The sequence below is a fragment of the Salmo trutta genome, chromosome 4 (assembly GCF_901001165.1).
Source record: "Salmo trutta chromosome 4, fSalTru1.1, whole genome shotgun sequence".
Lineage (NCBI taxonomy): Eukaryota > Metazoa > Chordata > Actinopteri > Salmoniformes > Salmonidae > Salmo > Salmo trutta.
The window spans coordinates 2360482-2432396 of NC_042960.1; the positions used below are offsets into that span (position 1 = coordinate 2360482).

General features: G+C 44.2%; 3 protein-coding genes, 1 non-coding gene and 1 pseudogene across 5 annotated transcripts; 4 read left to right on the forward strand and 1 right to left on the reverse strand.

Annotated features, from left to right (window-relative positions):
• Positions 1–4120: 4120 nt before the first annotated feature.
• LOC115190791 (E3 ubiquitin-protein ligase TRIM17) lies at positions 4121–25333 on the forward strand. The gene is made up of 16 exons (XM_029748871.1): positions 4121–4340; positions 11383–11611; positions 17721–18304; positions 18796–18891; positions 19469–19624; positions 20254–20331; positions 20544–20682; positions 21616–21666; positions 21773–21817; positions 21929–21973; positions 22079–22123; positions 22226–22276; positions 23479–23532; positions 23656–23682; positions 23923–24098; positions 24360–25333. The coding sequence occupies exons 2-16, from the start codon at positions 11473–11475 to the stop codon at positions 24732–24734; spliced, it is 2061 nt and encodes a 686-aa protein (XP_029604731.1). The 5' UTR covers positions 4121–4340; positions 11383–11472; the 3' UTR covers positions 24735–25333.
• Positions 25334–26627: 1294 nt separating this feature from the next.
• Positions 26628–45606, forward strand: LOC115190810 (UPF0687 protein C20orf27 homolog). The gene is made up of 6 exons (XM_029748892.1): positions 26628–26768; positions 37686–37773; positions 38194–38330; positions 38648–38801; positions 43817–43942; positions 44338–45606. Exons 2-6 carry the CDS (start codon positions 37755–37757, stop codon positions 44409–44411), a joined length of 510 nt encoding a protein of 169 aa, XP_029604752.1. The 5' UTR covers positions 26628–26768; positions 37686–37754; the 3' UTR covers positions 44412–45606.
• A 473-nt stretch (positions 45607–46079) lies between these two features.
• On the forward strand, positions 46080–55698 carry LOC115190799 (sterile alpha motif domain-containing protein 9). 2 transcript variants are annotated; one of them, XM_029748883.1, is made up of 6 exons: positions 46080–46375; positions 47529–47815; positions 48572–48673; positions 49204–49275; positions 49643–49697; positions 49914–55698. In XM_029748883.1, the coding sequence occupies exons 2-6, from the start codon at positions 47556–47558 to the stop codon at positions 54837–54839; spliced, it is 5415 nt and encodes a 1804-aa protein (XP_029604743.1). In that variant the 5' UTR covers positions 46080–46375; positions 47529–47555; the 3' UTR covers positions 54840–55698. The 2 variants fall into 2 exon arrangements, with proteins under 2 accessions (XP_029604743.1, XP_029604751.1); XM_029748891.1 differs by lacking the exon at positions 49643–49697.
• Positions 55699–58659: 2961 nt separating this feature from the next.
• trnal-cag (transfer RNA leucine (anticodon CAG)) lies at positions 58660–58742 on the forward strand. The gene has a single exon. It is a non-coding gene; the product is annotated as a tRNA-Leu (tRNA).
• Positions 58743–62245: 3503 nt separating this feature from the next.
• LOC115191574 (GTPase IMAP family member 7-like) lies at positions 62246–66165 on the reverse strand (annotated as a pseudogene).
• Positions 66166–71915: the final 5750 nt, after the last annotated feature.

Here is a 71915-nt window from a genome sequence, read left to right on the forward strand (position 1 = left end):
CCTCCTTTTCCTCCACAGGGCTGGGAAGGTGCCATGTCTCTGTGCAGGCAGGGGTAGCGGGGAGAACAACTAGGATTGTATGAAGGTAGACAGCATATTTGGCCAAATTCCACAGAATGACCCAATCGAGAGGCTAATCTTCGCAGCACTTGTTGTCACGCAACTATCACATTGAGTGAAGCAAACATGCATGCGTTCTGAGTGGGTACTCGGTGCTGCCTCTTACATCGTGCCAACTCTGTAATATCTATGGTTCCTCCTGCTGCTCAACGTAAACACTACTTAACGTAAACAGCAGGAAACAGATTTAACTTTAAGAGTAGCATTTTTCTGGGGATAACTACAGGGGAATAACATGATTATATGTGAAGTTATGTAATTCATTATGAATGTGGAACATTATAATAATCACTTAATTATATGTAGTGATATTGATGTTTGATAAGATGTCTATACTCGTTGTTTTATAGTTATATGTTAAATGATTTGACAGTTTAAGTCTATACAATCTAAATGAATAATTTCCTCACTACATAATGTCTTCTTTATATTGTGTAGTCTCATTATTCATGTCTGAACTACTCATGTCATTATGATGTTTGGTGTATGTTTGATGATGATTCAATTCAATTGTGAATCTAGAATCTGTCTCTTTTATATTCCCTTTTTGGAGCCTTTCTTCCTCAAGTTTCTTGTATGTTATTGTAGTAATAATGTCAAGCACAGTATAATATAATAATACTGTGTTAAATATCACTGCCCTTTAGGCTACAGTATATGATTACTAACAATGCTGAATGATGACACATGTATTTCAGGGTTAATATAGCATGAATTATTTACTAATACGTCTATTTACACACTTGTTTAAGTACTTCACTTGAATCTATTGCATGAGGATACTGTATCTTTACGAACACACACACAGGAGTTCTTTCTAGCAGTGGTTTGCTTATCTTTACTCTGTCAGAGAGATGCAAAATCTACACCTCTCACTCAGAGGCGATGGGAAAAGATAGTTGAGGTGTGGCTTGATTGAACAGTATTATGCATTAAACGTGCGGTTATTGGTTGAAATTGGGAGCCGTCTTTGTAATGCGGTGATTCGATTTATGCGAAAATATTGCAATGATTTGAATGTTTTATGAGGAAATCAGTGACTGGTCAAATTTGAAAGCTCTCGCGTAGTAATATTGTGGGTTACTGAACAGCCAAATGGAAAAGGTTAGGTCTTCATGTGTGTTTTTTTATACCTTCATACATATCATTCACAGCAGGTTGGTGGTGCCTTAATTGGGGAGAACGGGCTCATAGTAATGGCTCAAGTGGAATAGGTGGAATGGTATCAAACACATGGTTTCCATTGGCTCCGTTCCAGTCATTATTATGAGCCGTCTTCCCCTCAGCATCCTCCTGTGACATCATTACTATATGTGTCTATACACAATGATCCTGAATGCTGATTGGTTAAAACCGTATATATGTATGCAACATGATGGTTTTATGAATGAATGTGTGAAGACAAAGATCAGCCTCAATATCTGTCTATATCAGTCTGGATGAGCCCCACAACTATTCCTGCTGTTATCCTTCTCTATTCAAAGTATTGTAGTAGTAGTACTAAGAATCCCAGGTAGATGGCGCCTAACATCACACACCAAAACAGCAAGTTGTACCTCAACCCTCAAAGTAAAAACAACTGAAAACTCCTGACTGTAGGCCTATATTGTCTAATTCCATTGGGTTTGGTACACGACAAGCCCTTTTTTGCAGATGCAGTCGGGGAAATTTGACCAGTGATGGCAGCCCTTTAGTCACCGCACATTAGACTAATAATATCAGACTGACAGGTTGGCAGAAGGGAAAAAAAAATATTTGCATGGGATCGATTACACAGTGCTCTCTGCCGAGTAGGCCAAAATTCTGAGTGTGCTTTAGTCCTTTTGCCTAATGGGTTAGTCCTGCCTTTGCCTAATGGGTCAATCCTGCCTTTGCCTAATGGGTCAATCCTGCCTTTGCCTAATGGGTTAGTCCTGCCTTTACCTAATGGGTCAATCCTGCCTTTGCCTAATGGGTCAATCCTGCCTTTGCCTAATGGGTCAGTCCTGCCTTTGCCTAATGGGTTAGTCCTGCCTTTACCTAATGGGTCAATCCTGCCTTTGCCTAATGGGTCAGTCCTGCCTTTGCCTAATGGGTCAGTCCTGCCTTTGCCTAATGGGTCAGTCCTGCCTTTGCCTAATGGGTCAATCCTGCCTTTGCCTAATGGGTCAGTCCTGCCTTTGCCTAATGGGTCAGTCCTGCCTTTGCCTAATGGGTCAGTCCTCCCTTTGCCTAATGGGTCAGTCCTGCCTTTGCCTAATGAGTCAGTCCTCCCTTTGCCTAATGAGTCAGTCCTCCTTTTGCCTAATGAGTCAGTCCTCCCTTTGCCTAATGGGTGAGTCCTCCCTTTGCCTAATGGGTCAGTCCTGCCTTTGCCTAATGGGTCAGTCCTGCCTTTGCCAAATGAGTCAGTCCTGCCTTTGCCAAATGAGTCAGTCCTCCCTTTGCCTAATGAGTCAGTCCTCCTTTTGCCTAATGAGTCAGTCCTCCCTTTGCCTAATGGGTCAGTCCTGCCTTTGCCTAATGAGTCAGTCCTCCCGGAAAGCCATGAACAAACACACACCATTCTCTAAATGACTTCGCATTTTGTTATTAAGTTCATGCAGTTTTATGTTCTCCAAAAAAATGTAAAGTTGCGTAATGTTTCCACTTACCTGTGCTCTTGTCGATCAACCCAAATGTTTTTTAAGTGCATATTTGGGTTATTCAGGTCTAGTTAGATTCAGCACCTTCTAGCTATTGTCATAATGTCATAGCAGCTTAAAAACAGGTGACAGTGTAAGAGTGTAACACACCCATGGGACATGCTGTAGGCCTACCTGCTATGTCAACCAGGTTTCTTACGTAGACAATGTGTATGAATAAAACCACAAATGTTGCCGTATTTCACATTAAAACGAATCTAGCCCACTTTCAAATAACACACTTGAAATTGTCAGTCAATGTCAGTTGATCTGCTGCACCACATTCACACACAACGCACATCACTCACGTCACTCACATCACTCACAGCTGCTCAGCTAACAATCCTCTCCTTCTAACTGTGTCTGTATGGTGTCTGTTTGGCTACTAAAATTCTTCAAAGACTTACAAATCATTAACTCTTTATTTGCACACTCAAGGAATAGTATACAGTTAGCGCACTTAGACTTTATGTTTAATAGCATAACCTTGAGGCGGATCTGAAGGGGACTTGAATAGGAGAACCAGTAAGACGGGTGGTAAGATCTGTCTAACTACATGTACGTATTACCTCAATTACCTTGACTAACCTGTGCCCCCGCACATTGACTCTGTACCGGTACCCCCTGTATATAGCCCCGCTATTGTTAATTTACTGCTGCTCTTTAATCATTTGTTATTCTTATCTCTTACTTTTTGGGGGGTATTTTCTTAAAACTGCATTGTTGGTTAAGGGCTCGTAAGTAAGCATTTCACTGTAAGGTCTACACCTGTTGTTTTCGGCGCATGTGTCAAATACAATTTGATTTGATTTTTTAAGCTCTGTGTACTTTTCCTCCAAGACAGGACACCGTTGTAGTTGAATGTGCTCAGAACCACAAAAGCCTTACCTCTCATGATAACATTTAACAGGTGTAGCCTGTGTCTCGCGTGCCTAATGATATGTTATTAGGCCTACACCGCCAGACACTCTCTCACTCAAGAGTAAACACATGTAATACGGTTGTGTGCGTCAAAGGGCCTCCATCTCTGGAAAAATGCTACCTTAGTTATGGGAGTTTAGGCTAGAGAGTAAAGAGAGGTAATGCTTGAACAGTGCCATGAGTTAATCCTTACAAATCCTTTAAAGGATGTCAGACAGGTGTGGAAAAAGAGAGAGAGAGAGGCAGAGAGAGAGAGAGAGAGAGAGAGAGAGAGCAAGAGAGAGAGAGAGAGCGAGAGAGAGCGAGCGAGAGCGAGAGCGAGAGCGAGAATTAAATGCATACCTGAACCTGGTCGGCACACCTGTCTGGCTGGTTGGATTGGCTGAGGGAGGGAGGGAGGGAGGGAGGGAGGGAGGGAGGGACTGACTGTAAAGTCTGCAGTTACTCCATCATGATGACAAAAACCTCAGTCTATCTCTGGATACCTGTTGAGAGCAGTGAGGAAAAGACAGAAAGTGAGAAAAGGGAAAAAGTGTGTAACAAGGAACAACTATAGAGAGATAGAGGAGGGGAAGACTGACAGAAGACAGGACACTGGAAATTATCCACTTGGAAGTCTCAAGGACCACAGAACAGGTACTAGGTCCATCTCAAAATGATAAAGTCCTAGCTAATAAGCAAGCGTTTTGCATATATTTTAAAGCCTAAGCATATGTAAATGTGTGGAAAGTCTCAGGTGGAGACCCAAACCAAGTCCTGAAAAATGTAGAAGTACTGAGACTAGGAATGCTTAGCTATTTTGCATGTGTCTCCTTCAATATCGAACTACATTAGGCCTCACCATAGATGTCACTTAAATATCTAGCTAACAATAGCTAGCAGTAGAATGGACTCAAAAACACTGACTATTTCCCTAGTACTATTCCACAGTAGGCCTAGCTCCTTCTAGCCAGTTAGCTATTTCTCCCGTAGGTAGCTAACTTCAGGGCTCCGAAATGAAGGGTGTCCTGTTGTCCCGGTGATGATAAAATGTCTGGAATGTCTGAGAAGATTCAAACAGACTCTGGAACAGTTCTGGGAGGATAGATCCAAATTCTTACAACTACTGTACATAAAAAAACATATAATAATAATACTCTGTTAAAGCTGATGCAAGAGATTAGAACGTTTAGCTTAAACCGTTGATAAGTCATTGTTTATGCACATTTTAAGCGCATCAATGCGCACTCAGCAGTAGGATATGTGCCAATGTTCCAAAATGCAATTCATGGGAACACACCGTTCTAAAGAGCTACATTCAGGCTACACAAAATAGATTTACATACACTAGTATTCCAATGTTGACTTTTTAAGAGGCCATTTTTTGGGGTGAATTTCTGGCTCAGCCCCATTTATCTATTTCAGTAGTAGGCTACTCTTATTAGCGAATTAAATCACTGTGAATGACCTGGGTTCTCGAGTAGACCCATGTTGGCATATCAAAACATAAATAAAAATATGTAGGCTATTTTAATTTGGAATTTTCATCTTCAGTTTGAGGAGATTTAAATTGCACTTAGGGATGATTCTGGGATGGTGATAAAAACGGTTAGTCTCATTGGCCAGAAAGGTGAAGTCAACCGATTTACTCCATTACTGACTGTCTAATTATAATAGGCTGGTAGTGATTGATTACTAGTAGAATAAAACTGTCTTGATATACTGGACTCATGATGGATCTCCTCTCTCTCTTTACATTCCCATCTTACAGCCTGCAGCCACACATTAATAGATTTATTCTCCCGTTGAAAATACGATTATTTTAGCGCAGTGTGACTTCTATTAACACCATGTCACAATAATGTTTTCTGAAGAAAAAAAAACTGTCTTAACCATTGACTGTCAATCAGTTCTATAGTTCAGATTAAATCATTTGGTGTGATGAATCAATAACAAAGGGAGAAATGCAGAGAACAAGGTAAATACATTTTAGCAGTTGTAGCCAATTTAGATTGTCATTAAGGAGAGACGTCTATTGGATAAATGTGTCAACTCCACTCTTGCTGCGGAAAAAAAGGGCTAGTTTTCAGACATTGTACGCGGGTTTTGAATTGTCAACGAATTCCGACTTCAGTGCTTTCAAATGAGTTCCGACATTGAGTGCGGGCTCCTGTGGTCAGATAAAAACAAATAATAATAAATAAAAAAATATCATTTTTATTTTAAAAAATTTGCCTCTTGGCCCCCTATAGGCTCACAATTGATCAGTCACATTCATTTATTATGCAGTTTATTTGAACGTTAATAATCAGTTACCCAATCAAGGCAGGGCCAGCCCCCTACCTCCTCTCCTCCCCCATCTGATGATTAGCAGAGCGGCAGTAGGCAGCAGCAGGCTGTCTACACTCATTGAGAGCGGGCTCCTGAGTCTTCCTGTGGTTGGCGGTTGCAATAAAAAAAACTAAATATATACCACATACAGCATAATGTATATATAATATATAACCCTTAAACTCAACTCTGGATCTCAAAGCCAGTTCCACTGCATTTGTTCATTGTTCCCCACTAATCAGGGACTGATTTAGACCTGGGACACCAGGTAGGCGCAATTAATTATTAATTAGGTAGAACAGAAAACCAGCAGGCTCCGGACCTCGTAGGGTAAGAGCTAAGTACCTCTGGTATGTAATATTAAGATATATAATAAAAAATAAAGGAAATATATTATGTTTCTATTTTTTTTAAATAAAAAGTATATCATTTCTTTTGCTTTCTCTTGGGCCAACCACGGCCTGGGCCCACCACGGGCTTCTGCCCTGGTAATCTCCTGCATTAATCTGGCCCTGGTCCCTTGTGTGTTGGACTATATAGTAGTCTACCACACTTTGAGTTCTATCAACTTTAAGTCCTGTGTGACTGTGAGTCTTGTCCCACAAAATATGTGTCTTTGATAGCCTACCTCTGTACATTTATTTGCATCCAATAGATGACGGAAATGGAAGTATTACGACATTGATTTCACATTGTCTTGTCACCTGATAGTTGATGATAAGTAGTAGAAGAACTCAAGGTACAGATGCATGATGAGAGAGATGGCAAGTACCTGTGGATTTTCCTGCAAGAAAACATTAGTATGAGATAACACAGTGAAGGAAGTGAACAAGTGCATTCTATTTAAACCGTTATGGCTTTGGTCACCCAAAGCCAATCGTGTCATGCATGTCATGCATTTTATCAACAAATTCAAATACTACTAACTTATATAAAAAAGGCTGATTTGTCCCATATTTCAATCAAATATTCCGACCTGTCACTTGCAGTCACGTTGCGCTTATGCACAGAGAAAATAATATCGTAAAGATGTGGTAGCCTAAACCTACTGGTGATGTTAAACACGTGTTCTTAAATCATTTTAAAGATCTAATATGCTATGCAGAGCAGTGCATCGCAAGACATGACATAGGCCAATGACATAGGCCTATGGTTAACCAGTCATATTTTTCAAATCCTTAAGGCAAAATTCCATCGAACCTTGGAGAGGACAGTTATGCCTTACTACTTACAAGTGTGCTTCCGAGAAAGAGCTGCAAAAGTAAGGAACTAGCTGTATTAGGCGGAAATATAGAAAGTCATTTCGTCAAAGTTGAGGCTCTTCATTCAAAATATAGATGTTTTTCTTGAGACAATATGTGTGGGCATAGGCAGATATTGCAATTGGAGGATGCATTTTGTGCATATTCAATAATGATATTCAATAGGCTACATCTGTCCGTACAAACGTTGAGAAATGATGACGTAATTTAAATTTGTATTGCTCTCTGGCATCTTAAACGTGTGCACGTCCCCATGAGCTCTCTGTGTGTGTGTGTGTGTGTGCATATGGATATTTTACATGTGGCCACCCTAGTATGGCTACTGACATTAACCATAAACAAATGAAAGATAATTATAAGTACTAAGACCATGACATATTGTCATGATTGTCGTCTGGAAAGGACCAAAACACAGCGGGTTGTATACTCATCTTATTTTAATAGGAGAAAGAAGGAAAACCAAACAGACACGTATACAAAAAAAAAAATCACAAAAAAAGGATGAACAACGAAATACAGTCTTGTCAGGCACAGACAGCTAAACAAGCACAACCTCCCACAAATCACAAACACAAACACACCCTAATATATAGGACTCTCAATCAAAGGCAACTAGACAACCCCTGCCTCCAATTGAGAGTCCACACCCCAATTAACTAAACATAGAAACAGACTAACTAGAAAGAACATAGAAATAAACTAACATAGAGCAGAGCCCAAAAATAATAAATCAAACACCCTACTACATAAACCATCACCCCGAAACACATAAACAAAATACCCTCTGCCACGTCCTGACCAAACTACAATAGCAAATAATCTTTATACTGGTCAGGACGTGACAGTACCCCCCCCCCCAAAGGTGCAGACCCCGGATGCACCACATAAATAAACAAACAAAAAAAACAACAAAAATAAAAATTCCCCCTAAACTAAAGGGAGGGAAGGGAGGGTGGCTGCCGTCAACGACGGCACCTGTGTTACACCCCCCCCCCAACCCACCTATATCGGAGGCGGCTCAGGTGCGGGACGTGGACCCCGCTCCACCCTCGGCGTCGCCCACTTAGGTGGCGCCCCTGGCCGCGTCGGAGGACTGGTGGGCGACCCTGACTTCGCCCGGCTGGCGGGCGATTCTTGCTGCGCCCGGCTGGCGGGCGTCTCTGGCTGCGCCCGGCTGGCGGCGATGGCTGTGCCCGGCTGGCGGGCGGCGATGGCGGCTCCAGACTGCCGGGCGGCTCTGGCGGCTCCAGACTGGCGGGCGGCTCTGGCGGCACCAGACTGGCGAGGCTGGGCTGACGCACTAGAAGCCTGATGCGTGGGGCTGGTACAGGATGTGCCAATCTGGGCACACGCACCTCAGGGCTAGTGCGGGGTGCGGGAACAGGCCGAGTCGGACTGGGTTGATGCACTAGAAGCCTGATGCGTGGGGCTGGTACTGGACGTGCCAGCCTGGAGACACGCACCTCAGGGCTAGTGTGGGGAGCGGGAACAGGCCGAGTCGGACTGGGTTGACGCACTAGAAGCCTGATGCATGGGGCTGGTACTGGACGTGCCAGCCTGGAGACACGCACCTCAAGGCTAGTGCGTGTAGCGGGAAACACTGGACCGTAGAGGCGCACTGGCGGTCTCGAGCGCATGGCTAGCATCACCCCTACTGGCTGGATGCCCACTTTCCCCTGGCACATGCGGGGCACTGGTACTGCGCGTACCGGCCTGAAAATACCCGGCCTCGCCACAGCACCCATCACCCCAAAGCACGGGACCTGTCCAGTATGTCTCTGCCCAAAAAGGGTACGGGGAGCTGGCCTGGGGCTCCATCCTCGCCCCGCCAAACTGCCCTTGTGCCCCCCCCAAAAAAATTATTGGGGCTGCCTCTCGGGCTCCCTTACCAGCCGTGTTCCCCGGTCCTCGCCAGATTTCCTCCGCTGCTTGGTCCTGTTGTGGTGTGTAGTTCTGTCACAGCTGTCGTGGAAGAGAGAATGGGACCAAAACGCAGCGGGTTGCGTGCTCAACATATTTATTATAAAAAATGCAAACACCACGGAAAAACAATAAACAAACTAACAACAGGAACAGAGAAGCAGGCTCAACAAAAGCAGTGCTCTCAAACAACTACCCACAAGTGACAAACAAAACACACACCTATTTATAGGACTCCCAATCAGAGGCAACTAGAAACACCTGCCTCCAATTGAGTCCAGCACCCAACCTACACATAGAAAAACTACCCTAGAACATACACACAGAAATGCAAACATAGAGCAGTGACCAAAAAACCCGGAAATAATAAATCAAACACCCTACTACATAAACCATCATCCCAAAACACATAAACAAAATACCCTCTGCTACGTCCTGACCAAACTACAATAGCAAATAATCTTTATACTGGTCAGGACGTGACACATATCCTGTATGGTCATGACATAGGCTGGGTTGTTATAACATAGCCTGGGTGGTGGTGACATAGTCTGGGCGGTGGTGACATAAGCTGGGTGGTCATGACATAGCCTGGGTGGTTTTGACATAGCATGTGTGGTCATGACATAGCCTAGGTAGTGATTTGTGAAAGTGACATTGTGTGAGCCCTAAATAGCAGTTTAGGTTTACAGAGTGCAAACGAGTAAGTGAGGATTACTAGCAGTCTTATTTTGTGTTGTAAACATATTGCCTAATTATAGTGCATGTTTAAAGATGTTTCCTGTCAGGAAGAGCCTGTGGCCTAACAACAGCCTGAAAGCCTATTGATCCTTGTTTTCTCCAACCAGACCAGGTTGTTTTTACCATGTTGCAATAGGCTACAGTATCAGCGCTGGTTGAGGTCGCCTCTGTGCTGCCGGTCCTACTTCATTCCACCCCCTGTCTGATGTGACAGGTGCAGGCCTACTGTGTGTAACTAGAGTAAACATCATTCAGAGTGCACAGACCACATTCTTCTACATTATCTCACAGGCAGCCATGCTTGACTGAGACAAATGTTCCTCTGTGGAGGACACTGTGTGTGTGTGTGTGTGTGTGTGTGTGTGTGTGTGTGTGTGTGTGTGTGTGTGTGTGCGTGCGTGCGTGCGTGCGTGCGTGCGTGCGTGCGTGCGTGCGTGCGTGCGTGGGTGCATGCGTGCGTGCATATGGATATTTTACATGTGGCCACCCTAGTATGGCTACTAACGTTAACCATAAACAAATGAAAGATAATTATAAGTACTAAGACCATGACATATCCTGGGTGGTCATGACATAGGTTGGGTTGTCATGACATAGCCTGGGTGGTGGTGACATAGCATGTGTGGTAATGACATAGCCTAGGTAGTGATTTGTGAAAGTGACATTGTGTGAGCCCCAAATAGCAGGTTAGGTTTACAGAGTGCAAACGAGTAAGTGAGGATTACTAGCAGTCTTATTTTGTGTTGTAAACATATTGCCTAATTATAGTGCATGTTTAAAGATGTTTCCTGTCAGGAAGAGCCTGTGGCCTAACAACAGCCTGAAAGCCTATTGATCCTTGTTTTCTCCAACCAGACCAGGTTGTTTTTACCATGTTGCAATAGGCTACAGTATCAGCGCTGGTTGAGGTCGCCTCTGTGCTGCCGGTCCTACTTCATTCCACCCCCTGTCTGATGTGACAGGTGCAGGCCTACTGTGTGTATCTAGAGTAAACATCATTCAGAGTGCACAGACCACATTCTTCTACATTATCTCACAGGCAGCCATGCTTGACTGAGACAAATGTTCCTCTGTGGAGGACACTGTGTGTGTGTGTGTGTGTGTGTGTGTGTGTGTGTGTGTGTGTGTGTGTGTGTGTGTGTGTGTGTGTGTGTGTGTGTGTGTGTGTGTGTGCGTGTGTGTGTGTGTGTGTGTGCTGTAATACAGTGCCGACAGACAGTACCTAAACTAAAGGGACATTTACACACTCTCAATCCACCTAATACCTGGGAGCTCCTGCCCCCTAGCTGCAGAGATCCAGACAAGTAGCCCTACCAGCCAGCCCTAACGTCTCCCCAGCCCCAGCCCCAGCCAGGCTCCCTCTGAGCTGGGCAGATTCCTCTCAAACTGAGCTGGGCAGATTCTTCTTTAATGACACCTAACTCTTGTGTTCTGTTGCCCCCTAGCTGCAGAGCTAGAGACCAGTAGCCCTACCAACCAGCCCTACCGTCTCCCCAACAGAGGTCCAGACCACTAGCTCTACCGTTTTCCCCAGCATGGCTCTCTCCGGGCCGGGTGGCTTCCTCTCTGAGGATCAGTTCATCTGTTCTATCTGCCTGGATGTGTTCACCAACCCAGTCTCCACACCCTGTGGTCACAGCTACTGTCTGGACTGCATCTCCACTTACTGGGATGGTATGTATTGTGGCTTTGTATATACTGTACACTACCTGAAAAATAAATGTTTACATAGGCCTATATACTGTACACTACCTGAAATATAAATGTTTACATAGGCCTATATACTGTACACTACCTGAAGTATACATGTTTACATAGCCCTATATACTGTACACTTCCTGAAATACAAATGTACGTTTGTTTGTATGTTTACATAGGCCTATATACTGTACACTACCTGAAATACAAATGTACGTTTGTTTGTATGTTTACATAGGACTATATACTGTACACTACCTGAAATATAAATGTTTACATAGGCCTATATACTGTACACTACCTGAAATATAAATGTTTACATAGGCCTATATACTGTACACTACCTGAAATATAAATGTTTACATAGGCCTATATACTGTACACTACCTGAAATATAAATGTACATTTGTTTGTATGTTTGCATAGGCCTATATACTGTAAATTACCTGAAATATAAATGTTTACATAGGCCTATATACTGTACACTACCTGAAATGTAAATGTTTACATAGGCCTATATACTGTATATTACCTGAAATATAAATGTACATAGGCCTATATACTGTAAATTGCCTGAAATGTAAATGTTTACATAGGCCTATATACTGTACACTACCTGAAATATAAATGTATGTTTGTTTGTATGTTTACATAGGCCTATACAGTGAGGGGAAAAAGTATTTGATCCCCTGCTGATTTTGTACGTTTGCCCACTGACAAAGAAACGATCAGTCTATCATTTTAATGGCAGGTTTATTTGAACAGTGAGGGACAGAATAACAACAAAAAAATCCTGAAAAACGGTCAAAAATGTTATAAATTGATTTGCACTTTAATAAGGGAAATAAGTATTTGACCCCCTCTCAATCAGAAAGATTTCTGGCTCCCCGGTGTCTTTTATACAGGTAACAAGCTGAGATTAGGAGAACACTCTTAAAGGGAGTGCTCCTAATCTCAGTTTGTTACCTGTATAAAAGACACCTGTCCACAGAAGCAATCAATCAATCAGATTCCAAACTCTCCACCATGGCCAAGACCAAAGAGCTCTCCAAGGATGTGAGGGACAAGATTGTAGACCTACACAAGGCTGGAATGGGCTACAAGACCATCGCCAAGCAGCTTGGTGAGAAGGTGACAACAGTTGGTGCGATTATTTGCAAATGGAAGAAACACAAAAGAACTGTCAATCTCCATCGGCCTGGGGCTCCATGCAAGATCTCACCTCATGGAGTTGCAATGATCATGAGAACGGTGAGGAATCAGCACAGAACTACACGGGAGGATCTTGTCAATGATCTCAAGGCAGCTGGGACGATAGTCACCAAGAAAACAATTGGTAACACACTACGCTGTGAAGGACTGAAATCCTGCAGCGCCCGCAAGGTCCCCCTGCTCAAGAAAGCACATATACATGCCCGTCTGAAGTTTGCCAATGAACATCTGAATGATTCAGAGGACAACTGGGTGAAAGTGTTGTGGTCAGATGAGACCAAAATGGAGCTCTTTGGCATCAACTCAACTTGCCGTGTTTGGAGGAGGAGGAATGCTGCCTATGACCCCAAGAACACCATCCCCACCATCAAACATGGAGGTGGAAACATTATGCTTTGGGGGTGTTTTTCTGCTAAGGGGACAGGACAACTCCACCGCATCAAAGGGAAGATGGACGGGGCCATGTACCATCAAATCTTGGGTGAGAACCTCCTTCCCTCAGCCAGGGCATTGAAAATGGGTCGTGGATGGGTATTCCAGCATGACAATGTCCCAAAACACACGGCCAAGGCAACAAAGGAGTGGCTCAAGAAGAAGCACATTAAGGTCCTGGAGTGGCCTAGCCAGTCTCCAGACCTTAATCCCATAGAAAATCTGTGGAGGGAGCTGAAGGTTTGAGTTGCCAAACGTCAGCCTCGAAACCATAATGACTTGGAGAAGATCTGCAAAGAGGAGTGGGACAAAATCCCTCCTGAGATGTGTGCAAACCTGGTGGCCAACTACAAGAAACGTCTGACCTCTGTGATTGCCAACAAGGGTTTTGCCACCAAGTACTAAGTCATGTTTTGCAGAGGGGTCAAATACTTATTTCCCTCATTAAAATGCAAATCATTTTATAACATTTTTGACATGCGTTTTTCTGGACTTTTTTGTTGTTATTCTGTCTCTCACTGTTCAAATAAACCTACCATTAAAATTATAGATGATAATTTCTTTGTCAGTGGGCAAACGTACAAAATCACCAGGGGATCAAATACTTTTTTCCCTCTGTATACTGTACACTACCTGAAATATAAATGTTTACATAGGCCTATATACTGTACACTACCTGAAATATAAATGTTTACATAGGCCTATATACTGTACACTACCTGAAATATAAATGTTTACATAGGCCTATATACTGTACACTACCTGAAATATAAATGTACATTTGTTTGTATGTTTGCATAGGCCTATATACTGTAAATTACCTGAAATATAAATGTTTACATAGGCCTATATACTGTACACTACCTGAAATGTAAATGTTTACATAGGCCTATATACTGTATATTACCTGAAATATAAATGTACATAGGCCTATATACTGTAAATTGCCTGAAATGTAAATGTTTACATAGGCCTATATACTGTACACTACCTGAAATATAAATGTATGTTTGTTTGTATGTTTACATAGGCCTATACAGTGAGGGGAAAAAGTATTTGATCCCCTGCTGATTTTGTACGTTTGCCCACTGACAAAGAAACGATCAGTCTATCATTTTAATGGCAGGTTTATTTGAACAGTGAGGGACAGAATAACAACAAAAAAATCCTGAAAAACGGTCAAAAATGTTATAAATTGATTTGCACTTTAATAAGGGAAATAAGTATTTGACCCCCTCTCAATCAGAAAGATTTCTGGCTCCCCGGTGTCTTTTATACAGGTAACAAGCTGAGATTAGGAGAACACTCTTAAAGGGAGTGCTCCTAATCTCAGTTTGTTACCTGTATAAAAGACACCTGTCCACAGAAGCAATCAATCAATCAGATTCCAAACTCTCCACCATGGCCAAGACCAAAGAGCTCTCCAAGGATGTGAGGGACAAGATTGTAGACCTACACAAGGCTGGAATGGGCTACAAGACCATCGCCAAGCAGCTTGGTGAGAAGGTGACAACAGTTGGTGCGATTATTTGCAAATGGAAGAAACACAAAAGAACTGTCAATCTCCATCGGCCTGGGGCTCCATGCAAGATCTCACCTCATGGAGTTGCAATGATCATGAGAACGGTGAGGAATCAGCACAGAACTACACGGGAGGATCTTGTCAATGATCTCAAGGCAGCTGGGACGATAGTCACCAAGAAAACAATTGGTAACACACTACGCTGTGAAGGACTGAAATCCTGCAGCGCCCGCAAGGTCCCCCTGCTCAAGAAAGCACATATACATGCCCGTCTGAAGTTTGCCAATGAACATCTGAATGATTCAGAGGACAACTGGGTGAAAGTGTTGTGGTCAGATGAGACCAAAATGGAGCTCTTTGGCATCAACTCAACTTGCCGTGTTTGGAGGAGGAGGAATGCTGCCTATGACCCCAAGAACACCATCCCCACCATCAAACATGGAGGTGGAAACATTATGCTTTGGGGGTGTTTTTCTGCTAAGGGGACAGGACAACTCCACCACATCAAAGGGAAGATGGACGGGGCCATGTACCATCAAATCTTGGGTGAGAACCTCCTTCCCTCAGCCAGGGCATTGAAAATGGGTCGTGGATGGGTATTCCAGCATGACAATGTCCCAAAACACACGGCCAAGGCAACAAAGGAGTGGCTCAAGAAGAAGCACATTAAGGTCCTGGAGTGGCCTAGCCAGTCTCCAGACCTTAATCCCATAGAAAATCTGTGGAGGGAGCTGAAGGTTTGAGTTGCCAAACGTCAGCCTCGAAACCATAATGACTTGGAGAAGATCTGCAAAGAGGAGTGGGACAAAATCCCTCCTGAGATGTGTGCAAACCTGGTGGCCAACTACAAGAAACGTCTGACCTCTGTGATTGCCAACAAGGGTTTTGCCACCAAGTACTAAGTCATGTTTTGCAGAGGGGTCAAATACTTATTTCCCTCATTAAAATGCAAATCATTTTATAACATTTTTGACATGCGTTTTTCTGGACTTCTTTCTCTCGGAGGACCTGAGCCCTAGGACTACCTGGCATGATGACTCCTTGCTGTCCCCAGTCCACCTGGCCATGCTGCTGCTCCAGTTTCAACTGTTCTGCCTGCGGCTACGGAACCCTGACCTGTTCACCGGACGTGCTTGTTGCACCCTCGACAATTACTATGATTATTATTATTTGACCATGCTGGTCATTTACGAACATTTTAACATCTTGACTATGTTCTGTTATAATATCCACCCGGCACAGCCAGAAGAGGACTGGCCACCCCTCATAGCCTGGTTCCTCTCTAGGTTTCTTCCTAGGTTTTTGGCCTTTCTCAGGAGTTTTTCCTAGGGAGTTTTTCCCAGCCACCGTGCTTCTTTCACATGCATTGCTTGCTGTTTGGGGTTTTAGGCTGGGTTTCTGTACAGCACTTTGAGATTTCAGCTGATGTACGAAGGGCTATATAAATAAATTTGATTTGATTTGATTTGATTTGATTTTGTTGTTATTCTGTCTCTCACTGTTCAAATAAACCTACCATTAAAATTATAGATGATAATTTCTTTGTCAGTGGGCAAACGTACAAAATCACCAGGGGATCAAATACTTTTTTCCCTCTGTATACTGTACACTACCTGAAATATAAATGTACATAGGCCTATATACTGTACACTATCTGAAATGTAAATGTTTACATAGGTCTATATACTGTAAACAACTTGAAATATAAATGTTTACGTAGTCCTATATACTGTAAATTACCTGTAATATAAATGTACATAGGCCTATATACTGTACACTACCAGAAATATAAATGTTTACATAGGCCTATATACTGTACACTACCTGTAATATAAATGTACATAGGCCTATATACTGTACACTACCTGAAATATAAATGTTTACATATGCCTATATACCGTAATTTCCGGACTATTAAGCGCACATGAATATAAGCCGCACCCACTGAATTTAAAAAAATATATTATTTTGAACATAAATAAGCCGCACATGTCTATAAGCCGCAGGTGCCTACCGGTACATTGAAACTTATTAACTTTACACAGGCTTTAACGAAACACGTCTTGTAACAAAAATAAATAGGCTTCAACGAAGCACGGCTTGTAACAAAAATAAATAGGCTTTAACGAAACGCGGCTTGTAACAAAAATAAAAGGCTTTAACGAAGCACGGCTTGTAACAAAAATAAATAGGCTTTAACGAAACACGGCTTGTAACAAAAAAAAATAGGCTTTAACGAAACACGGCTTGTAACAAAAAATAAAAACTAGCAGTAAACAGTAGCCTACCAAGAAAGTCATTGGTCACTATCTTCCTCCTCCTGTGCACTGAAACCACTGAAGTCATCTCCTTCGGTGTCGGAGTTGAATAGCCTCAGAATTGCTTCATCCGATATTGGATCATTTTCATTGTCGCTCTCGTCACTTTCATCCGGAGGCAAATCCCCCGCTGAGCCCTCTTCAACACGCAGCAGTCCAGTCGAAACCCATTGATGATAGTGGATTTTTTGACAATGCTCCACGCTGTCAGGACCCACAAATTTGAAAGCGGGAAAAATCCATATATTAGCCGCGTCATTGTTTAAGCCGCGAAGTTCAAAGTGGGGGAAAAAAGTTGCGGCTTATAGTCCGGAATTTACGGTACTGTATACAACATGACATGTAAATGTTTACAAAGGCCTATATACTGGAAATTACATGTAATATAAATGTACATAGGCCTATATACTGTACACTGCCTGAAATATAAATGTACGTTTGTTTGTATGTTTACATAGGCCCTATACATGCAACAACTTACATCCATGCAACCTTATTGGTTGCTTTCTATTAGTAGGCCTATTTCATCACGCCCCTATTCAGAGATCAAGTGTATTCCGCCATGTGAAAGAATTAAGTGAAGTGTAACTTGTTGTTGAAGGGGGAGGAGGGAAGACGTGTGTCTGCCCGCTGTGTAAGGAGAGCTTCAGGAAGAGGCCAGACCTTCACATCAACCGCACCCTGAAGGAGATCACCGAGCAGTTTAAGAAGATGGCGGACGGATTGGACAGGTGGCCCATGGTGATTGAAGGAGGGATTGGGAGTCAAGGTTGGGGTGGCGGTGGTAATGAGGGGGTGTCAAACGGGGTTGAGCGTCCTACGGTCCCTCAAAGACCCCCAGGGATGGGTGTGATGCCTGGGGATTTGTTGTTGGAGATGAAGACCAGGTTCCAGCGACCTTCGAACTCCAGAACCCCTCCGCCTGTCCTCCACCCTCACCCGACCTCACCCTTCTCCTCCAACACCACCGCCCTCTCGTCCCCCGCCCCTCCTGTCGCCCCACGCAGATACACCCTGAGCGGGCCGGCGGATTCCTCCGCCGATGCGCCTCTCTGTCCTGAACACCAGAGGGTGCTGGAGTTCTTCTGCCGGACCGACCAGACGTGTGGGTGTGCCGTGTGCATGGAGGGAGAGCACCACGGACACCAGGTTATACCGGCCAAGAGAGAGTGGCTCATCAAGAAGGTAAAGAGAGGGACAGCGGTGGAGGAGCACGTGTGTGAACTAATTCTGATGGAGATGTAGGATATTCCAATTGCAATGCTACTACTGTAGATTTGATTAAATTCATGAAGTGAAATGAAAACATACTGTATTAACCAAAGCTATAGAGTCCGTTTAATCAACTCTACACTAAAGACCCTGGGTGTTTGAAACATTGTTCAAATTGTATTAATCACACGCTTCGTAAATAGCCAGTGTAGACTAACAGTGAAATGCTTACTTCTCTCTTCCAAACAACGGAGAGTGAAAGCAAATAGAGAAATAATAGAAAAGTTAAACATGTAATAATAAAAGTAATAATAGATAGACAATGAGTAATGATAACTTGGCTATATACACGGTGTACCAGTAGCGAGTCGATGTGAAGGGGTACGAGGTCATTGAGGTAGATATGTACATATTAGGAATAAGTACATTGCAGTATGTTGACTCTGGTCTGTTTCTGTATGCAGTCTCAGTTGGACATCACAGAGGCGGAGCTGAGGGACATGATCACACAGAGAGAAAAGAAGGTGGAGGATATCAGGACATCACTGAAGGACATACAGGTGGGTCTCTGGAACACACACACACACAGACACACACACACACACACACACACACACACACACACAGTACACACACACAATACACACACACACATAACACACACACACAGTACACACACACACAGTACAGACACAATACACACACACAGACACACACACACAATACACACACACACAGAACACACACACACAGTACACACACACACAGTACAGCCACAATACACACACACAGACACACACAGAGACACACACACACAGTACACATACACAATACACACACAGAGAACACACACACAGACACAGTACACACACACACAGACACAGTACACACACACATAACACACACAGAACAAACACACAGACACAGTACACACACGCACAGAACACACACACAGACAACGAACACACACGCAGATACAGAGCTGTTGTATCTTTGTCTTTTTTCCCTCTCTCCCTGCTCTCTCTCTTCTCCTTCCTCCTCTCTCTCTCTCTCTCTCTCTCTCTCTCTCCCCTCCCCTCTTTCTCTTTCCTCCCCCTCTCCCTGCACCTCATCATCCCCCTCTCCCTCTTTCCCCAGGCGTGTGCGGAGCATGAGACAGCGGGCAGCATGCATGTGTTCTCTGCCCTGGTGAGCTCTGTGGAGAGGAGCCAGGCAGAGCTGCTGGAGATGATAGAGATGTCACAGCGGGCTGCACAGCACCGAGGACACACCCTCATCAGAGACCTAGAGCAGGTCTCTTTTTATTCATTCATTTTATTTCAGTGAATGGTTTATTTCAGAGAGAATGGTTTATTTCAGAGAGAATGGTTTATTTCAGAGAGAATGGTTTATTTCAGAGAGAATGGTTTATTTCAGAGATAATGGTTTATTTCAGAGAGAATGGTTTATTTCAGAGAGAATGGTTTATTTCAGAGAGAATGGTTTATTTCAGAGATAATGGTTTATTTCAGAGAGAATGGTTTATTTCAGAGAGAATGGTTTATTTCAGAGAGAATGGTTTATTTCAGAGAGAATGGTTTATTTCAGAGTGAATGGTTAATTTCATCAAGAGGACAATGATATCAATAGCAGCGAAGGCGGAGTTATTTTATACAATTTACAATCGAAGAACTAGACATCGACACAATATTATTAAAACTTAAATCTCACAAAATGTGATGCATTGTACTAGATTTGGCTAAACAGCTCATTTACATCTTCAGTAGGTGATCAATAAAATAAATTCATGCTGCTATTTTTTTTTGCTACTGATATTGGTGATTGTTGTCTTTGTGACTGTGTTGCTGCAATGGTTGACAAACCAATTTCCCTATGGGATTATTAAAAATAAAGTATTTATTCTCTTTTCTTTCCTATCATAGGAGATCTCTGAGCTGAGGAAGAGAAGCGCCACCCTCACCCAGCTAGCCCAGTCTGACGACTACGTACTTTTCTTCAAGGTTAGAGACTCTTTCTGTTCATCACATCTTTTTTTTCTTTATTGATCCTTTTCAACAATTTCTACCTTTTTTTAAACAGTTTTTTCCTTCAGTTATCTTAGTTACAAGGTAAGAGGTACTTTTCCTTTCCATTCTCTTCATTTAAAATGATCTTGCTACTTGTTTTTTTTCTAATTAATTTATTCCTCCATTCTCTTTATTCCTCTTCTCAGACATTCTCCACCCCGCCTCAGACCAGGGATTGGTCGGATGCTGTCGTGACCTCTGACCTCACCTCAGGGGCAGTGCTTCTGACTGTCAATCAAATGGTGGAGCGGTTTCGGGAGGAGCTCAAGAGACTGCCGGAGATCTGTGAGTTATGGCTGACCGTTGTAGAACTCCTATACATTCTATCTATGAGTACTATCAGTTTCCCAGTGGGCAAAACTGGTTGAAATTACATCAAGATTTCACCACTTTTGCTCGCTGGGTTGTTGCAAGTGACACACAGAGAATATCACCAATACTGTAGTGTTGAGACAGTCTAACTTTACCTTATGAGCACTACTAGGCTACAATACTGTGGTGTTGTGGCAGTCTAACTTTACTTTATGAACACTACTAGGCTACAATACTGTAGTGTTGAGATGGTCTAACTTTACTTTAAGAACACTACTACAATACTGTAGTGTTGTGACGGTCTAACTTTACTTTATGAACATGACTAGGCTACAATACAATATGTAGAGGATGATGTAGACCAGCGATTCTCAACTGGTGGGTCGTGACCCAAATATAGGCCGCAAGCGGTTTTGAATGGGTCGTGTGTGTGTCAGGAAAATAAATAAAAAACATAATAAAAAAATACTCCAGTCTGAACTTAAACGACATAAACCAGGTAGAAAGTGTGTATAAATGATAATGAACTTACATTTCTTTAATAATTTAATCTCTGAACAATTTTTCTTCAATCACAGTATTTTCAATATAAAGCTATTAGCAGAACTATTTTGGTTGATTTTGTTGTCTCAAACCAGTGAGTTTATTTACAATCTTCATCAAGAACATGGGCAAAATGTATTTATTGACAATGAAAGAGGTGGGAATGTTGTTCCCTTTTCATATAATTGCTATATTTAATATCATTACAGCATTAAACATTTTTTTCAGATTATATTTTGCCGATTATTTTTCCCAATGCAAATATTGTGTCGTGACTGAGACAACCTGGTTAATTTGGGGTCCCAAGGCAAAACCAGTTGAGAACCTATAGACCCATACGCTGTATTGTCTTTTGTTGGCCAGGTCTGCGTCCTCAACCTCAAACAGACCAATCCGTGGAGAGATATATTCCATGTAAGGTTTACACGCTCAAAGTACCATCCCATCTGTATCTTTTTATTTTAATTATGATGTAATATGTGTCTGATATTGATTAATGCATTCTCTTATGTTTGGCCAGGGTTGCGTCCTCAACCAGACCAATCTGTGGGAAGATATAGTCCAAGTATGATTTTCATTCATGCCTGTGTCACACTCAAAGTCCCAGCTCCTCCCATTCTGTGTGTCTAATAATCTATACGGTATTGATTTGATGTATTCTCTTTTGTTTGGCCAGATTTGCTTTCTCAACCAAACCATGCTGTAGGAAGAAATAGTCCAAGTAAGTCCAACATAACATGCATGTCTCTGTCACACTCACAGACCCAACATATGTCTAATAATTCATACAGTAATTCATTTCCTGTATTCTATTTTGTTTGGCCAGATTTACCTTCTCAACCAGACCAGTCCCTGGGAAGAAGTAGTCCAAGTAAGATTTTAATTAATTCACGGCTGCTTCTGTCACACTCATCCCTTTCCATTTGTTTCTAATAATAATACTGTATTTGATTACATGATGTTGTTTTGCCAGGTTTGCGTTCTCCACCTCCACCAGAACACTCTGTAGGAAGAGATAGTCCAGGTTTGGATTCATTCATGTTTATGTCACACGCACAGGCCCGTTCCATATGTGTCAGTTACCAATGATACATACAGTGTCTAATTAAGTGATAATGACCGAGAAGGCGGTGTTTGGAGAACAAATTGGCACAGGTGTTGTTAGGCCCGAGACGAATATATCCTCCAAACACCGGCTTCGAGGGCATTGTCACTTTTATACAACGGGTTACCAACATATTCAAATAATGATTGACATGTTTTCATTAAAAATGTTATCTTGATTAATTTATTCAAATTATTTCATCCTTCCACAAGATATAGTCCCGACACAGATCTAGGGTTGCTACCCAAGCCGGCTGGTTGTTCATTCTATCGGTTCCACCCAGCTGTTCAGTTCTGTATCTATGAATGCGATCCAGTCGTTCGTTCTAAATGTTCCATTGCCATACTGGCTGGAAACTTCTTATCCCTTGCTTGCTAGCTAGCCAACTACGGCTAACTTACAGTCACGTCAAACACTGCAGCCAGAATATCAACAGTAGCTGCATTAGCGTTAGTTTAAGCTGTTTTCTAGTGACATTTATTTGGATACATCCACAACAATGAGCTAATGAGGTGTGATTTTGCCTGGCATAGAACATTTTCTATCTCATCAGGACACTGTTGTTCAGAGGAGCTAGCCAACAACACAGCTAACAATATCTTCAAACTGAAACTGGAAAGACTGCAAACTAGCTGCACTTCATCTCGTTTTACCTTTTTTCAATTGTCATTTCTTGCAATACTGTATACCCACTGCCAGCTGACTCATGATTTCGACTGGCTGAGAAACACTCGTCCCGACTCCCGACACGTTCATTACTATTGGACAGCTGGAGATCAAATTTGAATATTGAAACAATGTTGCAAATGTCGGAGATACAGACAGCAAGGTTTATACAAATCTCCGCTGTTGAAAACTAAATGTTAGTCTAAAATAAATGTGAGATCATGTCTAGATTATTTTTATAGTAGAGATCAAGTTCATAACTGTCCTGCCTGGGCTGATGAGACAGTGGATTGCGCAGTCAGATGGAACAGAGTAAATAGGTATTTTAACGTGATAGATTTAGCCGGTGGTAACTTGTGGAATAGACACTGGCTGGAATGCGATTTTAACCAATCAGCATTTAGGATTAGACCCACCCGTTGCATAATTACATGTATTCTCTTTTGTTTGGCCAGATTGGCTTTCTCAACCTCAACCAGACCAGTTAGTGGGAAGAAATCCAAAACCAAGTATGGCTTTGATTCATTTATTAACTCAAAGTCCCAGTCATGTGATAATACATACAGTATTTGATCAGGGGTTAGATGGTTTAACAGCTCTCTCTCTCTCTCTCTCTCTCTCTTACACTCCAGAGGTGAGGAGAGTGCAGGAATATGCAGGTATGTACTTCCTTCTTCCTGTATCATGTTCTCTGTGTTCATGTGTCAAGCACATCATTGCTAGATATAGACACAAAACTGCTGATTGAACTCTTGATTGGTGATTGATTACTTTTTCTCCCTCTTTTTCTCTGCCTCTGTTCTCTCTTTCTCTCCCCCACTCATTTTCTCCCTCTGTATGTCTCTCTCTCTCTGCCCCCTCCCCTTCTACCTCACCCTCTCCCCTCCTCTCCTTCTCAGTGGATGTAACCCTGGACCCTCTCACTGCCCACCCCCGCCTGCTCATCTCTGATGACGGCAAGCAGGTGCGCTGCTGGGACCGCTACCAGCCCGTGCCGGACGGCCCCGAGCGCTTTGACCGTGTGGTCTGCGTCCTTGGGCGCCAGGCCTTCTCTTCAGGACGCCATTACTGGGAGGTGAGAACAGAAGCAGGGCTAGTTTCATTCCAACAGCCATTAGGCTGTTGAACAGTGGGTCATAATGGGGCCCGATAGATGGCGGGACTGTATGCAAGGGATTATGTGAATATATATGTGCTCACTTTCCAGTGTTGTTGTATTGCATGATATTGTATTGTAGTATATTGTAGTGTATTGATTATAGATTTTGGGTGATTTGTATTCTGACCTCACAAAATGAATGTAAATGGACAATAAAGGTATCGCATTGTATCGTAGGTGGAGGTGGGTGGGAAGACGGACTGGGACCTGGGCGTGGCTAGTCACTCCATCAGCAGGAAAGGGAAGATCATAGTAAGCCCCGCCCACGGCTACTGGTTCCTGAGTCTCCGGGATAAGAACGACTACGCGTTCCGAACGGAACCGTCGACAGCGCTGGGCCTCAACCACAAACCCAACCGTATAGGGATCTACGTAGACTGTGATAAGGGACAGGTGTCGTTCTATAACGTGGACGCTAAGATGCTCATCTATACATTCACCGACAGCTTCTCGGATGCCATTCATCCCTTCTTCAGCCCTTGCACCAATAAGTCTGGCAGGAACGAGGCGCCGCTCATCATTTGTCCTGTCTCGATGCCTCTGGTGGACTGAGATGGGTTTTTAGATTTTTTGTTCATTCCTAAAGGTAGTTTCCTTCAGTCTGTCCTTGTTCAATGTTCTTCACTGAGCCAATAGGATGGGACTGGATAGGTCAAATATGGTGGAAGCTATAGTTGATGCGCCCAATATACCCAGATGTCTCATGTCAACATAAAGAAGTGAACAAGGCCAGAGGAGAGGGAACAATTTTCTGGAATGAAATACAGTCTCTTAGAACTATTCATAATGACCTCCTGTGTTCTATGGAGCTGACCAATGGATAATCTGGATACTGAGTCTGGATTGGACTGATAGTTTTGACCAATACAACCGACTACAGTCCATCAGTCTGAGAATTAAGGATTTCACCATCTGTCCTTATCACACGATGGATTAATCTGTCTATATTGGGTCATATGTATCTCAAATGGCACCCTATTCCCATATAGTCTGCTTCTTTGACCAGAGCCCTATGGGCCCTATGTATTGCATTACTATAGGGAATAGTGTCTTATTTGGGACATAACCACAGTCATACAAATAAAACATATTACTTGTATATTACAATCCAGTTTTTGAAGGATGTTCACAATAAACCAAATGTAAACTATGTGGACTGGGAGCCACCGAGGAATACCCAGAGACAAACACAAAGAATCCTTTATGAGCCAGTCAATTTAGTCATCGTATTCTACACAGAGTGGACAAAACTTTAAGAACACCTGCTCTTTCCATGACATAGACTGACCAGGTGAATCCAGGTGGAAGCTATGAGCCCTTACTGATGTTACTTGTTAAATCCACTTAAATCAGTGTAGATGAAGGGGAGGAGACAGGATAAATATGGATTTTTAAGCCTTGTTACAATTGAGACATTGATTGCGTATGTGTGCCATTCAGAGGGTGAATGGGCAAGACTAAAGATTTAATGAGGTATGGTGGTAGGTGCCCGGCTCACCGGTTTGTGTCAAGAACTGCAACGCTGCTGGGTTTTTCACGCTCAACCGTTTCCCGTGTGTATCAAGAATGGTCCACCACTCAATGAATGTTCTGCCAACTTGACACACCTGTGGGAAGAATTGTAGTCAACATGGGCTTGCATCCCTGCGGAACACTTTCAACACCTTGTAGAGTCCATGCCCCGACAAAATTGAGGCTGTTCTGAGGGCAAAAGGGGGCTGTGCAACTCAATATTAGGAAGGTGTTCTTAATGTTTGCTACACTCAGTGTATATACTGTATATAACTAACACCATCTAAAAAGAAGTCCCCTTGGTTGTGTTGGCCATCACTAATGCAGAATTACTGATCTTAAACAGACAGCACAATGATCACTGACTTCTGTTCAGATTGTGTAAATGGACATCAAACATATATCTATAATTACAATTTATGGAATTTGGGGATTGAACCTACCATATTGGATAGCCTGGGGTGAATGAGACTGAATACTTTTTGGAAAACTATATTAGTGACAGAATATATTTTAATCATGTTGTAATAGGAGTTCAATTGGAAGCTAATCTAATAAATCATTGCATGAATTTTTCTAAAATAACCCTGACCTTGAGATGTCCATCACATATCTTCTTGAACTTTCTAGTACAGTATTTTGTAGGCTATTATATTATACCCTATTAGAGCCTATTAAATGAGCGTATTCAATAAAGCTACAAATAAAATATTTATCCAATTGATAGGCAGCATTTTATTAAATCTGAAAGCAGGTGTAGGGCTTATACCACATCTATCTAATAGGCAGAATAATTACAGTGTAAACGTGATGTTTACATGAGGGGTGTTGAAAAACGTCCCTCTCCGCGATGCCTGCATCCGCCAATGACTGCAGCTATAGGTCACCGAGAAAGCGACGCATGGCTGTTGTAGACTGCGTCCGTCCGGAGGAGGAGAGCTGGAGAGGAGACTGAACAAGCGCCTCCGAGATAAGAGATCATACAAACACAGCAAGCAGCATGCCGTTTGGGATGGTTTCGCGTTCCACTGTCAGATACCACCATCACTAAGCGCTGAACAAATCTCCAAAGCGGTAAGTGCTTCTATAGGAGGTTTTTTTATTACGTTACATGTTTTCATAAACGCTTTCTTGCACCTGGGGGAATCCAGTTCGGAGGTTCATATCGTGTTGACATATAACTGGGCGTAGGCTAGGCTATCTGCCCATCTGTCTGTCTCTCTCTCTCTCAGGTTGAATATATTCGATTTCATTTATGCCACAATGACAATATAACGAATATGTTGTTGTTGGCCAAATCTATTCGTTGCAGTTTTGCCCTTCGTTGAAACGACTGAAAATGCAGCTCTGTGCCTGTTCCAGTTTTGATGCGCACTCCATCCAATGGGCATGCAGTGTGTGTGATCGTCAACATGGAAATTGTAACATTAGAATTAAAACACTGGTGGGCTATGTGATTGAAAGGAACAACATTGAATAGGCTATATATTCAATAAACAACCCAAGCAGCCTAAGGAACACGTCCTATTCGCAAGTATTTTGTAATTAGGCTAAAACCGGTCAAAAATGTCCCGGACGGCGCACGTATCGATGTCCCTCCCTGTTGATGCGGTGGTGGCGGCTCGGGGCTGGGTCGTTCCCAACAGTGCAGCATTTGCATGTAGAACTGTGACAGTGTCAAATAAGGTAGAAGTCTACCAACCGCGATGCCTTTGCACAATGCGTCCAGGTCCCATTGATAACTGCGGTGGTGTAACAACGTAAAATATACTTTGAAGTAGACTACTACTTAATCATTTTTGGGGGGATATCTGTACTTTACTTGAAGCCTACTACAGTGCATTCTGAAAGTTTTCAGACCCCTTGACCTTTTCCACGTTTTGTTAGGTTACAGCCTTATTTTAAAATGGTTATTTTTCCTCATCAATCTACACATAATACTCCATAAGGACAAAGAAAAAACAGGTTTGCAAAAAAATGAAACATCACATTTACATAAGTATTCAGACCCTTTACTCAGTACTTTGCTGAAGTACCTTTGGCAGCGATTACAGCCTTGAGTCTTCTTGGCTATGATGCTACAAGGTTGACACACCTGTATTTGGGGAGTTTCTCCCAATCTTCTCTGCTGATCCTCTCAAGCTCTGTCAGGTTGGATGGGGAGTGTCCTTGCACAGCTATTTTCAGGTCTCTCCAGAGATGTTCGATCGGGTTCAAATCCGGGCTCTGGCTGGGCCTCTCAAGGACATTCAGAGACTTGTCCTGAAGCCACTCCTGTGTTTTCTTGGTTGTGTGTTTAGGGTCGTTGTCCTGTTGGAAGGTCTGGAGCAGGTTTTCATCAAGGATCTCTCTGTACTTTGCACAGTTCATCTTTCCCTCGACCATGACATCCCCACAGCATGATGCTGCTACCACTATGCTTCACCATAGGAATGGTATTGGCCAGGTGATGAGCGGTGCCTAGTTTCCTCCAGACATGACTTTTGGCATTCAGGCCAAAGAGTTCAATATTGGTTTAATCAGACAAGAGAATCTTGTTTCTCTTGGTCTGAGAGTCCTTTAAATGCCTTTTGGAAAACTCCAAGTGGGCTATGTGCCTTTTACTGAGGATTGGCTTCCGTCTGGCCAATCTACTATACATACCTGATTGGTGGAGTGCTGCAGAGATGGTTGTCCTTCTGGAAGGTTCTCCCATCTCCACAGAGGATCTCTGGAGCTTTGTCATAGTGACCATCGGGTTCTTGGTCACCTCCCTGACCAAGGCCCTTCTCCCTTGATTGCTCAGTTTGGCTTGGCGGCCGGCTCTAGGAAGAGTCTTGGTGCTTCTAAACTTCTTCGATTTAAGATTGATGGAGGCAACTGTTTTCTTGGGGACCGTCAATGCTGCATAATTTTTTTTGGTACCTTTCCCCAGATCTGTGCCTTGACACAATCCTGTCTCGGAGCTCTACTGACAGTTCCTTCAACCTCATGGCTTGGTTTTTGCTCTGACGTGCACTGTCAACTGTGGGACCTTAAATAGACAGGTGTGTGCCTTTCTAAATCATGTCCAATCAATTGAATTTACCACAGGTGGACTCCAATGAAGTTGTAGTAACATCTTAAGGATGATCAATGAAAACAGGATACACCTGATGTCAGTAGTTGCTAGGAGTGGTGGTAGGAGTCAGGCGCAGAGAGCAGAGGTAAGGAACGTTGTGTTTATTAAATAAAACACAACACGATCGACGCCAACACAACCGGCATGGGAAAAATGCAAAGTGCCCAGAACAAGTGCACAGCATGCATAAAATATAACAGTCGTAGATCGCCAGCACATCAAAATAGAAAACACAACCTGACGCTAAATAATCCTGCACAAACCTGGGCGGGCTAACCAGGCTTAAATAACCAAAATCAAAAGACCCAAATGAGGAACAGGTGCAAACAATAAGACATACCAAACGAAAAGGAAAAAGGGATCAGCGGCGGCTAGTAGGCCGGTGACGACGACCGCCGAGCGCCGCCCGAGCAGGCAGGGGAGCCACCTTCGGTGGGATTCGTGACAGTACCCCCCTCCTGACGCGCGGCTCCCGCAGCGCGCCGCCACCGACCTTGAGGGCGACCCGGAGGACGAGGCGCAGGGCGATCCCCATGAAGGCGGTGGAACTCCCTCAGTAGTGGGGGGTCCAAAATGTCCTTCCTGGGTACCCAGCACCTCTCCTCCGCGCTGTACCCCTCCCAGTCGACGAGATAATGTAGGCCCCCCCCCCGAAGTCTGGAGTCCAGAATGGCGTGTATCTTATACGCCGGGGACCCCCCAATGTCCAGCGGGGGGGGAGGAACCTCCGGCACCTCACCTTCCTGCATGGGACCAGCCACCACCGGCCTGAGGAGAGACACATGAAACGAGGGGTTAATACGGTAGTAAGATGGAAGTTGTAACCGGTAACACACCTCGTTTATCCTCCTCAGGACTTTAAACGGCCCTACACACTGCGGGCCCAGCTTCCGGCAGGGCAAGCGGAGGGGCAGGTTTCTAGCCGAGAGCCAGACTCGATCCCCTGGTGCAAACATAGGGGTCTCACTGCGGTGCTGGTCAGCGCTCTTCTTCTGCCGTCCACTCGCCTTTGTGAGTGCGTCTTGGACGGCTCTCCAAGTGTCCTTCGAGCGCTGCACCCAATCCTCCACCGCAGGAGCCTCGGTCTGGCTCTGGTGCCATGGAGCCAGGACCGGCTGGTAGCCCAACACGCACTGGAACGGTGACATGTTGGTTGATGAGTGACGTAGAGAATTTTGGGCTATTTCTGCCCATGGCACGTATCTCGCCCATTCCCTGGGTCAGTCCTGGCAATACGTCCTTTAGAAACCTTCCCACCTCTTGGTTCACCCTCTCCACCTGCCCATTACTCTCGGGGTGGAAACCCGAGGTCAGGCTGACCGAGACCCCCAAACGTTCCATGAACGCCCTCCAAACTCTGGACGTGAACTGGGGACCCCGATCAGAAACGATGTCCTCGGGCACCCCGTAGTGCCGGAAGACATGGGTAAACAGGGCCTCCGCAGTCTGCAGAGCCGTAGGGAGACCGGGCAACGGGATGAGACGACAGGACTTCGAGAACCGATCCACAACGACCAGGATAGTGGTGTTCCCCTGAGATACGGGAAGGTCAGTGAGGAAGTCCACTGACAAGTGTGACCACGGCCGCTGTGGAACGGGGAGGGGGTGTAATTTCCCTCTAGGCAGGTGTCGAGGAGCCTTGCTCTGAGCGCACACCGAGCAGGAGGAAACATAAAACCGCATGTCCTTACCCAAGGTGGGCCACCAGTACTTCCCCCTCAGGTTCCGCACTGTCCTCTCGATCCCAGGGTGACCCGAGGAGGGGAGATTATGGGCCCATCGAATCAATCGATCACGGAGACCAAGCGGTACGTACTGAACACCTGCCGGACACTGCGATGGTGCAGGTTCCGACCGTAACGCCTGCTCGATCTCCGCGTCCAACTCCCATACCACCGGAGCTACCAAGCACGACGCTGGAAGAATGGGAGCCGGATCGATGGCCCTCTCCTCGGTGTCATATAGGCGGGACAGTGCGTCGGCCTTCGTGTTCTGTGAACCTGGCCGATAAGAGATCGTGAACCGGAAACGGGTAAAGAACATGGCCCACCTGGCCTGACGCGGATTCAGTCTCCTAGCTGCCCGGATGTACTCGAGATTACGGTGGTCAGTCCAGATGAGGAAATGGTGCTTAGCCCCCTCAAGCCAATGTCTCCACACCTTCAGAGCCTTGACCACAGCTAACAACTCCCTGTCCCCCACGTCATAGTTCTGCTCCGCCGGCCCGAGCTTCCTAGAAAAGAAAGCGCACGGGCGGAGTTTGGGTGGCGTGCCTGAGCGCTGTGATAGCACGGCCCCCACCCCAGTCTCGGACGCGTCCACCTCCACTATGAATGCCAAAGAGGGATCCGGATGAGCCAGCACTGGAGCGACGGTAAACAGCTCCTTCAGGCGACTGAACGCTCTGTTCGCCTCTGCTGACCAGCGCAAGCGCGCCGGACCCCCCTTCAGCAGTGAGGTAATGGGAGCAGCAACTTGACCAAAGCCCCGGATAAACCTCCGGTAGTAATTGGCAAACCCTAAAAACCGCTGCACCTCCTTTACCGTGGTCGGAGTCGGCCAATTACGCACGGCTTTAACGCGGTCATCCTCCATCACCACCCCCGAGGTGGAAATGCGATACCCCAGGAAGGAAACGGCTCGTTTGAAAAACTCACATTTCTCAGCCTTGACGTACAGGTCATTCTTCAGCAGTCGCCCAAGCACCTTGCGCACCAGGGAGACATGCGTGGCGCGGGTGGCGGAATAAATCAGGATGTCGTCAATATACACCACCACCCCCTGCCCGTGCAAGTCCCTGAGAATCTCATCAACAAAGGATTGAAAGACGGCTGGAGCATTCTTTAACCCATACGCCATGACGAGGTACTCATAGTGGCCCGATGTGGTACTGAATGCGGTTTTCCACTCATCTCCTCCCCGGATACGCACCAGATTGTAAGCGCTCCTGAGGTCCAGTTTCGTGAAAAAACGCGGGCGTGAAATGATTCCACCGCCGTAGCGATGAGAGGTAGTGGGTAACTGAACCCTACTGTGATGGAATTTAGACCTCGATAATCAATGCACGGACGCAACCCTCCATCCTTTTTCTTCACGAAAAAGAAACTCGAGGAGACGGGTGACATGGAGGGCCGAATGTACCCCTGTCTCAGAGATTCCGTGACATATGTCTCCATAGCCAACGTTTCCTCCTGTGACAATGGGTACACGTGACTCCTAGGAAGTGCAGCGTTTACCTGGAGATTTATCACGCAATCCCCTCGTCGATGAGGTGGTAATCGGGTCGCCCTCTTTTTACAGAAGGCGATAGCCAAATCGGCATATTCTGAGGGAATGCGCACAGTGGAAACCTGGTCTGGACTCTCCACTGTCGTCGCACCGATGGAAACTCCCTTACACCTGCCTGAGCACTCCTCTGACCACCCTCTGAGAGCCCCCAGTCTCCACGAAATATTGGGATTGTGATTGGCCAGCCAGGGAATCCCCAGCACCACCGGAAACGCAGGAGAATCAATGAGGAAGAGACTATTTCGTTCCCCATGATCCCCCTGCGTTTCCATGTCCAGTGGCACCGTGGCCTCCCTAACCAGTCCTGACCCTAATGGTCGGCTATCTAAGGAGTGCATGGGGAAAGGTTGGTCCAACGACACCAGGGGAATCCCTAGCCTTAATGCGAGCCCACGATCCATAAAGTTTCCAGCTGCGCCTGAATTGACTAGCGCCTTATGCTGGAAAGAGGGAGAAAACAAGGGGAAAGTTACTAAAACGAACATATGACCAACAGGGAGCTCTGGGTGAGGTTGGTGCTTACTCACCTGAGGTGAACGAGGAGTGCTCCGCCTGACATCCCGATTCCCAGAGGAGCTCCCCCAGCACCGGTCGGTAGTGTGTCCTCTCCGACCACACTGGGTACAAGAGGAGCCTCCTCCTCCGGTTCCCCTGGATGCGGCCCCCCCCAGCTCCATAGGGGTGGGAGCTGGAGGATCTGGAGGTGGAACCAACAGGGCCCTGTCTGGATGCCCGCGCGCAGCCAGCAGGTTGTCGAGACGAATGGACATGTCAATTAGTTCATCTAGTGAGAGGGTAGTGTCCCGACAGGCTAGCTCACGGCGGACGTCCTCCCGGAGGCTACACCGATAGTGGTCCATCAGGGCCCTGTCGTTCCACCCCGCTCCAGCAGCCAAGGTCCGGAACTCCAGAGCAAAGTCCTGTGCGCTCCTCGTCTCCTGCCGCAGGTGGAACAGCCGTTCACCCGCCGCCCGGCCTTCTGCTGGGTGGTCGAACACGGCCCGGAAACGGCGGGTGAACTCGGGGTAGTGATCCCTTGCCGAGTCTGGGCCATACCACACTGCGTTGGCCCACTCCAGGGCACGTCCCGTTAAGCAGGAGACGAGGACGCTTACGCTCTCCTCTCTCGAGGGAGTCGGACGAACGGTAGCCAGGTACAACTCCAACTGTAGCAGGAACCCCTGGCACCCAGCCGCCGCTCCATCGTACTCCCTGGGGAGAGCCAGGCGTAGGGCTCCGGGTCCGGACGTCGGTGGAGGGGTAGATGGTGGAGGGGGAATAGGTGCTGGGGATGCGGTAGGGAGGCCACTCCTCTCCCATCGGTCCATCCTCTCCATCATCTGCTCCATCGCTGAGCCGATTCGGTGGAGGATGTTGGTATGGTGGAGGACCCGTTCCTCCATCGATGGGAGAGGAGGGGAGGCTGCTCCTGCTGACTCCATAGTTGGTGCGGGATTCTGTCAGTAGTTGCTAGGAGTGGTGGTAGGAGTCAGGCGCAGAGAGCAGAGGTAAGGAACGTTGTGTTTATTAAATAAAACATAACACGATCGACGCCAACACAACCGGCGTGGGAAAAATGCAAAGTGCCCAGAACAGGTGCACAGCATGCATAAAATATAACAGTCGTAGATCGCCAGCACATCAAAATACAAAACACAACCTGACGCTAAAATAATCCCGCACAACACTGGGCGGGCTAACCAGGCTTAAATAACCAAAATCAAAAGACCCAAATGAGGAACAGGTGCAAACAATAAGACATACCAAACGAAAAGGAAAAAGGGATCAGCGGCGGCTAGTAGGCCGGTGACGACGACCGCCGAGCGCCGCCCGAGCAGGCAGAGGAGCCACCTTCGGTGGGATTCGTGACACCTGAGCTCAATTTCGAGTCTCATAGCTAAGGGTCTGAATACTTATGTAAATAAGGTATTTATGCTTTTTATTTTAAATAAATTTGCAAACATTTCTAAAAACCTGTTTTGTCATTATTTTTTAAAAATAGAATAAAGCTGTAACGTAACAAAATGTGGAAAAAGTGAAGGGGTCTGAATACTTTCCGAATGCCCTGTACTTTTTACTAGGCCTTATTTTCCATGACACCAACAGTAGGCTAGGCACTCGATAACATTTGAATGCTTAGCAGGACAGGGAAGAATGGTCCAATTCATACACTTATCAAGAGAACATCCCTGGTCATCCATACTGCCTCTGATCTGGTGAACTCCCTTAACACAGATGCTTTGTTTGTAAATGATGTCTGAGTGTTTGTAAATGGTCTGGTGGTCAGAGTTGGAGTGTGCCCCTGGCGATCCATAAAAAAAAGGAAATCGTGCCGTCTGGTTTGCTTAGGAGGAATTTGGAAGGATTTATAGCTTCTACTTTTGATACTTAAAGCTACAATACGTAACTTTTTGGTTGACCCCAACCAAATGCACATAGAAATGTGAGTGATAGATCTGTCATTCTCATTGAAAGCAAGTCTAAGAAGTGGTGTATCTATTCTATGTGCTCCATTTCTATGCTTCCCATTCTTAAGTTTTGTTTTTGCATCTTTTACTTTCCGTTTTGTACACAAGCTTCAAACAGCTTAAAATAAAATATTTTTGGATATGGAAAATATATTTCACAGCAGTTTTCATGGTACAATGATTCTCTACTTGCTTCTTTTGCCACATAACTGAAATTAGGCAACCTATTACAATTTTAGCAACCAGGAAATGATGGAGTTATTTCTGCATAGTGCATCTTTTAAGTATACAGTGGGGGGAAAAAAGTATTTGATCCCCTGCTGATTTTGTACGTTTGCCCACTTACAAAGAAATGATCAGTCTATCATTTTAATAGTAGGTTTATTTGAACAGTGAGAGACAGAATAACAACAAAAAAATCCAGAAAAACCCCTGTCAAAAATGTTATAAAATTATTTGCATTTTAATGAGGCAAATAAGTATTTGACCCCTCTGCAAAACATGACTTAGTACTTGGTGGCAAAACCCTTGTTGGCAATCACAGAGGTCAGACGTTTCTTGTAGTTTGCCACCAGGTTTGCACACATCTCAGGAGGGATTTTGTCCCACTCCTCTTTGCAGATCTTCTCCAAGTCATTAAGGTTTCGAGGCTGACGTTTGGCAACTCGAACCTTCAGCTCCCTCCACAGATTTTCTATGGGATTAAGGTCTGGAGACTGGCTAGGCCACTCCAGGACCTTATTGTGCTTCTTCTTGAGCCACTCCTTTGTTGCCTTGGCCGTGTGTTTTGGGTCATTGTCATGCTGGAATACACATCCACGACCCATTTTCAATACCCTGGCTGAGGGAAGGAGGTTCTCACCCAAGATTTGACGGTACATGGCCCCGTCCATCGTCCCTTTGATGCGGGGAAGTTGTCCTGTCCCCTTAGCAGAAAAACACCCCCAAAGCATAATGTTTCCAACTCCATGTTTGACGGTGGAGATGGTATTCTTGGGGTCATAGGCAGCATTCCTCCTCCTCCAAACACGGCGAGTTGAGTTGATGTCAAAGAGCGCCATTTTGGTCTCATCTGACCACAACACTTTCACCAGTTGTCCTCTGAGTCATTCAGATGTTCATTGGCAAACTTCAGACGGGCATGTATATGTGTTCTTGAGCAGGGGAACCTTGCGGGCGCTGCAGGATTTCAGTCCTTCATGGCGTAGTGTGTTACCAATTGTTTTCTTGGTGACTATGGTCCCAGCTGCCTTGAGATCATTGACAAGATCCTCCCGTGTAGTTCTGGGCTGATTCCTCACCGTTCTCATGATCATTGCAACTCCACGAGGTGAGATCTTGCATGGAGCCCCAGGCCAAGGGATATTGACAGTTCTTTTGTGTTTCTTCCATTTGCGAAAAATCGCACCAAATGTTGTCACCTTCTCACCAAGCTGCTTGGCGATGGTCTTGTAGCCCATTCCAGCCTTGTGTAGGTCTACAATCTTGTCCCTGACATCCTTTGAGAGCTCTTTGGTCTTGGCCATGGTGGAGAGTTTGGAATCTGATTGATTGATTGCTTCTGTGGACAGGTGTCTTTTTTATAGGTAACAAGCTGTGGTTAGGAGCACTCCCTTTAAGAGTGTGCTCCTAATCTCAGCTCGTTACCTGTATAAAAGATACCTGGGAGCCAGAAATCTTTCTGATTGAGAGGGGGTCAAATATTTATTTCCCTCATTAAAATGCAAATCAATTTCTAACATTTCTGACATGCGTTTTTCTGGATATTTGAGTTGTTATTCTGTCTCTCACTGTTCAAATAAACCTACCATTAAAATTATAGACTGATCCTTTCTTTGTCAGTGGGCAAACGTACAAAATCAGCAGGGGATGAAATACTTTTTTCCCCCATTGTATTTAAAACCAGATAGTTTTAGATTTTTACTCAAGTAGTATTCTACCGGGTGACTTCCACTTCAGTCATTTTCTATAAGGGTCTTTACTTTAACTCAAGGATGACAATTGGATACTTTTTCCACCACCTGATAACTGTCGATGGTACGTTAAATCTGTCATAAATAGAGGGGATTGAGTTTGAATGAGGATTGGAATGAGCTTTTCTCTGTTCTGTGTTCTATTTTCTCCCCATTCTAGTTTAGGTTACATAACACTCAAGGCTATTCCCCCTCCAGTGTTTCCGTATTAGGGAGGATTGTGTGAATTAGGCTAGGTACCCAACTCCCCACGGTAAAACTGTAAGAAATTACTCTTTCCAGTTTCTTCCTCTAATCCCACCGGCTAAACTTTGGGGGCTGAGTTAAGCTTCTTTAGTGAGCAGGTCAGTGAGTCGTTTAGCCGTGCCTTTGTCTGCAACACTGGACTGGACTCACAGCTGAGCGCTTCTAATGATATTGATAAAGCCGCAGTAGGATTAAAATAAAGGTCAAAGGTTATTGTAGACGTGCGTAACAGATGGCAGGCACCCTATTCCCCTATGGGCCCTTGTTAAAAGAAATGCACTAGGGTACCATTTGGAACTCAGTCTTGGGCTCTATCCAGCGGATTGATATGCTACAGTACCAGAGTACTTTTGGGTAGAAGTTGCCACCTGGCACAGAGCTAAAGAAAATAAACCCCTTTACCATTATGACTTTGCCAGTGACACTTTAGTTTATTCGACTTTTACGTGAAGATATCATAGAATTATTGCCAAACACCATGTGACAAGCAACCTCAGATGTGTGAGTGCTTTTCCTATTTTGATTCACAGGTCTAGGATCAGCCATCGCTTATACCCAAATCATGACCGTAATTAGAGGGGAAAGTGTTTAACTGACCTTAGATTAGTGTCTAGGCCTAGGGTCTACTTTGTCCTACTTCTAGTTCTAAGAGGGTGTTGAGTCTGAGGGAACCTTTTGGCAGAAAATCACAGAAGCCAGAAGGAACTGTTGTTGAGGAGCTGTCGCCTTTACAATGAAATTGTGACTTGGTTTCTCTTTCTCTCCCTTTCTCACCTCACTCTTCCCCTCTTTCATTCCTCATCTCGCTCCCCCTTTCTCTCTCTCCATCTCTCTTGTTCTCCCTCTCTCTCTCTCTCTCTCTCCCTCTCTCTCTCTCTATATCTCCTTACATTGTTCCTTGTCATGTTCTCTGAAGGAGGGTAATGATGACATCACAAATTCAGACTGATACAGTGTGATCCATCATTCCTGGCCTGACATTGACATGGCAACAGGCAGGAAGGGTGAGTCCTTGACTTCTATGTGTGTGTTTGTGTGTCTGTTTCTGTCTGTCTGTCTGTCCATCTGCCCCTCTGTCTGTGTGAATGCAACTGATATCGCCCAAACTTTAATTAAATAATCTGCCAGCGATTATCTCTAAGTGCATGGATTTTCAATTGCCTTCCCGCTGATTGTACAGCGTTAATGCCATGTCAGACCTCAGTTATACTGATGGACCAAAACACTAACTCTCTCCCTCACTCTCTCCCTCGCTCACTCTCTCTCACTCTCTGTCTCTCTCTCATAAAAGCGCAATAAAAACTTGCAGTCGTATACAGCTGCTTAGGCATGCATGAATTATATGTGTGTGCGTGTGTACAGTATGTGCCTGTGTGTGTATTTCTGTCCCTGACCGAGTCACGCTCTTACTGCCTCTTCCCCAGGGTCGACCTCGAAGGGAGGAAGCGTGCATTTCCCTGATGATGAGGATGCCATGGGCTCCCCTGTTCACCGTGAGGACAAAGCCAAGGATTCGGCCATCCCTGCTCTCCCAGAGCCTGATGGGAACTTCCTGGTTAAGGTGAGCGGGGTTTGGAATACAAATGCTCAAATTGCTTGTGCCAAGTTCAGTAGGCAAACATTGTTGAACATTTCAGATTGAAATGTTATGAATAGAGCAGACATGATTCCTCATTCTACAGGTCATAGAGCCATGTTTGTTCTTCATAACATATTTCTACAACGTTATGCCCTGCTGAATGCACCCCTGATGGGTACCTACATAGAACTACTTAACGCATTTCATAAGTGTGTGAGTATTTAATAAATGTTTATGTAATTTGTACTGTGTTTTCTCTCTCACTCTCACTCACGCTCTCTCACTCTCTCTCTGTCCAGGTAGGGTTCCTGAGGAGTCTGCATCGTTATGAGATCGTCTTCACCCTCCCAGAGGTGCCTGTGCTGGGGAAAGATGTGTGCTCCCTCCCTTCCTCTTCATCACCGACGCCCAGACCCCTCCTCAAAGTCAACCGTGTCACACCCACACCAGAGGGTACGTGGGAGACCAGGGCCGTTAGGGCATGCCAAAGAAAACGTTAAACCGTTTTGCAATGGAAAATGAAAATTAGTGTTTGTTATTGGAGTCCAGGTAGTCCCTTCCTGTTTCAGTCAGTTTTTATACTGTTCGAAGCCTATTGAATGCGACCCAGGATAGAAACTGAGATGATTTGTGTTGTTTGTACAGGATCTAAATTGTCCAAATGGATATGAATTGAGTAAATGGATATACTGGTAAAGATGGGTGCAGTGTAGACCTGAAAGTGGCAGAAAACCCATGTCTCTGCCAACAAACACATATCATTACTGTAACCTACTATTACAGTAACCGGATTTCTGTCATTACTGTAACCTACTATTACAGTAACCGGTATGTTATCAAACCTGGGAAACTTGAATGTCTGTCTGGATCACTGGCGAAGGTCTCCCTCCTTCTTCTACCTTTTCTCCCACTCCACTCTCCCCCTCCATCCTCTGTCCCCAATGAATACTTGTCTGGCGCAAAGGCGACAATTTCCCTACCTCGTCCCCTTTTATCACCTATTTTCCCTTCTTTGGATCCGCTCTCTATCCCCTGTTCCCCACCAATGCCATCCTACCCATGGAGGGTGAGGCTCTGATCGGAATTACCAGAGGAATATAACCACCACCAGACAGTTATTACCAGAGGAATAGAACCACCACCAGACAGTTATTACCAGAGGAATATAACCACCACCAGACAGTTATTACCAGAGGAATATAAACACCACCAGACAGTCATTACCAGAGGAATATAACCACCACCAGACAGTTATTACCAGAGGAATAGAACCACCACCAGACAGTTATTACCAGAGGAATAGAACCACCACCAGACAGTTATTACCAGAGGAATATAACCACCACCAGACAGTTATTACCAGAGGAATATAAACACCACCAGACAGTCATTACCAGAGGAATATAAACACCACCAGACAGTCATTACCAGAGGAATATAAACACCACCAGACAGTCATTACCAGAGGAATATAACCACCACCAGACAGTTATTACCAGAGGAATATAACCACCACCAGACAGTCATTACCAGAGGAATATAACCACCACCAGACAGTTATTACCAGAGGAATATAACCACCACCAGACAGTCATTACCAGAGGAATATAACCACCATCAGACAGTTATTACCAGAGGATTATAACCACCACCAGACAGTTATTACCAGAGGAATATAACCACCACCAGACAGTTATTACCAGAGGAATAGAACCACCACCAGACAGTTATTACCAGAGGAATAGAACCACCACCAGACAGTTATTACCAGAGGAATATAACCACCACCAGACAGTTATTACCAGAGGAATATAAACACCACCAGACAGTCATTACCAGAGGAATATAAACACCACCAGACAGTCATTACCAGAGGAATATAAACACCACCAGACAGTCATTACCAGAGGAATATAACCACCACCAGACAGTTATTACCAGAGGAATATAACCACCACCAGACAGTCATTACCAGAGGAATATAACCACCACCAGACAGTTATTACCAGAGGAATATAACCACCACCAGACAGTCATTACCAGAGGAATATAACCACCATCAGACAGTTATTACCAGAGGATTATAACCACCACCAGACAGTCATTACCAGAGGAATATAACCACCACCAGACAGTTATTACCAGAGGAATATAAACACCACCAGACAGTCATTACCAGAGGAATATAACCACCACCAGACAGTTATTACCAGAGGAATATAAACACCACCAGACAATCATTACCAGAGGAATAGAACCACCACCAGACAGTTATTACCAGAGGAATATAAACACCACCAGACAGTTATTACCAGAGGAATATAACCACCACCAGACAGTCATTACCAGAGGAATATAACCACCAACAGACAGTTATTACCAGAGGAATAGAACCACCACCAGACAGTCATTACCAGAGGAATATAACCACCACCAGACAGTTATTACCAGAGGAATATAACCACCACCAGACAGTCATTACCAGAGGATTATAACCACCACCAGACAGTTATTACCAGAGGAATATAACCACCACCAGACAGTTATTACCAGAGGAATATAACCACTATCAGACAGTCATTACCAGAGGGGAACAAAGACCAAAGAGATCAATCCATCAGCTCCCATTTCAGCCCTGAATCGATTCAGAGAGAGGAGACCAGAAGAAGAGATGCTTTTGCATTGCCCCCACCCCCCCTCTTTTACACCGCTGCTACTCTCTGTTGTTATTAACTATGCATAGTCACTTTAATAACTACCTACATGTACATATTACCTCAATTACCTTGACTAACCGGTGCTCCCGCACATTGACTCTGTACCGGTACCCGCCTGTATATAGTCTCACTATTGTTATTTTACTGCTGCTCTTTAATTATTTGTTACTTTTATTTCTTATTCTTATTCCAACTGCATTGTTAGTTATGGGCTCGTAAGTAAGCATTTCACTGTAAGGTCTACACCTGTTGTATTCGACGCATGTGACCAATAAAATTTGATTTGATTCCCTGGCTTCGTCCCAAATGTTCCCCTGCACCCTATTCCTTATACAGTGCACTGCTTTCGACCAGGGCCCATACGGCGGGCCCATAGACCTCTGGTCAAAGGTAGAACACAATGTAGGAAATAGGGCGCCATTTGAATTTTAGGGGGAAAGAATCTGAGCTCCCCTCTGGGCTTTCAGAGTGGCTTCCAGTAAGAAAACTCTGGAAGCCAAACATTGAATGTTCCCTATAGGCCCTGATCAAATTAGTGTAATGTCTAGGGAATATGGTGGCATCTCGGACACAGATTTTATGGTATGTGGGGAAGATATGGCCAATTACATTGAAGTAAATACTGGTTATAAATACTCAATAGACTACTGTATCTCAGTCTAACGTTACTTCTGTCTGTCTGACGCCTTTTTGTCTCTGTTTTCATGTCACTCTTTCCCCGACCATTCCTGTCCTTTTATTATTGACTGTCTCCATCTTTCTCTCCTTCTTTCTTTCTTTCTGTCTTTCTTTCTTTCTCTCCCTTTCTTTTTCTACCTCTCTGTCTGTCTCTCTCCCTCTCTCCATCCGTTCCTTGTCTCTCTTCCTCTCTCCATCCATTCCCTGTCTCTCTCCATCCATCCCCTGTCTCTCTCCCTCTCTCCATCCATCCCCTGTCTCTCTCCCTCTCTCCATCCGTTCCTCGTCTCTCTCCCTCTCTCCATCCATTCCCTGTCTCTCTCCCTCTCTCCATCCATCCCCTGTCTCTCTCCCTCTCTCCATCCATTCCCTGTCTCTCTCTCTCCCTCTCTCTATCCATTCCCTATCTCTCTCCCTCTCTCCATCCATTCCCTGTCTCTCTCTCTCCCTCTCTCTATCCATTCCCTATCTCTCTCCCTCTCTCTATCCATTCCCTGTCTCTCTCTCCCTCTCTCCATCCATTCCCTGTCTCTCTCTCCCTCTCTCCATCCATTCCCTGTCTCTCTCCCTCTCTCCATCCATTCCCTGTCTCTCCCCCTCTCTCCATCCATTCCCTGTCTCTCTCCCTCTCTCCATCCGTTCCTCGTCTCTCTCCCTCTCTCCATCCATCCCCTGTCTCTCTCCCTCTCTCCATCCATCCCCTGTCTCTCTCCCTCTCTCCATCCATCCCCTGTCTCTCTCCCTCTCTCCATCCATCCCCTGTCTCTCTCCCTCTCTCCATCCATCCCCTGTCTCTCCCTCTCTCTCCCTCTCTCCATCCATCCCCTGTCTCTCTCCCTCTCTCCATCCATCCCCTGTCTCTCTCCCTCTCTCCATCCATCCCCTGTCTCTCTCCCTCTCTCCATCCATCCCCTGTCTCTCTCCCTCTCTCCATCCATTCCCTGTCTACCTCCCTCTCTCCATCCATCCCCTGTCTCTCTCCCTCTCTCCATCATTCTGTTTCCCTCCCTCTCTCCATCCATTCCCTGTCTCTCTCCCTCTCTCCATCCATTCCCTGTCTCTCTCCCTCTCTCCATCCATTCCCTGTCTCTCTCTCCCTCTCTCCATCCATTCCCTGTCTCTCTCCCTCTCTCAATCCATCCCCTGTCTCTCTCCCTCTCTCCATCCATCCCCTGTCTCTCTCCCTCTCTCCATCCATCCCCTGTCTCTCTCCCTCTCTCCATCCATTCCCTGTCTACCTCCCTCTCTCCATCCATCCCCTGTCTCTCTCCCTCTCTCCATCATTCTGTTTCCCTCCCTCTCTCCATCCATTCCCTGTCTCTCTCCCTCTCTCCATCCATTCCCTGTCTCTCCCCCTCTCTCCATCCATTCCCTGTCTCTCTCCCCTCTCTCCATCCATTCCCTGTCTCTCCCCCTCTCTCCATCCATTCCCTGTCTCTCTCCCTCTCTCAATCCATCCCCTGTCTCTCTCCCTCTCTCCATCCATCCCCTGTCTCTCTCCCCTCTCTCCATCCATCCCCTGTCTCTCTCCCTCTCTCCATCCATTCCCTGTCCTTCTCCCTCTCTCCATCCATCCCCTGTCTCTCTCCCTCTCTCCATCCATTCCCTGTCTCTCCCCCTCTCTCCATCCATTCCCTGTCTCTCTCCCTCTCTCCATCCATTCCCTGTCTCTCCCCCTCTCTCCATCCATTCCCTGTCTCTCCCCCTCTCTCCATCCATCCCCTGTCTCTCTCCCTCTCTCCATCCATTCACTGTCTCTCTCCCTCTCTCCATCCATTCCCTGTCTCTCCCCCTCTCTCCATCCATTCCCTGTCTCTCTCCCTCTCTCCATCCATTCCCTGTCTCTCCCCCTCTCTCCATCCATTCCCTGTCTCTCTCCCTCTCTCAATCCATCCCCTGTCTCTCTCCCTCTCTCCATCCATTCCTTGTCTCTCTCCCTTGCTCTATCCATTCCTTGTCTCTCTCTCTCTCCCTCTCTCTATCCATTCCCTGTCTCTCTCCCTCTCCCTCCATTCCTTGTTTCTCTTGGTCCATATGCCATCTCCTACTATCTCCCTCCCTCCCTCCCTCAAGGTGGGGTGAAGGTGACGTGTGAGTACACCACCCACCAGGAGGGGGTGCTGCAGGAGGAGCTGACCCTGGTCAGCCGGGGAAAGAGGGACCAACGTTTGCAGGTCAGACTACAGGCCCGGGTCATGGGTGAGTTACTCCTGTGTCCTGGTCATGTATAGACACAGTCATACACAAATAAACATACACAGTGACACACATACTGATCATCTGGGCAGTAACCCTGTGTTAATAGGGGAAAACATCTGCAGTTAGTTACCACTTACTTATGGTATTTACAGTAAGGCATCCTGCTGAGTTAAAGGCTATTATGCAACAGATGTACCTTATGGCCTGTCAGTGTTAAAGGGTGGACAGCACCCTCAGGTGGACTAAGAGGTCTCTGCAACTTCCTCTACATCACACAGTCAATATGATCCTTTTACTCAGCAAAATAACAGTGACTCTGCTCTCTTTCTCAGTCTCCCTCCCTCTTTCTCTTTCTCTCTCTCTCTCCCTCCCTCCCCCTCTCTCTCTCTCTGTAGATCGTCATCATGGTACTCCTATGCTGCTGGAGGGGGTGCGGTGTCTGGGGGCGGAGAAAGAAAAAAGGAAATGAGCCGTCCGTCCCTTTATATCTTCCCCCTCCTGTAGAGACCAGCCATTGTCCGTCCTTAATATCTTCCCCCTCCTGTAGAGACCAGCCATCGTCCGTCCCTTTATATCTTCCCAACCCCTCCTGTAGAGACCAGCCATTGTCCGTCCCTTAATATCTTCCCCCTCCTGTAGAGACCAGCCATCGTCCGTCCCTTTTTAATAACTTCCCACACCCTCCTGTAGAGACCAGCTGTCGTAGTGGAGCAAAACCAGCACTTACCTGCACTTAGCCGCACACAGGCATGCACCCGTAGTGGCACACACACCTGAGGAGGCTGATGGGAGGTGCTATAGGGACGGCTTATTGTAAAGACTGGAATGGAATATGTGGAACGGTATCAAACATATGGAAACCACGTTTGACTCCGTTTCATGAATTCCATTCCAGCCATTACAATGAGCCCATCCTCCTATAGCTCCTCCCACCAGCCTCCTCTGACACACAAACACACACACACACACACTGATTTTTTGAGATTAGCCCTGTAATGATGACCAAGGTGTCCATGAACACTTATAGTTCCCCACATCTAAAATGACACATTCCTCAGTGAGGGAGACAATGTGTTTCTAACATACACTGTAGGTCCATTATATAACCAGGCACTGCAGCTCTTCGCTTCTCGTCCCTTCTGTCGTTCTGCAACAAGAGCCAAGCGTCAACCTGCCTTAAACGATAAGAAATATGATTTAACATTTTAATTATGCACGTCAAAATAACCTGTCATTGTATTATGATTTACATTGAGTGGACAAAACAGTAAGAACACCTTCCTAATATTGAGTTGCACCCCCTATTCACCCTCTGAATGTCACACATACACAATCCATGTCTCAATCCTCTCAAGGCTTAAAAATCCTTCTTTAGCCTGTCTACTCCCCTTCATGTACACCGATTTGAAGTGGATTTAACAGGTGACATCAATAAGGGATCATAGCTTTCACTTGGATTCACCTGGTCAGTCTGTCATGGAAAGAGCAAGTGTTCCTAATGTTTTGTCCACTCATTGTACAGTATGTGTTCTGTGTGAGCGCCACCTTTCACCAACTATGTAAGAGTATGCCTTTTAGTCTATGTGTCCTGCAAAACTGTCTCTGTTCTGTACTAGATTCTCCTATATCTCTGTCAGTAAATAAAATATCATGTCAACTGTTAACCTGTAGATGTACACTATTGTTTTCCAGTGTGCTACAGTTCATTGTGTCCTACAGGATCCATATTATTTTCTTTGACTCATGATCGGGTATTATATATACATTGTGGTTGTTGAAGACTACCGGTGGTGTTCAAGTATAGACGACAGCCACAAAGATAATGTAATGGAGATGGCAGGTCAGGACAGAAACACTGGCATTGAGCCAGCACAAAACTGGTCCACTGGCTCAATTCCCAGACTCTTTGCCTTCATAAAAAAACAAGACAGTCGAGCCGAGAGTTGAAGACGGGTAGAAAACACAAACGATCCTGCATAGAAGAAGCTCCTCAAACTTTTTTTCTTTCTTATTTTATCTTACCGGAGTCAATAGGTTTTGCATTCTACTTTCTAACGTATTTTAATCCAAAACACAAGTATCTGAAATATATATCCAAAGGTACCTCCCACACACCCTAACTCTGCCCTTTGGTTTCCTTATATGGGGATCATGGGTAGGTCTAAAGTATGACCGGATATCAGCCTCCACACCTCTTCAGACGCAGGCTAAGGATCTACTAGCTGTGAGCTACTAAATAGACCATATTTCTCCTGTATTAGTAGCTTATGAGGTTAAATTCGGCACCTCGGTGCCCCCCGGAATACGTGACGAGTTAGTGTTTCATTGTCAAGAATACTGCTGGGAAACGGTTACTGATATTTCTGTGGCTGCACAGGATCTAAGAGCACACCTTTCAATCTGCAGATATGAGTAAAGTTAGGACTCTGAGTGGTAAGGTTCTGTTTAAAGTCTTGGATATATTCCGTTATTGTCTACACAAATGTTTTCTAAACTAAAAATATCGCTGTAATTATTGTAATTATTACAAATGAATGCAGCCTAATTACGTTTAGCTAGTTATAATAATAATAATAATAATCGTACTGATTATTTCTCATGCAATAACTGAGATTCTGAATGTATAAATCAGACATAATCCGTGGGTGATGAAGTTCCAAGTATACTCAATAGCGTACTGAAATCAAATGGCTCCTGAGGGAAAATCTTATTTGACGTAGCAAGTCTACAGTACACAGTCACAGTACACTCCCTGGTATATTATGTGTCTCTGGAATGCAGAAAGACAAGCTTTCATTCAGTCTACTCCTTGTTTGATGAAGAGATAGGCAATGAATAGGTTTGTTTTCTTTTCATAGTAATGTTTGGGAAGTAAGCCGTTGTCAAATAACCATAACACTGTTCAAATCACAAGTTCATATGAGAAGCTGAAGTTCCGGGTTAGTATGACTGTCAAATGAAATTTACTGCATGTGCAACCACTGCTGAGTCATCGAGGGGAGGTGTCTGATCTTGTATCCCTGGACCATAGGAGAGAGTAACCAGATTACCTTTATCCACTTTGGCTATTGTTTCAACTGTAGTTTTCTACTGCATGGGAATGTCTGCCTATTGAAGGTGACACAATATGATACACCTTTTCTACAAACAACATAACTACCACGTTTGGGAAACAATACATTTTCTACAAGAGTATCCCAAGTGGTTTATGTACAGAGGAGAGGTATTCGTTTGTTGTGGTCATATGGGAATGTGTGTTTACTAGACCTGTTTCTCTATGATTTGGACAAGAAATCCGGTACATTGCTTCCGCTTGTTTCAATGCTGAGAGTTTCAGAAAGGGGATGAAGTTAGCGGGAGATTTTGATACATGGTTAAAGAGCATTTTACATTTTAGTCATTTATCAGATGCTCTTATCCAGAGCGACTTACAGTTAGTTAGTGCATTCATCTTATTAAGACAGCTAGGTGAGACAACCACATCACAGTCATAGTAAATACATTTTTCCTCAATAAAGAAGTTACTGCTAAAGAGCAGTTTTTCGAATCTTTCCTCCCACCCCTCTCGCTTTGTTTTCTTTGTCAGGAACCTGAATGCTGGTGTCGAGACAGGATGAGTGACAACACTGTATCGCCTGAGGGTGCAGAGAGTGGGAAGAATGAACATGTCCACCACTGGCTACATAGTAGTCCCTCTGCCCCACAGGAGTATAATGAGGACGTTGCGGGGTCAAGTCTTCTCTGCCCTGGTAAACAGGGCTTGGTGGCCCAGGAGGAGAGAGCAGAGTCACCTAGCTGTCTGTCAATGAAGAGTGATCACTCAATGGGTCAGCCAATCAACTTCCACCGAGGATATGGCACAAGAGACAAAAGGTTTGGGCCTGTATTCACAGTCTCTGAGTAGGAGTGCTGCTACAAGATCAGCTTTGCCTTTTAGATCATAATTAATAATATTATATGGACAGAGGGGAACTGATCCTAGATCAACACTACTACTCTGAGACACTTTAGGTCTTTTTGCACTGCAATGTTCTTAGCCCTGGGCTAAGACTGACCCTGGGCTAGCTTATCCTGTGTTCACACTAACATTTGTTAATCCTGGGCTAAAATATCCTGGGGACAGTGGGGAGCAGACGTTAGCCTGCCTGCATAGCAACTGTTTTTGTTAGCCATAGCAACCAATGTTTTCGCAACGATGAAAGTATTTGTTTTTTTGTCAGGTTTTTGTCCTCAGATGGAAGGATGAAATAGTATAAATGTACTTATTAAAATAGCATGCAGAACTCATCACAAGCATATGCAGATTAAGTGAAAATGCAGCTATTGTGATTGGACAGTGAAATATTCTATTCTATTCTTGACCCCCGTTTCACACTGGCTATTTTGGCACCGGGTTTCTGGGTCTAGTCCTACAAAGGTGGACCTAACCCTGCTCCGGAGTAAGGCCAGCTAGCCCCGGGATAAGGTTGGTGCTAGAATGTGCAGGTGTGAACACTTGCATAGCCCCAGGCTAAAATCTCCATAAACCCAGGGATAAGGAGACTGCATATGGGTGAATATGGGTCCTGATTTCCAACTGTCTTTACAAGCTATGTTATAGGCTTAGAGTACTGACTGTATTTTTCACAGGGAGGGTGCAGAGTCACCTACATCCAGCTGTGTGTCAATGAGGAGTGACCGCTCAATGGATCCACCGATAAACTACAAGAGAAAGTTTATTCCAAATCGCAGGTAATTTATGATTTTCACAATGAGGATGTTGCAATGTGTCAATATGTCAGGCAATCGACTTCCACGAGGTCACGGCACAAAAGACAAAAGGTCTGGGCCCATTTTCACAGTCTCAGAGTAGGAGTACTGATTAGCATCAGTTTTGATTAGCATCAGTTTTGATTAGCCTCAGTTTTGAATATTATTTTGCATATGGTCTGATGACGGTTGACTGACCAAAAGCTCAGCCACAATTAAATAAATACTTTTGCATCTGACTGGAAATGTGTAGCGACTTTTTCCTGTTTCTCCAGTTTAGCATTTTGACTCCAGCACCTTCACTAAATTGGTTTGGGTGTGTGGTAGATTCTGCCTATTATCAATTAGATCATAATGATTGGACAAGGAGGACTTGATCCTAGATCAGCACTCCTACTCGGAGACACTTTGAATATGTGATTTCTAATAGACATCTTGCAGATCGGTAAAAGTGACTGTACATCTTGAGCATAGGATTGATTAAAAACACACCTCAATTTATTTTTTTGCAGGGAGCGAGCAGACTCACCTACACCCAGCTATCTGTCAATGAAGAGTGACCAGTCAATGGGTCCATCTTCAAGGTAATTTATGATTTTAATTGTATCTAAAGTGTGTCATGTGGGAATTAATTACCATAAAAAAATCAACAAAATGAAAATACACAATACCATGCATGTATGTATAAAAAAAAAAACACATTTGAGGTGATCCAAAACATCAATTTGTTTAATTTCCCTGTGGCTCAGTTGGTAGAGCATGGTGTGTGCAACGCCAGGGTTGTGGGTTTGATTCCCACGGGGGGTAGGTACAAAAAAAAATGCATGAAATGAAATGTATGCATTCACTACTGTAAGTTGCTCTGGTTAAGAGCGCCTGCTAAATGACTAAAATGTAAAATGTAATTTCAAATGAATGTATTTCCACCTAATGTATTTCCACCTATTGTAGGATGATGACATCAGACACAACACAACTGTCCATTGGTGGAATGCATGCAACAATGGTATGTTTGCAAGTTTTACGCTGAAACTCTATGTATTTATAGTAAATGTATATTCAGTGGATTGTTCTTAGTTTCAATAATAATAAACAACAGGCATTGGTGATTTGGCAAATAAAAAAATATCAACTATATGTGCAGGTACAGTAACTGTTAATTGGTTTAAAAAGAAATACAGCTGCCTATGTTGATGATCATTTTTATTCCTTGGGTTCTCAGCTTACAGAACATCATGGCATGAACAGAGTCAGCGACCTCAGAGAATTACCACAGAGAATCGAAGACTGGACTAAGGAGCATGTGAAAGAGTGGCTAACTAGTAGCCTCAAACTCCCTGAGGTCGCAACAAAACTTTATGAACAGGATGTGTCAGGAGCTAGCCTGGTTTGCATTGAGAAACAGGACTTGACTGATTTAGGTGTTAAGTTTGGGCCTGCGATTCAAATCATAAAAAATGTAGCGATACTGAGAAACGACTTGGAGAGTTCACCGAGAAGCATGATTTCCCCTGAGAGTGACCCCTTCAGAAGACAGGAGAGATTTAGATTTAGATCCATACCAGAAGCTAGGATGGGGTCACATGAGGAAACTCTGGATTCTGACAGTGTGAAATCGGAGTCGGTGGCTCCAAGTCTAAGCTCTTCATGGACATCAGTGGAAGAACTGAGACATTCCGATTCAGATGTTGCATCCCCCATTCAACTGCCAATGAGAGAGTCGGAATCCATTCCAACTTATGGAAATATGGAGGACAATACGAGACAAAGTGAGACTTCCATCTCATCATTTGACCTCTCGAGAGAAACTGCTCCGAATCCGGAGAAGAGAATATGTCCCCCACGTCCCTTTGACAAAAACGACCTATCGTTCACATACATACAAAATGATACCCTCCCCCCTGAATCCGGTCCAAGCAATCTCATTGACCCGGTACATGAGTACAAGCTCCTGCCAAGCACAGAGGAAGCCAGTGAGATAGGTATCCTGGAAAAGTTCAGCAACGAAGTGTTTCGTTTTTCCGCAGCCTGCATGAACTCTCGCACCAATGGGACCATTCATTTTGGGGTGACAGGCGGGCCCGGACACATGCATGGACAGGTGATTGGGCAAAACCTGCCATCATTCAATATGTATACAGACAGGTTTGACTTGCGTCTCAAGGAACACTTTGGAGAAGAAACAAATATCGCAAGAGCATGCATCAGGCCTCCAAAATTCTTTCAGGTTCAACGTCTAGATGGCGCGACTTCAGACAAGTGGGTGATAGAAGTTGATGTTGTCCCAAGTTATTCACAGACTCAAGAGAAGCTTTTCTATACCTCAATAATATCTGAACAAAATGGAGAAGAATACAAAACTGAATGTCTATTTATTCGACAAGGCCCAAAGAGCATCAACATTCTTGCAGACAATAATCCCAGAAGTCTTCAGGAGAAGATGAGAGGTTTGACAGAGGAAGTCAAATATTGGTCATCAGCACGCAAGTCAAAAGAGGAGAGCAACTGTCAGCAGCCCAACCAAAACTACCAAGGGCAGAGGCTAAAACAATTGATAACTCATGGGAGAGACACACTTGAAAACTCATTGCAAATTATAGTTGTCACAAACAAGTGCCACCCCAGTCAACTTGAACATTTGGGTTTTTTGAAAGAGATGAAGTTGTTTGCAGTGCTCGAGTTTGACCCAGAATCTGACATGAACGGGACATGCAGTTTCTACAGAACAGATCGCATAGCTAATCTTCACTACCCTCGAATGTACAATACCAATGACAGTGTCTCCACTGTTATCGGAAAGCTGAACTTGTTTAAGCAGACAAGCTGGGTCTTTTGTAATGGTCGAGCAAATGAGGTCAGTGAAGCAGACAGACCTTTCACTACCAGTGAATGGCTGAAAAAACGTGCTGGAGATATCAGCGATATGGTTTCATTTCTCTGCAATCCAGATGTCTTGTCAAAAGACAGATTACTTGTGGTGTTCATGCTTCACTCAGGAGTCACTGACATCTCAAGCCCTATACTTGAGGCCTTTTGTGCGATCTATCGCACTCTTGAGGGTGAGGATAATATGCTCTGCATATGCAAAGATTCAAATGTATTCAGTCAATGGAGAGACATGATAAACACTCGCTGCAAAGTGGATATCACCAGTAAATGTATCTATGAATTGAGCCTGAATGAAATTGACTGCACCATCAGGAAAATCAAAGAACCCCAGACACGGTCCTCTAGGAGATATCTACCATCTTCTGGCTCCAGTTCGGTCCTCCTGACACAAAAAGATGAAGAGCTGATGACCGTACTTGATATACTGAGTGAAAATGAATGTGAGAACACTGAAATTGAAACCAATGACAATTTTGAGGAATTCAAGACCAACACGGAGGAGGACTTTTACAGAGGCGGACAAGTGACTTGGTGGAACTTCTACTTGTCCGAGAGGCCAGGTTGTCTGCCATTCATCAAACGTGACAAGTATGAGGATCTTCACAACCTGATCACACCTACAGAGGGGTACACATCGCCATGCATAATAATAAACCTCTTCCATCATCCAGGCTGTGGTGGAACAACACTGGCCATGCATGTGTTGTGGAACTTGAGATGTAAATTCAGATGTGCCGTTCTGAAAAACACCACAGTACAGAACAGTGAGATCGCAGTCCAAGTCACACACCTGCTGACCTGTGGCAAAGAGAAGCAGTTGAGTTATACTCCTGTTCTACTCTTGGTGGACAACTGGGAGGACGTTGAAGACCTACAGAGATGCATACTAAGTGCAGCAAACGAGAAGAAAAAACCTGACACTCTGATGGTCATCATACTGAACTGTGAGAGATCACAGATTCCTGCAGTGAGCTCCAGAAACAGCCGACTTGACAACGTCTTCATGATCAACAAACTCTCCACCAAAGAGCAGAGCTTCTTTGAGGTGAAACTGAAAGAGCTCAAAGGTCACCATGAAAAACCTGAAACGTTCTATGCCTTCATGATCATGACAAACAATTTCAGTGAGAAGTACATAGAGAATCTGGTGCGCAACACCCTGAAAGACCTTGACACCTCCAGAAAAGAAGGTCAGCTATTTTCACTCTTAGCTTTGCTAAATACATATGTGAACGGCTCCTACATGGCCCTGTCCCTCTGTGAGGAGTTTGTGGGGATTAGGAATGCTATGTGGGGAAAAGAAACACTTGAGGACAAAATGAACCCATACTCCACGCTTCTGATCCATTTCAACATTGAAGAGCACGGCACCTATCAGGCAGTTCGGTTTCTACACCAAATGATTGCAAGTAATTGCCTCAAAGTCCTCACCGGAGAGCACAAGCTTCAACTGGGGGAAATAACAACCAATCTGTTACACTGTGACTTGCTGTACAAATCTGGCATGGGTAAGGACATCCTGGTTCAAAACATCCAAAGTATGCTGATCACGCGGCAAAGAAAGGAACTTGGACATGACAAAGATACACTGTTCTCTCCTTTGATTGAAGACATACAGACGGATGAGGGAATCAGCCAAATCAAAGAAGTTCTTGTAAGAGCAACAAAGAGATTTGACAAAAATGCAACTCTGCCACAAGCTTTGGCAAGGCATTTCTATCTGAAAGAGAAGGATTATATATCTGCTCTGCAATGGGCCAAGGATGCACAGCAGAAAATGTACAATTCTTACATTGCTGACACATTAGGACAGGTGTACAAAAGCCACCTAAAATATGAAATTGAACATGCTGAGGAGCTCACTCCAGAAGGGTTAGACAAATGCCTAAAATTAGCATTTCAGGCCACCAAAGCATTCAGAGATTCACAGGAACTCGCAAAGAAGGATGAGCCAATGGGTTCCCTTGATCTGCCCAACAGAAAGAGGCAAGGAACCTACAACACATCTGGGTATGTCGGTGAAATGGAAGTTTCAATTATTCTTTTTGATATCATCAAAGATATTCCTTTTTTCAACAAAAGTGATGCACTCCAGCGAGACAAAATGCTGCAGTTCCTCAAAAACCACTTGCCAGTGAGTGATTTTCATGAAATAACAAACAGTACAAATGATCAATTCATTGCTGTTCTGGCAGACCACGAGAAATTCCTGGTCTCTTTGAAGCCACGGCTGAAGGAGATGTTCAGTTTTTTTGAGAACTACTTCACATACCTGAAGCCAAGGTCAATTGAGAAGGAGACAGCAGAGGACAGAAACAAACGAAAAGTATCAGAGCACTTCAAGAAGTACATTCACATCTTCTGTTCCTCGGGAGAAGAGAGGGCCTCTGAAAGGGCCAGTAAACCAAAACTGAGTCTCCGGCAGGAGACAGAGGAGCAGCGAAACTATTTGGAGCAAAAGCGAGCAGATTCATTTGCTGGTCTTCTCCAGTGTCTGAATGAGAAGAATGGGAATCAAATTGAATTAATTCTGAAGAAATGGCAGTTCATTGTTCAAAATTCTACACGGAAATTCATGGCTGACCGGATCAATTTCATCCTTGCAAACATTGTTCTTCACTGCATTAAGCCAAGCTCAACATTGCTGAAGAGGTATGAGGAGCTGGTCTCCCTTCTCAACGAGGCACTGCAAGAAGAGGGAACCCATTCAAACTGCACAGAGCTGTACTACCTCTCAATGTTGCTGATGTGGCCAAGAAAGGACAACCTGCTTGAGAGCACCACAACGTTCAAAAACATTGGCACGTATGTCACTTCATCGAAAAAATCTTTCCATCGTCGCTTCTCCCACATGTTTCCGTCGAAGAGTTGCATTGCACATTTCTACCTCGGAAAATCAAGAGGACTGAGAAGAATAATTCACAAAGGCAGGCTTGATCAGTTCCTGTACAAAGAGGGACCCAAAACCTTACACAAGAAGGCCTCATCCAAAGATAGACCACCAAACCCGCATCAACTTTGGCAAAGTGGAGCAATATGGAGGGATCCTGAGATACAAAACCTGTTACTACGGGTCAAAGGGAAAACTGAAAACGGTGACATTTATGTTTACTACGGGGGCAATCTGAAAATCTCAGTGCGTCCAGTATACCTTGGTGGAGTCCGGAGTGGATGCAGCACGGAGGAGGTCTCCTTTTACCTTGGATTCACCATGGAGGGACCCGTAGCTTATGACATAAAGTATGAAAATGACCAGTAAACAGCTTACCATCAGGTAGACTGAGAAAGGGACGCAAACGTTCGCACTTAGGGAAAGGAAAGGCTTCCATTGAAGTTATATAGGCCTAGAGGTTTTGACTGGGGTGAATGTCTGTAAACCAGGACAGAATCACATTAAGTAAGATACCAGTGTGCTCTTGTCACTGTGTGAGGAAACCCAACCTCAACCACCTGGATATAATCAAAGCAGAGAGAACAGGTGTCGGGTGACATGCAGCAATGAATCATTCATGCTTTTAGAGGTGAAACAATGATAATCAATCTTGCATCAGAATGGATTGCAATGTCTCTAAATACCTGTAATTGTGTCTCTAAGTCCCTGTAATTTTGTCTCAAAGTCCCTGTAATTTTATATCTAATTCCCTGTAATTTTGTTTCTAAGTCCCTCTAATTGTGTCTCTAAGTCCTTGTAATTTTGTCCCTAAGTCCCTGCCATTTTTCTGTAAGTCCCTGTAATTTTGTCTCTAAATACCTCTAATTCTGTCTCTAAGTCCCTCTAATTGTAACATACAGTACTATACAGTAGCAGACCAACGAACAAGGATTGTAGACCTATAAACCACGTGCAACTATTTAATGCTTAAAACATGTATTATGGTTTTGCATTGTGTTTGTTGAAAGTATGGAATGATTATTATGTTACAAGGCATATTGACTTTCTGCACGTTATGTAGCTTCTTCAGATGTTTGTCTAAATACATTAAATTGCATGGTTATTTGAAATTAGAGACAGTAATTAGGAGAAAACCTATTGTCAATGTTTGTTCATGGAATAAAGGATTGCATTACTATACATATACACTGCTCAAAAAAATAAAGGGAACACTTAAACAACACAATGTAACTCCAAGTCAATCACACTTCTGTGAAATCAAACTGTCCACTTAGGAAGCAACACTGATTGACAATAAATTTCACGTGCTGTTGTGCAAATGGAATAGACAACAGGTGGAAATTATAGGCAATTAGCAAGACACCCCCAATAAAGGAGTGGTTCTGAAGGTGGGGACCACAGACCACTTCTCAGTTCCTATGCTTCCTGGCTGATGTTTTGGTCACTTTTGAATGCTGGCGGTGCTTTCACTCTAGTGGTAGCATGAGACGGAGTCTACAACCCACACAAGTGGCTCAGGTAGTGCAGCTCATCCAGGATGGCACATCAATGCGAGCTGTGGCAAGAAGGTTTGCTGTGTCTGTCAGCGTAGTGTCCAGAGCATGGAGGCGCTACCAGGAGACAGGCCAGTACATCAAGAGACGTGGAGGAGGGCAACAACCCAGCAGCAGGACCGCTACCTCCGCCTTTGTGCAAGGAGGAGCAGGAGAAGCACTGCCAGAGCCATGCAAAATGACCTCCAGCAGACCACAAATGTGCATGTGTCTGCTCAAACGGTCAGAAACAGACTCCATGAGGGTGGTATGAGGGCCCGACGTCCTCAGGTGAGGGTTGTGCTTACAGCCCAACACTGTGCAGGACGTTTGGCATTTGCCAGAGAACATCAAGATTGGCAAATTCGCCACTGGCGCCCTGTGCTCTTCACAGATGAAAGCAGGTTCACACTGAGCACGTGACAGACGTGACAGAGTCTGGAGACGCCGTGGAGAACGTTCTGCTGCCTGCAACATCCTCCAGCATGACCGGTTTGGCGGTGGGTCAGTCATGGTATGGGGGGGCATTTCTTTGGGGGGCCGCACAGCCCTCCATGTGCTCGCCAGAGGTAGCCTGACTGCCATTAGGTACCGAGATGAGATCCTCAGACCCCTTGTGAGACCATATGCTGGTGCGGTTGGCCCTGGGTTCCTCCTAATGCAAGACAATGCTAGACCCCATGTGGCTGGAGTGTGTCAGCAGTTCCTGCAAGAGGAAGGCATTGATGCTATGGACTGGCCCGCCGGTTCCCCAGACCTGAATCCAATTGAGCACATCTGGGACATCATGCATCATGTCTCGCTCCATCCACCAACGCCACGTTGCACCACAGACTGTCCAGGAGTTGGCGGATGCTTTAGTCCAGGTCTGGGAGGAGATCCCTCAGGAGACCATCCGCCACCTCATCAGGAGCATGCCCAGGCGTTGTAGGGAGGTCATACAGGCACGTGGAGGCCACACACACTACTGAGCCTCATTTTGACTTGTTTTAAGGACATTACATCAAAGTTGGATCAGCCTGTAGTGTGGTTTTCCACTTTAATTTTGAGTGTGACTCCAAATCCAGACCTCCATGGGTTGATAAATTGGATTTCCATTGATTCTTTTTGTGTGATTTTGTTGTCAGCACATTCAACTATGTAAAGAAAAAAGTATTTAATAAGATTATTTCATTCATTCAGATCTGGTATGTGTTGTTTAATTGTTCCCTTTATTTTTTTGAGCAGTATATATATTTGAGAGTATTTTTTTCTCTGAATGTTCTGTAAAACAATTATGATTATATAAAAACCGTTACCTGCATGTCTTGCACCCTACTGAAAATATTTTAATATTTTAATTTGTTACACCTTTCAAATCAAATCAAATTGTATTGGTCACATACACATGTTTAGCAGAGTTATTGCAGGTGTAGCGAAATGCTTTAGCTCCGACTTCACAGTAATATCTAACAAGTAATATCTAACAATTTCATAACATATACCCAAAACACGCAAATCTAAGTAAGGAATGGAATTAAGAATATATACATATATGGACGAGCGATGTCAGAGCGTCATGGACTAAGATACAGTAGACAAATATAGAATTAAGCAATAAGGTACGAGGGGGTGTGGTATATGACCAATATACCTCGGCCAATATACACTTTTGACCCTGGTATTGTGCCAAATTAATATTCCTAACCTACAGTAAAGCACTGTTTGATTATGTTGTTGTTGTGTTTAATTTACCAGAAAATGTTTCATGTGCCACTGGCTTTTCTATATCTTACTATTTGCCAATGTTCAGCTGGAAAACTATAGAAAATGGCCATCCCTGGAATGTACTGGTCCTGATCAGTAGGAATGTTATTTTTCAAATGCAAACACAGCAGGCAGATAGAGACTATATTTCATGATTTTATTAATTTGCTAAAAAAAAGGATTTTGCTCTGTTTTACAGTCACTGAAATACAGTTTTTCAAAATAACTGGTCTGACAGTACCCTCTACTGGACCAACACAAATCACACACTGACAGTGTGGGGCCGATTACCTGTTAACTAGGTATTCTTGTTATTATTTGTTTAAACAATAGGGTCCCCCAAAGACGTGTGTGAGGTGCTGATCGTGAGAATGTAGACTTTCTCTCAGTCAAGCTGTCCAATACAATAATGGTTGATGTTAAAAAAAATACATAAATAAATAAATACTATTTTTTTCCGAAAACAGGTAGACAACATGTAGTGTCCGTAAGCTTGTGTACTTACTGAATCTGTCTGTCTGCCATTTGCTCACATTACGACGTAATAAACTTCAGTAGGGGTTAGTGTTCCCAAAACTATAGCCTAACAGACTGCTACGCCTTTATAGCCGCAAGAAACATGTATTATAAAGTTAGAGATAGATAGCTAAAAATAGTAGGCTATTTACCGGATATCTAAATGAAAGCAAACCAACGCAAGGTTCGCTATTATGAAGGCATGTCTTTGTAAAACATAATGAATAGCAAACGTTTGGCGTGGCTTTATGCAATGGTAGCGTAAAAGCGTGGATAAAGTTCTTCATTTTTACAATGTATTATAATTTCAGTATTGTCTAAAAGACTCATGGTAAAATAACCTGGAGTGGATGGTCACGTTCATCTACTTGTATATCAATAGGATTTTGTATGTCAGGATGGCCGAGCGGTCTAAGGCGCTGCGTTCAGGTCGCAGTCTCCCCTGGAGGCGTGGGTTCGAATCCCACTTCTGACATTATTTTTGTAATGTAGATGCTTTTTTCTTTGTAACATATTTATATTCAACAAGAAATGTATGTCAGAAAAGGTTGTTCAGTGTTAAGACACTTTGACCCAAAATTTAAATGTACAGTTCAACCATTTCACTTCTTTAAGATATTTGCTTCCTTACATTGAAAGCAGGCTATGACTGTGAACGAGTCACTGCAATACACACTATGGTTTGGTAAACTAACCACTGCACTGATTTTGCAACATGTATAAATGCAAAGAGAATAGTCAAGCATGGGGTTGTGCCAATAATTTATAAATACACTAGATGACATGTAGGGGGCGCTGTGTTGAAGCCACTGTGCCTCCATCTTGGCACTCCCCCACAATTTGTAAAACATATTTTGGAAGCTATAGAAATGCATTTATTAATGACTACATTTGTTTTTGCCACATGTATTCTATTACAGACACCTAAATGCATACTTTACAATTATATTATTTAAGGTAAACATACAGATTAAGATATATACACTGCTCCAAAAAATAAAGGGAACACTTAAACAACACAATGTAACTCCAAGTCAATCACACTTCTGTGAAATCAAACTGTCGACTTAGGAGGCAACACTGATTGACAATAAATTTCACATGCTGTTGTGCAAATGGAATAGACAACAGATGGAAATTATAGGCAATTAGCAAGACACCCCCAATAAAGGAGTGGTTCTGCAGGTGGGGACCACAGACCACTTCTCAGTTCCTATGCTTCCTGGCTGATGTTTTGGTCACTTTTGAATGCTGGCGGTGCTTTCACTCTAGTGGTAGCATGAGACGAAGTCTACAACCCACACAAGTGGCTCAGGTAGTGCAGCTCATCCAGGATGGCACATCAATCCAATTGAGCACATCTGGGACATCATGTCTCGCTCCCTCCACCAACGCCACGTTGCACCACAGACTGTCCAGGAGTTGGCGGATGCTTTAGTCCAGGTCTGGGAGGAGATCCCTCAGGAGACCATCCGCCACCTCATCAGGAGCATGCCCAGGCATTGTATGGAGGTCATACAGGCACGTGTATAACAGATAGAAATATGAGTTATAGATCCGTCATTGTCATTGAAATCAAGTCTAAGAAGCTGTAGATCTATTCTATGTGCTCTATTTCTATTCTTCCCATTCTTAACTTTCGTTTTTGCATCTTTAACTTTAGGTTTTGTTCACCAGCTTCAAACAGCTGAAAATATATTTCACAGCGGTTTCGATGGTACAATGACTCTACGCTATACTCGCTTGTTTTGTCACAAACTTATATTAGGCAAACTATTAGAATTTTAGCAACCAGGAAATGGCAGAGAGATTTCTGCATAGTGTACCTTTAATTGAAATACTGTAGAATTCCATTCATTCCTATGGAGCACTGCTCCTACTGGGGAGTGCCAATATTCAATTCATTGGTGACAGGTGTGGTTAGAATATAAAGGACAAAATATTATGTCAGCACTGAGCTCAATGTCTGCAACTGCCCAAGCTGCAACATTCCAAACTTTACAAATTGTGAGTAGCCTGGTGGAACCAGCCTGATCACTGCAGTCAGCAGCCAGCAATCAGGTTGTTTCCACCAGGCTGTAGCGTGAGGGCTATTTAGGGGAAACTTTGGTCATTGTGAGGGCTGTTTTTAGAATTTTCGTAGTGTCAGGAAATGGATTGTGATTCTGCAGACTAAGAGTGTCTTCTCCCGAGTGGTGCAACAGTCTAAGGCACTGTATCTCAGTGCTAGAGGTGTCACTACAGACCCTGGTTTGATCCCAAGCTGTATCACAACCCGGCTGTGATCGGGACTCCCATAGGGTGGTGCACAATTGGCTCAGCATCATCCGGGTTAGGGGAGTGTTTGGCTGGGGAAGGCCATCATTGTAAAGGAAGTATTTGTTCTTAACTGACTTCCCTATTTAAATAAAATTATCTGGGCTATTATGATGTTTTGAAGCCATGCATACACATTTTACATTGCATGTACACATACATAGCTAGTTCAATTGATAAATGAAATTAAAAGTGATGGTAACTTTGCCCACAGTTTAGATTCTACCATCGGTGTGTATTCATGGATGCCAAGGGAAGCCAGGTTCCCCCCCCCAAAAAAAAATAGAATGATTTATCCTTCGTCTCTCTGTTTTTCATACTTTTCCTTCAATTTGCAAGAGGCTGAATGTATCTCACCGGAGAAAGCATCAGAGCTAGCGAAACAAAGGCCATCTTTCTCAGTATGTGTAGCCCGGCTATCGGATGCTGTCTTGACAAAAGATTATGACATTGTTGCTGCACGTAGCATTGAATGCAAGGGAAGCCAGCGAGCATTTGGCCTCCCCTGATTAAATGTTTTTAATAAATGATAACCAATCATCATTGAGCTAAACTGAGTGAGCTCAACTGTGAATGGCTCTGGCACACAAAAGAAAATGTCAAAGGAAGCCAGTTTGGATTTGGCTTCACATCAATCACATCACAAGCAAAACGGAATTGACATAAAAAAAAGATTGCATCTCTTTGTATCGTTGACCTCCGGTGGCTAGCTAGCTAAAATTGTCCCTTTCTTAAAATAGCAATGGATGGAAATAGGGATTTGGACAATGATTATAACAGCGATTCTGATCCAACAATAAATTCATACATTGTCCCCCTGGCCTGAGGGGATGGAAGTTCAATATGTAGCTAGATGTAGTAGGCTAATGTTAACTAGCAGGCCTGGCGCATCGTTGCCCATGAAAAGAATTTAGGCTAGCAAGCAAGCATTTTAGCCAAATATATACATATTCAATTAGGGAACTCCTACTGTGAAGTGTGCATGTGCAATAACTCAATTCGTTTTGGGAACAGAGAACTGCATTGAGATCGAATGTTTCATCGATGAGAAAATTATCAGAATGCCGGCCAAAATCTTCTCCCACTGCCGGACACTGGGCTTCCTCTCATCAACATACAGTATTTGGTGGTGAGTGGAAATGCCAAATGGCTGCTTCAGATTTATACATCTGGTGAACCGTCTGGCTCATTGTTCTACCTGTGCGTGTGCTGTATGAGAGTCATAGACCGTTTCGGCAACATGAAAGACAGGAGGATGTCTTTGGCGTTTCTCTACAAGTAGGGTGAGTCAACATGTATTTTCTACTTGCTCGCATGCATGCACACACACACACACACCTACAAATCAGTGCCATGCACAGCCACATCATATTTAGCTTACGGGAATGCCGCAGGTACTTCATGTTTTTCATGGAAGACCAGGTGTGTTGAATTTAGGCAATCATTGAACTGATCAATTAGCTGGTATGGTGCCTAGTTGGAACAAAATCCTGCTGGACCGGAGACACTCCAGGAACAGGGTTGCCTTCCCTGGCCTACAGGAAAGGGCTAGTTAGGGGTTGTTTTTGAACAGGGACCCTTCTTCTACATGCAAGGCACTTCTGATTAGTGTTGTTACTGTAAGTATCATCATTTGGGAATTACCAGCTTTAATAAACTGTGTCATGATAATGCACCCACTGCTGCACCAACTGGTCCTCCAATAGCAGCTCCAATAGTAGCTCCACTTGCAGCAGCCGAACCTACAACAGCAAGATAACGCCCAGCTGTGTTTCTTTCAGCTTTCTCTCGAGCCTCTCTTTCATGTTTTTCTCTCAGCTCCTTTCTTGCTTTCTCTTTCCTTCAAATTTTTTCTTCAGTTTCTCCTCCTCTCTGTTTCTCTTCTCTTTGTTCTCTCCGAGGATTCTGTTCTTCTCCTCTTCAATCACTCTCTCTGCCTCCTGGAACATCTCAGTGGTGTAGTAGCTTCCTCCATTCATCTTCACCATGTTGTTTATCTTCTCAAGCAGCTCAGTGACCTGGGAGCGATTCTTATCTTTGTTGTTGAAGACGTGATATCCCCCCTTGCATTGGTCAACTAAGCTTACTAGATTTGCGTTTCCAGACACAAATTCTTCAATTGTTTCGTCCTCAAGAAGGTCTCCATGTGTGAAGAGAACAATGGTGTATTTTGATGCTTCGGCACCAAAGAGTTTCTGCATCATTTGCACTGTTTTCTGCTCTTCTTTAGTGAATCTTCCCAGCTTGATCACAACCAGGAACACATGGGGACCAGGAGAAGAGAGGTTGATGCACATTGTGATATTTTCTATTGCTTCCTCCTGTGTAAACTTTGCGTCAAACAACCCTAGGGTGTCAATAACAGCCACACTTTGCCCCCACACCATCTCTCTTTCCTTATCACAGTCTTTAGTCACAGAGTTGGAATGTGAATGTGATTTGAACACTTTCTTCCCCAGGGTGGTGTTTCCTGCTGCACTCTTCCCAGCTCCAGTCTTCCCCACCAGCACAATCCGGTTCTCTCTTGGATAACAAGGAAAAGTTGTTACTGTATACTGTTTTTGTTGTAAAAGCAGCTGTTAACTGTTCATGGGAGGCCCATGGGAGGCCCATGAACAGGGTGGAATTAAAACATCACACGTCAGTTGTATTCAGCAACCAATCAACACTGCAGAGGACATAGCTTACATGAAAATGCTTCATCACATTTATTTATTTTCAAAGACACAACTAGGCATATCAGACTTATGGTTGTTGCACCGACAAAACTGGGAAGTGGAGAAATATAAGAAGTATGGAGATTAACAGTAGTGTTCTGACAAGCACACATATTACGCTGTAATTTAGCCCATTCCTTGTCTGGATTGATAATTGTGGTAACCCGTAACAAAAATCGAATAAAAAAGGTAGAACAGTCCATATTGTACAGTGAAATGAAGACTAAGTAATCACCAGTCATGTTTAGGTTTTGGAATGCTGTCAAGCTCTTACCAGGTCTAGTGTTCCTAACCAGAGCAATCCGGGTCTCTGTTGGATAAGAGGGAAATGTTGTTACTGTAGAGAGAAGTGTGATGTTGATGTTCTTTCTGTTTGGGCATCGTATAGAACAGCTACTAATGCTACATTTTCAGTCTCACATTGCTTCTTAGACTTACATTATTGGTCTAAAAAATACAAACTCTAAGCAAATTAACAATGACACTATCTACAGGTAACTGCCTAAATAAAGGAAACACCATTGACAGAGCTGTCATTGTCCATTCCTTGCCTACCCACTAAGTTTCCACATTAGGCAAATATGGCAGCAGTGTCTTACTGCCTTGGGTAGAGCACCAGTTGAAAAAGTCTAATATAATCGATATTGTGTGGGACACATAGAGAGAAGATGTATAAAAAAACTAAACGAGAGAGAAGCAAGGAAAAGGCATCTGAAAGAATGTTGGGGAGAGAACCAACTTCCATGTAAGTTCTCTGACTTTCTCGGAAACTGGATACAGACATCATTGTCCTCCTTGCTTGTCTGCTCTTCTATCTTACCAAGGATAATCCAACCATAAAGCCGTGGGTTCGCTTTTAGTATGGGGAAAAACTACCAGATTTGAATCAACACCATCTACGAGAAGCTTGGAATGCGCTAGAATTTGGCTTTGTCAGGCTTCCATTCATTTACAGGTTACAATACAACCTCACAGTTTCATGGGAAGAGAAAAAGTCATTTCCAGAGGGGCAATTCCACATTAACAGAACTACGCTTTGACTTTTTCACTTAGAAAATGTATGCCAAACAAAAACCATTGAAATCAAAGTTTAACTAACCACATAACTCGCTGAACAAGGGCTACTTTAAACAATTTCCACTGAAAAATGTACAAAAACGAGTTTAGTGGAAGAACTATGCAGATAGAAACTTTGGTAACGGAATAACCTCAAAATCTCCCTCAGGTTTTTATGCCAACATTTTGTAAATGCTCCGGATTATGTTTCAAAAATGTCTGCAGAAAGAATATGGTGTCAGCTATGACATGACACTATGAGTTTGAAAAAAAATCTATTTGGGTTGTTAAACTTCAGTAAGTGAAGTTGATTTACACCCAGTAACAGAATTACATAATTGGTCCCTGATCGGTACTACACAGAAATGCATAATTATGGACATGAATGTCATTCTCATGTTTCACAAGTTTGGACATCACAGCACAACACAGGAGAGTAAAGTAGGCCATAGTAAAGTAAAGTAAATTACAGTGCAGTACAGAAGAGCCGAGTAGGGCAGAGTACAGTACAGTGCAGTAGAGTACAATTGTATCGTTCCGTACAATATGCTGTACTCTACATTTTACTGTACTGTATTGGCCTACTGTATTGTACTGCTGTATTGTACTCTACTCACTGTACTGTGCTTCTTTATTTTTACTACTTTCTACATTGTAGAATAATAGTGAAGACATCAAAACAATGAAATAACATATTTGGAATCAAATGATAGTCCCACCAAGCGCAAACCAGCCTTGGGCTGCAATTTCTGAGGCTGGTAACTCTAATGAACTTATCCTCTGCAGCAGAGGTAACTCTGGGTCTTCCATTCCTGTGGCGGTCCTCATGAGAACCAGTTTCATCATAGCGCTTGATGGCTTTTGCGACTGCACTTGAAGAAACTTTCAAAGTTCTTGAAATTTTCCGGATTGACTGACCTTCATGTCTTAAAGTAATGACGGACTGTCGTTTCTGTTTGCTTATTTGAGCTGTTCTTGACATAATATGGACTTGGTCTTTTACCAAATAGGGCTATCTTCTGTATACCACACCTACCTTGTCACAACACAACTAATTGACTCAAACGCATTAAGAAGGAAAGAAATTCCACAAATTAACTTTTAACAATTCACACTTGTTAATTTAAATGCATTCCAGGTGACTACCTCATGAAGCTGGTTGAGAGAATGCCAAGAGTATGCAAAGCTGTCATCAAGGCAAAGGGTGGTTACTTTGAAGAATCTCAAATATAAAATATATTTTGATTTGTTTAACAAGTTTTTGGTAACTACATTATTCCATATGTGTTATTTCATAGTTTTGATGTCTTCACTATTACTCCACAATGTAGAAAATAGTAAAAAATTAAGAAAAACGCTTGAATGAGTAGGTGTGTCCAAACTTTTTTACTGGTACTGTATGTATTCATTAGTTACTCTCATTACAATAAACGTATTACATAGAGCGTATTAAAAAAATTGCATATGCAGTCTTTCCAAAAGTTTCACAGATATTAAACTTTGTCATCCTTTTTGAATGTCAATTTGGAAAGAACACCCATTTGTAATATCAACACATGCAACAAGAATTTTGTTCAGGCTTGTGTCTTATAATAGTAACGTTATAGACGTCCTTACCTTTGCCTGCCTGTTGAGTTGGGTATCTGGAGTCATATGTCTACAAGTGGAGATGTACAGTAGCTGAGGTTTTATAGCAATGTGGGGCCTATTCTTAGTTGTAGGGTACTAGGGGGTAACTAGCCCCCTGGGGTACTTTCCCCACCCCCTGTAATTCAAATAAAGACCACTGACTTACTGGTGTTCTTCCATGCCGTCCATGGGAGGGGTGCGTCACTTGAGTAGGTTGAGCCACTGACGTGGTCTTCCTGTCTGGGTTGGCGCCCCCCCCTTGGGTTGTGCCGTGGCGGACATCTTTGTGGGCTATACTCGGCCTTGTCTTCGGACGGTAAGTTGGTGGTTGTAGATATCCCTCTAGTGGTGTGGGGGCTGTGCTTTGGCAAAGTGGGTGGGGTTATATCCTGCCTGTTTGGCCCTGTCCGGGGGTATCATCGGATGGGGCCACAGTGTCTTCTGATCCCTCCTGTCTCAGCCTCCAGTATTTAAGCTGCAGTAGTTTATGTGTCGGGGGGCTAGGGTCAGTCTGTTACATCTGGAGTATTCTCTTGTCTTATCCGGTGTCCTGTGTGAATGTAAATATGCTCTCTCTAATTCTCTCTTTCTTTCTTTCTTTCTCTCGGAGGACCTGAGCCCTAGGACTACCTGGCATGATGACTCCTTGCTGTCCCCAGTCCACCTGGCCATGCTGCTGCTCCAGTTTCAATTGTTCTGCCTGCGGCTACGGAACCCTGACCTGTTCACCGGACGTGCTTGTTGCACCCTCGACAATTACTATGATTATTATTATTTGACCATGCTGGTCATTTACGAACATTTTAACATCTTGACCATGTTCTGTTATAATATCCACCCGGCACAGCCAGAAGAGGACTGGCCACCCCTCATAGCCTGGTTCCTCTCTAGGTTTCTTCCTAGGTTTTTGGCCTTTCTCAGGAGTTTTTCCTAGGGAGTTTTTCCCAGCCACCGTGCTTCTTTCACATGCATTGCTTGCTGTTTGGGGTTTTAGGCTGGGTTTCTGTACAGCACTTTGAGATTTCAGCTGATGTACGAAGGGCTATATAAATAAATTTGATTTGATTTGATTTGAAGATCTCACCAAATTATTTTCCCTGCTCTTGCTCAACAACAAAAAATGTCCTCTGTGTCATCACACATTTTGGAGATATTTCAACAAAATAGTTTAGTGGTAAATTGATGAATAATAAATAGGACAGACAATTTTTTACTCTCTACGTGCTTCAGCACTCGGCGGTCCCCTTCTGTGAGCTTGTGTGGCGTACCACTTCGTGGTTGAGCTGTTGTTGCTCCTAAACGTTTCCACTTCACAATAACAACACTTACAGTGGAACGGGGCAGCATTAGCAGGGCAGAAATTTGACGAAAGTGAAAATCACTGAGCACTTCAGTAAGGCCATTCTAATGCCAATGTTTGTCTATGGAGATTGCATGGCTGTGTGTTCGATTTTATACACCTGTCAGCAACGGGTGTGGCTGTAATAGCCGAATCCATTAATTTGAAGGGGTGTCCGCATACTGTTGTATATATAGTGTATCTGGGACCAAGGATTGAACTAAGGCAATATTCAGAATAGAGTTTCTGACAACAAACTGATCACACCTCCAAATGTTGTTTATCTCTGGACGGACTGATGTTCCTCTGTCCATCTTGTGCTGAAATAGGCCTATATTGCTTTATGTCATGTGAATACCTTTTAGGCCAATTGCAGATTAGGGTCATATGTTGGTGGTTCCTTGAAAATGTCTAGCATTCTACAGACAGGTAAAAACTACTATAACAGACACTACAAGTTTGAACTGTGATTTATTGGTGACGCTTATTCCTAGGCACAATGATGCAAAATAGCGCAGCCTGCAGGTGAAACACTTGAGCTACACAGCACAACAGAGATGAACAGCTCACATCCACTCTAGAACATGTTGATTCTCTGAGTCACCGACCCCATCATTTATTGTAGTGTAGCATCACCTGCTGGTGAAAGTTGACACTTGTCTGATTGTGCATTATAATGTACTTTTAGTTACAACAAGACTTTAGTCTAAAATATCTATAATTAGAAAATGTACAGTCCCAGTCAAAAGTTTGGACACACCTACTCATTCCAAGATTTCTTTATTTTTACTATTTGCTACATTGTAGATAAATAATAAAGACATCAAAACTATGAAATAACACACATGGAATCATGTAATAACCAAAGTGTTAAACAAATCAAAATATATTTTAGATTTTAGATTCTTCAAAGTACCAACCCTTTGCCTTGATGACTGCTTTGCACACTCTTGGCATTCTCACAACCAGCTTCAGCTGGAATGCTTTTCCAACAGTCTAGAAGGAGTTCCCACATATGCTGAGCACTTGTTGGCTGCTTTACCTTCACTCTGTGGTCCAACTCATCCCAAACCATCTCACAAGTGGGTTGAGGTCAAATAGCCCTTACACAGCCTGGAGGTGTGTTGGGTCATTGTCCTGTTGAAAAACAAATGCGTGTTAAGTGTGCCTTGGATTCTTAATAAATCACTGACAGTGTCACCAGAAAAGCACCCCCACATATTTTTATATTTTTTTTATTTCACCTTTATTTAACCAGGTAGGCCAGTTGAGAACAAGATCTCATTGACTACTGCGACCTGGCCGAGATAAAGCAAAGCAGTGCGACAAAACAACAACACAGAGTTACACATGGGATAAACAAGCGATTTGACACACTGAACTCTGTCTGAGAAGTAGTTGGTGAACCAGGGGAGGCAGTCTTTTGAGAAACCAAGGTTGTTGAGTCTGCCGATAAGAATGTGGTGATTGACAGAGTCGAAAGCCTTGGCCAGGTCGATGAATATGGCTGCACAGTATTGTCTTTTATCGTTGGCAGTTATGATATCGTTTAGGACCTTGCGCTTGGCTGAGGTGCACCCATGACCAACTCGGAAACTAGATTGCATAGCGGAGAAGGTACGGTGGGATTCGAAATGGTCGGTGATCTGTTTGATAACTTGGCTTTCGAAGACCTTAGAAAGGCAGGGTAAGATAGATATAGGTCTGTAACAGTTTGGGTCTAGAGTGTCACCCCCTTTGAAGAGGGGGATGACTGCGGCAGCTTTCCAATCTTTGGGGATCTCAGACGATACAAAAGAGAGGTTGAACAGGCTAGTAATAGAGCTTGCAACAATTGCGGCGGATCATTTTAGAAAGAGAGGGTCCAGATTGTCTAGCCCAGCTGATTTGTAGGGGTCCAGATTTTGCAACGCTTTCAGAACATCAGCTATCTGGATTTGGGTGAAGGAAAAATGGGGGAGGTTTGGGCAAGTTTCTGTGGGGGGTGCAGGGCTGTTGACCGGGGTAGGGGTAGTCAGGTGGAACGCATGGCCAGCCCTAGAAAAATGCTTTTTGAAATTCTCAACTATCGTGGATTTATCGGTGGTGACAGTGTTTCTTAGCCTCAGTGCAGTGGGCAGCTGGGAGGAGGTGCTCTTATTCTCCATGGACTTTACACTGTCCCAGAACTTTTTGGAGTTTGTGCTACAGGATGCACATTTCTGTTTGAAAAAGATAGCCTTTGTTTTCCTAACTGCCTGTGTATATTGGTTCCTAACTTCCCTGAAAAGGTGCATATTGTGGGGGCTATTCGATGCTAATGCAGTACGCCACAGGATGTTTTTGTACTGGTCAAGGGCAGTCAGGTCTGGAGTGAACGAACCAAGGGCTATATCTGTTCCTGGTTCAATTTTTTTTTAATGGGGCATGCTTATTTGGGACGGTGAGGAAAGCACTTTTAAAGAAACCAGGCGTCCTCTACTGACGGAATGAGGTTAATATCCTTTCAGGATACCCGGGCCAGGTCATTTAGAAAGGCCTGCTCACTGAAGTGTATTAGGAAGCATTTGACAGTGATGAGGGGTGGTCGTTTGACCGCAGACCCGTTACGGACGCAGGCAATGAGGCAGTGATCACTGAGATCCTGGTTGAAGACTGCAGAGGTGTATTTGGAGGGCAGGTTGGTTAGGATGATATCTATGAGGGTGCCCGTATTTACAGATTTGGGGTTGTACCTGGTAGGTTCATTGATCATTTGTGTGAGATTGAGGGCATCTAGCTTAGATTGTAGGACGGCCGGGGTGTTAAGCATGTCCCAGTTTAGGTCACCTAACAGCATGAACTCTGAAGATAGATGGGGTGCAATCAATTCACATATGGTGTCTAGGGCACAGCTGGGGGCAGAAGGTAGTCTATAACAAGCGGCAATGGTGAGAGACTTGTTTCTTGAAAGGTAGAATTTTAGAAGTAGAAGCTCGAGTTCTTTGGGCACAGACCTGGATAGTATGACAGAGCTCTGCAGGTTGTCTCTGCCGTAGATTGCAACTCCGCCCCCTTTGGCAGTTCTATCTTGTCGGAAATTGTTATAGTTAGGGATGGAAATTCTGGATTTTTGGTGGCCTTCCTAAGCCAGGATTCAGACATGGCTAGGACATCCGGGATGGCAGAGTGTGCTAAAACAGTGAGTAAAACAAACTTAGGGAGGAGGCTTCTAATGTTAACATGCATGAAACCAAGGCTTTTACGGTTAGAGAAGTCAACAAATGAGAGTGCCTGGGGAATGGGAGTGGAGCTAGGCACTGCAGGGCCTGGATTAACCTCTACATCACCAGAGGAACAGAGGGGGAGTAGGATAAGGGTACGGCTAAAGGCTATAAGAACTGGTCGTCTAGTGCTTTCGGAGCAGAGAGTAAAAGGAACAGGTTTTTGGGCGTGGAAGAATAGATTCAAGGCATAATGTACAGACAAGGGCATGGTAGGATGTGAATACAGTGGAGGTAAACCTAGGCATTGAGTGACGATGAGAGAGGTTTTGTCTCTAGAGACATCAATTAGACAAGGTGAGGTCACTGCATGTGTGGGAGGTGAAACAAACGGGCTAGCTAAGGCATATTGAGCAGGGCTGGAGTCTCTACAGTGAAATAAGACAATAAACACTAACCAAAAGAGCAATGGATAAGACATATTGACATTAGGGAGAGGCATGCGTAGCCGAGTGATCATAGGGACCAGTGGGATGCAAGACGAGCTGGAGACACGGCGATTCAGACAGCTAGCGGGCCGGGGCTAGCAGGCTAGCAGATGGGCCTTAGGGGGGATGTCGCGATGGAAGAAGTCTGTTGTAGCCCCCTCGGACGGATTACGTCGGCAGACCAGTCGTGTTGGGTTGGCAGGGCTCTGTGTAGGCAGTAAAAGGGTCCAGGCCAATTGGCAAAATAGGTATTGTAGCCCAAGGAAATGGCTCATGGTCCTCTTCAGCTATCAGTCCGATATGCTCTAGACAGCTATCAGGCTAGTGGATGGGCCTTCAGGGGACGTTGCGACGGAGGAGCCTGTTGAAACCCCTCAGGCGGATTACGTCGGTACACCAGTCGAGGTGGAATCGGCGGGGCTCCGTGTCGGCAGTAAAAGGGGTCCAGGCCAATTGGCAAAATAGGTATTGTAGCCCAAGGAGTGGCTGATGGACCTCTTCAGCTAGCCGGGAGATGGGCCTAGCACGAGGCTAGTTCCAGGCTCACTGGTGCTTGCTTCAGGACCGAGATGTTAGCTAGGGGGTAGCCACTCGGATAGCAGCTAGCTAGCTGCGATGATCCAGGTGAAAATGTTCAGAGCTTGCGGTAGGTAACCAGAGATGTGGAGAAAGAGCAGTCCGGTATGCTATGGGATGAAACGTGCGGTGTAGACGGGCAGGAGTTGACCAGGCTAAGGTAAGCTGATGACCGCTAGCAGTGGCTAACTGACTATTAGCTAGTAGCTAGTTAGCTGGCTAGCTTCTGTTGGGGGTTCCGGTTCTAAGGTATAGAAAATAGCAGATCAATACCACATTGGGTGAGGCGGGTTGTAGGAGAGTATGTTGAAACTGAGGTTAAAAATATATATGATATATACACTG

Excerpts from the sequence above, each read along its gene's own strand:
- LOC115190810 (XM_029748892.1), top strand. Across the intron at positions 38,331-38,647 it reads ATGGGAACTTCCTGGTTAAG|GTAGGGTTCCTGAGGAGTCT; the intron begins GTGAGCGGGGTT and ends CTCTCTGTCCAG. Across the intron at positions 43,943-44,337 it reads ACTACAGGCCCGGGTCATGG|ATCGTCATCATGGTACTCCT; the intron begins GTGAGTTACTCC and ends CTCTCTCTGTAG.
- LOC115190799 (XM_029748883.1), top strand. The coding sequence starts at position 47,556 with ATGAGTGACAACACTGTATCGCCTGAGGGTGCAGAGAGTGGGAAGAAT. Across the intron at positions 48,674-49,203 it reads AAGTTTATTCCAAATCGCAG|GGAGCGAGCAGACTCACCTA; the intron begins GTAATTTATGAT and ends ATTTTTTTGCAG. Across the intron at positions 49,276-49,642 it reads TCAATGGGTCCATCTTCAAG|GATGATGACATCAGACACAA; the intron begins GTAATTTATGAT and ends CACCTATTGTAG.
- LOC115190791 (XM_029748871.1), top strand. The coding sequence starts at position 11,473 with ATGGCTCTCTCCGGGCCGGGTGGCTTCCTCTCTGAGGATCAGTTCATC. Across the intron at positions 21,974-22,078 it reads TGTAGGAAGAAATAGTCCAA|ATTTACCTTCTCAACCAGAC; the intron begins GTAAGTCCAACA and ends TTGTTTGGCCAG. Across the intron at positions 23,683-23,922 it reads GAGAGTGCAGGAATATGCAG|TGGATGTAACCCTGGACCCT; the intron begins GTATGTACTTCC and ends TCTCCTTCTCAG.